The sequence below is a fragment of the Hippoglossus hippoglossus genome, chromosome 6, assembly GCF_009819705.1.
Source record: "Hippoglossus hippoglossus isolate fHipHip1 chromosome 6, fHipHip1.pri, whole genome shotgun sequence".
NCBI lineage: Eukaryota > Metazoa > Chordata > Actinopteri > Pleuronectiformes > Pleuronectidae > Hippoglossus > Hippoglossus hippoglossus.
In genome coordinates, this window is record NC_047156.1 from 27139147 (window position 1) to 27211235 (window position 72089).

Below are 72089 nucleotides of genomic sequence, written 5' to 3' on the forward strand. Positions count from 1 at the left end.
TGCTGGCTGCAAGAAAGCGAATTCCTGAGTTGCTTGGTAAGTAGATTTATTCAATCATATTGTATTCATTCTTCTTTGGTAGCTTACATTCTTAAATATCTGTATTTTAATTATATATCTTGGTATGTTTTGTAGAATGCTTAGCCGGCGTAGGGTCCCACTTGGCCGACCATGCTAGACTCACCGGGTATCTGATGGGCTACTTGTCCATAATAACAGGCCAACAGTCGGTTGAACTCACCAACATGACGAGGGAGAATGTTCATGATTGTCAGGTCTGGTCAGATGGAAATCGCGTCCAGGTCATGGTTAGTATTTTTATGCAGGGGTGGCCATGTCTACTGTTAAACATGCCCTCCAAACACAACACTCATCTCTCACTGTGTTTTATTTCCCAAGGTTGATAACCACAAGACGGTGCGTTCCTTCGGCCAGGCCGTCTTTTCCCTTGAAAAGTCGGAATATGATTGGCTACAGCAAATATGTCAGGGTAAATGCTGCATGAGGGCGAAGGACTGCCCTTATGTTTTTCATACTTCCCTCGGCATCCAAATTGTGAAGCCCGTCAACCTGCTGAATATAGCGTGGCAGGATGCTGGGATGAAGGGCGCCATCGATTTCAACAAAATCAGGAGCCGCGTGGCCACTCAAGTAAGAAATATAACCCTAAAATAGAATTTTTAAGTTGTAATCTGGCCATTTTTAATTTCTTTGTATGGGTTTCCAGGCGAACAAGTTCCTTTCAGAGAAGGAGAGACGGCAGGTGGCGAAAGCCATGTGCCATGACCCGGAAAACGGCCGAACGATTCTACGTGGCTCTTCCTGATAAGGAAAGCTTGTTACCATACCAGGGAGTTGCGAATGAAGGCTCTCCACTTGGCCATGGGAGACGCATGTAAAGACAGTCAAAAGGCACCAGAACCTCTATTGCCCAGGTTTAGCACGACAAACACAAGCTCGGAAAGTGACGAGCCACTGTACAATGATGAACCTGACAGCAGCTCGCCACTGTCTGCGGAGGAGTTGAAACAGATGAAGCGGAAAAGGGGAATGGAGGTTTCGTCTTCCGGAGAAGAGGACCTGGAAGCAGAGAAAAGCAGTGACTATGTTATCCCCAGTAACTCAGTATGTTCAGTGGTGGTCGACTATTAACCATTAACCATGTTCCTGGTTAATTTCATTCTACCGCTATCGTGATATCTTTTTGAATCAACAAGTTCACCTTCACCATCAAAATCTTGTCTCTGCTCACATGGAGTCGATCTTGGTTTACAGTCAGACATGTTAAACTTATCCAGTATCTTTGTTATGTATCTCTTTTGATTCATCCTTACTTCTCCTTTCGTTTGTGTAAAGTCAATCCCTAGAAAATGATTAAGTTTTCCAAGATCCTTCATCTTGAATTTGGTACATAACATTTCTTTCACTCCATTGATCAAGTCATTATCAGTCGCAGCAATAATTAGATCGTCGACCCAAATTATTAGTATTATCCTCTCATATCCAGTTTGTTTACTGTAGACGCAATGATCAGCTGGATTCTGTATAAAACCATTCTCACTGAGGTGCTCATGTAGCATCTTATTCCAGTTTCTCCCAGATTGTTTCAGACCATACAATGATTTGTTCAACCTGCAAACTAGTCTTAACCTGTGTCTGATTTGACTTGAAATCCTTCAGGCTGCTCCATGTATATCTCACAATCAATTGGAGCATGTCAATAAGCAGTCTTAACATCCATCTGATGTATGTCAAGGTCATACTGAGCCGCCAGTTGCATCAAGCTCCGTACTGATGTCATATTTGCAGTTGGCGAAAAGTCTCCCTGTAGTCTATCCCTACCACTTGACTATACCCCTTTGCAACATATCTGGCTTTATATGTCTCAGTCTTATCTGTGTTTTCTTCATTCATCAGTGAATGCTAATGTGTATCTAAATCCATCTTTTGCCACTGGTTTAATTGGGCCAGCTAAATCAGTGTGCACAAGCTCAAGTGCTGCTTTAGCTCTTTCATCCGGTTCTCTGTTCCTACTCTGCACAAATTTTCCTTGTATACAGATTTCACAATTCAGTTAGATTTATCAACCTTGCCCTTGATTGTCATTCCCTCTGTTACCTTCTCAAGTTTTGACACATCATCATAGTTACAGTGACCGAGTATTTCGTGCCATGTTTGAATATCATAACACCCATAACATACATCATCATCATCAGTCACATCATCTTCAGTGTTTAAATAGTAAAGTCCTGTTATACTCTTTAATGGCAAATGTTGTACCGTTCTTGTGTATGAGCTGGTTACACCCATGGCGAAAGTTCACTTCAGCTCCGTTGACTGTCGCTGCTTTGACAGAGAAAATGTCCTGTGGATAGGACGGTATGTAGAGCGCACCCTTCAGCGTTGCAGTCACACGATGGCCCTCTGTGTCCGTCAGGTAGATCTCTGCCTCACTTTTCTCAAAGCGACACCGCTTGTTCTTGTTCCGTCAGCTAACTCTACAAAGTGGACTTTCGGCTGGAAAGTCTCATCAAACTTCTTAAACTTTTCAATATTTGTGATTATGTGTGACGTTGCTCCAGTATCCACCATCAGTCCTTTATGAGTTACTCCACGTGCCGGACAGTCATTTATACTGAATGCAAATGAGTGGTCTTCCACGTCAGTTGCTTGTTTTACATCGTCTCTTCTTTTTCGTCTGCAGTTCGTGTCTTTATGAGTGGAGCTCTTGCAAAAACTGCACCACTGTCTCTGGTCTTTGCTGCTGCCCACGATGGTACACTTCCTGGCCATATGCCTTTCTGGCCGCAGTTTGTAGCAGGTGATCTTGGAGTTATCTCTCCCCTTCACCCAATTACTTGCCTTCATCACATTGTCTTCACACAAGTTGGCATTATATTTTTCCGTGCTCTCGTAGCTTCTCAACTTGGTTTTAAACTCACCAAAAGTTAACTTCTCATCTCCTTGTGTAATGTGGATGGAAATGGCTTAAATGAATCAGGCAACCCCTTTAGAACCATAGCAATCAACAGTCCGTCGCACAGAGTTTCCTCAGCATTTCTCAGTGCTGTGATGGCTGTTTCTGCGCGGATAATATAGTCCGTGACATCTCGTTGAAACATCTTCACTAGAGACGTTAACTCTGTGTAGAGGCTAATCACGCGAGGTTTCCCTTTTCCTGCGTAATGCTCCCTCAGCATCTGTAGCGCCTTTTTCCCATTGTCCGCTGCCTCTCTCATTATCAATGAAAGACTCTTGTCATCCAGAAACTGAATCAATTCAGCGTAAGCTTCTTCATTTTTCTCACCATCAATGCTGCCGTCGTCTTCCTCACCTGGCTCATCCAAGATGGTCGCTCTCAGTCAGATAAGTCACATGTGGCCCAAAAACTTTGTTTCCCACAGCTCGTAATTCTTCTCATCTCCGTCGAAACATAAACGGTTCCATCGGTTTCCACCTTCCCTCCTGGGCCCATAACCTGTTAGGGTTGCCATCGTTAAGAGTTGAATAACCGGGCACCGATATCCTTGATTCTCGGAGGAATAACACACGCAGCCGTCATCGGTGTTTTACTTGAACCGGAAGTGATTCACTTTATTGCGCACTCTCCAGTTATATCACAATAAAGCATAGACTTCAGTATAAGGGCACATATTAACAGAAAACTTAACACTTTCTAAACATAACAGAGAATGTCCTGTGTATATATATATATATATATATCTTGTCATCTAAAGAAACTTGGACTTGGAACCTCATACATTAGTTGTGCATGTCCCACTGTTTTCACAGATAATCAGGTGAAGGCATCGCAGGAATCTCAGTTCTTGCTGGCTGCAAGAAAGCGAATTCCTGAGTTGCTTGGTAAGTAGATTTATTCAATCATATTGTATTCATTCTTCTTTGGTAGCTTACATTCTTAAATATCTGTATTTTAATTATATATCTTGGTATGTTTTGTAGAATGCTTAGCCGGCGTAGGGTCCCACTTGGCCGACCATGCTAGAGTCACCGGGTATCTGATGGGCTACTTGTCCATAATAACAGGCCATCAGTCGGTTGAACTCACCAACATGACGAGGGAGAATGTTCATGATTGTCAGGTCTGGTCAGATGGAAATCGCGTCCAGGTCATGGTTAGTATTTTTATGCAGGGGTGGCCATGTCATACTGTTAAAACATGCCCTCCAAACACAACACTCATCTCTCACTGTGTTTTATTTCCCAAGGTTGATGACCACAAGACGGTGCGTTCCTTCGGCCAGGCCGTCTTTTCCCTTGAAAAGTCGGAATATGATTGGCTACAGCAAATATGTCAGGGTAAATGCTGCATGAGGGCGAAGGACTGCCCTTATGTTTTTCATACTTCCCTCAGCATCCAAATTGTGAAGCCCGTCAACCTGCTGAATATAGCGTGGCAGGATGCTGGGATGAAGGGCGCCATCGATTTCAACAAAATCAGGAGCCGCGTGGCCACTCAAGTAAGAAATATAACCCTAAAATAGAATTTTTAAGTTGTAATCTGGCCATTTTTAATTTCTTTGTATGGGTTTCCAGGCGAACAAGTTCCTTTCAGAGAAGGAGAGACGGCAGGTGGCGAAAGCCATGTGCCATGACCCGGAAACGGCCGAACGATTCTACGTGGCTCTTCCTGATAAGGAAGCTTGTTACCATACCAGGGAGTTGCGAATGAAGGCTCTCCACTTGGCCACGGGAGACGCATGTAAAGACAGTCAAAAGGCACCAGAACCTCTATTGCCCAGGTTTAGCACGACAAACACAAGCTCGGAAAGTGACGAGCCACTGTACAATGATGAACCTGACAGCAGCTCGCCACTGTCTGCGGAGGAGTTGAAACAGATGAAGCGGAAAAGGGGAATGGAGGTTTCGTCTTCCGGAGAAGAGGACCTGGAAGCAGAGAAAAGCAGTGACTATGTTATCCCCAGTAACTCAGTATGTTCAGTGGTGGTCGACTATTAACCATTAACCATGTTCCTGGTTAATTTCATTCTACCGCTATCGTGATATCTTTTTGAATCAACAAGTTCACCTTCACCATCAAAATCTTGTCTCTGCTCACATGGAGTCGATCTTGGTTTACAGTCAGACATGTTAAACTTATCCAGTATCTTTGTTATGTATCTCTTTTGATTCATCCTTACTTCTCCTTTCGTTTGTGTAAAGTCAATCCCTAGAAAATGATTAAGTTTTCCAAGATCCTTCATCTTGAATTTGGTACATAACATTTCTTTCACTCCATTGATCAAGTCATTATCAGTCGCAGCAATAATTAGATCGTCGACCCAAATTATTAGTATTATCCTCTCATATCCAGTTTGTTTACTGTAGACGCAATGATCAGCTGGATTCTGTATAAAACCATTCTCACTGAGGTGCTCATGTAGCATCTTATTCCAGTTTCTCCCAGATTGTTTCAGACCATACAATGATTTGTTCAACCTGCAAACTAGTCTTAACCTGTGTCTGATTTGACTTGAAATCCTTCAGGCTGCTCCATGTATATCTCACAATCAATTGGAGCATGTCAATAAGCAGTCTTAACATCCATCTGATGTATGTCAAGGTCATACTGAGCCGCCAGTTGCATCAAGCTCCGTACTGATGTCATATTTGCAGTTGGCGAAAAAGTCTCCCTGTAGTCTATCCCTACCACTTGACTATACCCCTTTGCAACATATCTGGCTTTATATGTCTCAGTCTTATCTGTGTTTTCTTCATTCATCAGTGAATGCTAATGTGTATCTAAATCCATCTTTTGCCACTGGTTTAATTGGGCCAGCTAAATCAGTGTGCACAAGCTCAAGTGCTGCTTTAGCTCTTTCATCCGGTTCTCTGTTCCTACTCTGCACAAATTTTCCTTGTATACAGATTTCACAATTCAGGTTAGATTTATCAACCTTGCCCTTGATTGTCATTCCCTCTGTTACCTTCTCAAGTTTTGACACATCATCATAGTTACAGTGACCGAGTATTTCGTGCCATGTTTGAATATCATAACACCCATAACATACATCATCATCATCAGTCACATCATCTTCAGTGTTTAAATAGTAAAGTCTGTTATACTCTTTAATGGCAAATGTTGTACCGTTCTTGTGTATGAGCTGGTTACACCCATGGCGAAAGTTCACTTCAGCTCCGTTGACTGTCGCTGCTTTGACAGAGAAAATGTCCTGTGGATAGGACGGTATGTAGAGCGCACCCTTCAGCGTTGCAGTCACACGATGGCCCTCTGTGTCCGTCAGGTAGATCTCTGCCTCACCTTTTCTCAAAGCGACACCGCTTGTTCTTGTTCCGTCAGCTAACTCTACAAAGTGGACTTTCGGCTGGAAAGTCTCATCAAACTTCTTAAACTTTTCAATATTTGTGATTATGTGTGACGTTGCTCCAGTATCCACCATCAGTCCTTTATGAGTTACTCCACGTGCCGGACAGTCATTTATACTGAATGCAAATGAGTGGTCTTCCACGTCAGTTGCTTGTTTTACATCGTCTCTTCTTTTTCGTCTGCAGTTCGTGTCTTTATGAGTGGAGCTCTTGCAAAAACTGCACCACTGTCTCTGGTCTTTGCTGCTGCCCACGATGGTACACTTCCTGGCCATATGCCCTTTCTGGCCGCAGTTGTAGCAGGTGATCTTGGAGTTATCTCTCCCCTTCACCCAATTACTTGCCTTCATCACATTGTCTTCACACAAGTTGGCATTATATTTTTCCGTGCTCTCGTAGCTTCTCAACTTGGTTTTAAACTCACCAAAAGTTAACTTCTCATCTCCTTGTGTAATGTGGATGGAAAATGGCTTAAATGAATCAGGCAACCCCTTTAGAACCATAGCAATCAACAGTCCGTCGCACAGAGTTTCCTCAGCATTTCTCAGTGCTGTGATGGCTGTTTCTGCGCGGATAATATAGTCCGTGACACTCTCGTTGAACATCTTCACTAGAGACGTTAACTCTGTGTAGAGGCTAATCACGCGAGGTTTCCCTTTTCCTGCGTAATGCTCCCTCAGCATCTGTAGCGCCTTTTTCCCATTGTCCGCTGCCTCTCTCATTATCAATGAAAGACTCTTGTCATCCAGAAACTGAATCAATTCAGCGTAAGCTTCTTCATTGTTCTCACCATCAATGCTGCCGTCGTCTTCCTCACCTGGCTCATCCAAGATGGTCGCTCTCAGTCAGATAAGTCACATGTGGCCCAAAAACTTTGTTTCCCACAGCTCGTAATTCTTCTCATCTCCGTCGAAACATAAACGGTTCCATCGGTTTCCACCTTCCCTCCTGGGCCCATAACCTGTTAGGGCTGCCATCGTTAAGAGTTGAATAACCGGGCACCGATATCCTTGATTCTCGGAGGAATAACACACGCAGCCGTCATCGGTGTTTTACTTGAACCGGAAGTGATTCACTTTATTGCGCACTCTCCAGTTATATCACAATAAAGCATAGACTTCAGTATAAGGGCACATATTAACAGAAAACTTAACACTTTCTAAACATAACAGAGAATGTCCTGTATATATATATATATATATATATCTTGTCATCTAAAGAAACTTGGACTTGGAACCTCATACATTAGTTGTGCATGTCCCACTGTTTTCACAGATAATCAGGTGAAGGCATCGCAGGAATCTCAGTTCTTGCTGGCTGCAAGAAAGCGAATTCCTGAGTTGCTTGGTAAGTAGATTTATTCAATCATATTGTATTCATTCTTCTTTGGTAGCTTACATTCTTAAATATCTGTATTTTAATTATATATCTTGGTATGTTTTGTAGAATGCTTAGCCGGCGTAGGGTCCCACTTGGCCGACCATGCTAGAGTCACCGGGTATCTGATGGGCTACTTGTCCATAATAACAGGCCATCAGTCGGTTGAACTCACCAACATGACGAGGGAGAATGTTCATGATTGTCAGGTCTGGTCAGATGGAAATCGCGTCCAGGTCATGGTTAGTATTTTTATGCAGGGGTGGCCATGTCATACTGTTAAAACATGCCCTCCAAACACAACACTCATCTCTCACTGTGTTTTATTTCCCAAGGTTGATGACCACAAGACGGTGCGTTCCTTCGGCCAGGCCGTCTTTTCCCTTGAAAAGTCGGAATATGATTGGCTACAGCAAATATGTCAGGGTAAATGCTGCATGAGGGCGAAGGACTGCCCTTATGTTTTTCATACTTCCCTCAGCATCCAAATTGTGAAGCCCGTCAACCTGCTGAATATAGCGTGGCAGGATGCTGGGATGAAGGGCGCCATCGATTTCAACAAAATCAGGAGCCGCGTGGCCACTCAAGTAAGAAATATAACCCTAAAATAGAATTTTTAAGTTGTAATCTGGCCATTTTTAATTTCTTTGTATGGGTTTCCAGGCGAACAAGTTCCTTTCAGAGAAGGAGAGACGGCAGGTGGCGAAAGCCATGTGCCATGACCCGGAAACGGCCGAACGATTCTACGTGGCTCTTCCTGATAAGGAAGCTTGTTACCATACCAGGGAGTTGCGAATGAAGGCTCTCCACTTGGCCACGGGAGACGCATGTAAAGACAGTCAAAAGGCACCAGAACCTCTATTGCCCAGGTTTAGCACGACAAACACAAGCTCGGAAAGTGACGAGCCACTGTACAATGATGAACCTGACAGCAGCTCGCCACTGTCTGCGGAGGAGCTGAAACAGATGAAGCGGAAAAGGGGAATGGAGGTTTCGTCTTCCGGAGAAGAGGACCTGGAAGCAGAGAAAAGCAGTGACTATGTTATCCCCAGTAACTCAGTATGTTCAGTGGTGGTCGACTATTAACCATTAACCATGTTCCTGGTTAATTTCATTCTACCGCTTGTGATAAATGGGAACTCCACCATTAATTGTAAATAATTCAAATTAAGCAAGTTAATATTTCTATGTTTAACAGTTTTTATTGGTGTTATTTGGGTAATCAATACAATTATACAATTACACATCACAAATCTAATGGTTATACCCCTACCCACAATAAGACCCACCCACCCCCAGCCAGCCTACCCCATGCAGCAGAAGTACATACATTAAGACAGAATCTAGAATGTATATATATATATACACATATATACAGGAATATTGAGTTATTACAGTACAATTACATACAACAATGCTGCCAGACAAAGCAAAAAATAAATAAAGAAAGAAAGAAAATTTAAATTTAAATTAAAAAAATTAAAAAAAATTAAATAAAAAAAAAAAAGAAGGGGGGAGAGAGGGGGGGGGGGATGGTTGCCATCTAATCTTTCTCTTGTAGTGGGCTTTGTATGCTCTCATAGTACGACAAGAAAGGGGTCCAGGTTCTCTCAAAGCTCTGTATGGAACCTTTCAGAGTATATCTGATTTTCTCCAGTTTCAAGAAAGACATGGTGTCTCTAATCCATCTGCTGAATGTGGGTGGTGTTTGTTCCTTCCATAAGAGTAGTATCAGACGTCTGGCAAGCAGAGAGGTGAAAGCTATGACAACATGGGCCCTGCCCTTAAGAGGACGAGCTTCATCAGTAAAGCCAAAAATGGCACATAATGGGTTTGGAGGGATGACCACACCAAACATTTTAGAGTAAGCATGAAAGATGTCTGCCCAAAATGTTCTGAGGAAAGGGCAGGACCAGAACATATGTATGTGATCAGCTGGTTGACTTTTACAGCGGGGACAAGAGGGGTCAACATCAGGGAAAATCTTGGCAAGTTTAGCCCTGGTCCAGTGAACTCTCAAGAGGATTTTAAGTTGAATTAAGCTATGTCTAGCGCATGGGGATGATGTGTGTACTAAGTTTAGCGCAGCCTCCCATTGATCCTCTCTCATTACTTCCCCTAGGTCTTCTTCCCAGAGTGTTCTAGTTTCTTGCAGTGACTGGGGGGAGATGTTGCAGATTTGCTTGTAAAGGACTGAAATTAAGCCTTTACGGTGCGGAGACAAAGTGAGAAGATTGTCAGTTGCGTTATCTGATGGTAAATTTGGAAATGAGGCAATGTTTTTCTGCACAAAATGTCTTACTTGGAGATATCTAAAAAAATGTGATTTTGGCAGGTCAAACTTCTCGGAGAGTTGTGCAAATGATCCAAATTTGCCCTGAAAAAAGAGGCTAAGTGTGGAAGTAATGCCTTTTGCCATCCAGATTTTAAAAGCTGAGTCCAAGGTAGAGGGTGGGAAATTGTAATTATTGACAATTGGGGAGTGAATTGACATTGTAGACAGGTTGAAATGTCTTTTAAACTGTGACCAGATTCCAACTGAGTTAAGGACAATTGGGTTGGGGAAAAATCGGGTATGTGGGGTCGGAGGGGACGGAGCGCATAAGACAGAGCGCAAATGGACCGGGCTGCCTGTGCACTCAAGATGTATCCAGGCCTCACTGCTGTCAGGTTGATAGTCCTTCATCCAGAACAATATTTTCTGGATATTACAGGCCCAATAATAATACATAAAATTGGGCAAAGCCAAGCCAGCAAGCCCTTTGGGTCTTTCAAGCGATTGCCTTTTAATCCTGTGTGATTTACCATTCCAGATGAAGGATGCTATGCATCGGTCCAAAGTTTTAAAAAAAATTTTCCTTATCAAGATGGGAATGTTTTGGAAGAGGTAAAGAAATTTTGGTAGCACAATCATTTTAATTAGGTTAACTCGGCCGACTAAGGAGAGTGGCAGGCTGGACCATCTCACCATATCCTGTTTACACTTTTCCAAGAGCACCCCAAAGTTCTTTATAAATAGCAGTGGAAAAGAGGGCGTGATTTCTACTCCAAGGTACTTAAATCCCTTCTTAACTACTTTGAATGGGAAATGTGATGGGGAAATTTGAGAGGCCGCCTGATTGAGAGGGAACATTTCACTCTTCTGGAGATTAATTTTGTAGCCAGATATTTTCAACTCGATCGAACGCCTTTTCGGCATCAAGTGAAATCACCATTTCAGGAACAAGTGCTGAAGGGGAATACACGATATTTAGGAGTCTTCTCAAGTTTGAGCTAGAGTGTCTATTTAAAATAAAACCTGTTTGATCTGTGGATATTATGTGTGGTAGTAACCTCTCCAGTCTAGCGGCTAGGATTTTAGACAGAATTTTATAATCGCCATTCAGTAAAGAGATAGGGCGATAAGAAGCGCACTGTAGTGGGTCTTTACCTTTTTTAGGGATAAGTGTAATAGCAGCTTGTCGTAGGGTTGGTGGAAGCGCTTTAGACGACAAGGATTCATTAAACATGGCTTGAAGCAGTGGGGATAGTTCAGGTGCAATTTTTTTATAGAAGTCTGAGGTAAAGCCATCTGGCCCAGGTGTTTTATTGCATTTTAAAGATTTAATAGCTTCTAAGATTTCTGTGTTTGAGATCTCTCCCCCAAGTGGTGAATTGTGCTCCGGAGGGATAGAGGGAAATGTGAGTTTGTCAAAGAAGCTCTCAATTTTTGGGGAGTTTTCATCTTGTTCAGAGCTATATAGGTCACTGTAGTATTGTTTAAAGACATTGTTAATCCCCAAATGGTTGGTCATGATCTCACCATTTTCACCATGGACCTTAGGTATGAGGCGAGAGGAGGCGGATTGGCGGGCTTGTTGGGCTAATAGTTTGCCAGCCTTATCACCAGATTCATAAATATTATAACGGGCCCTGGTGAGTAGATAAGTGGCTTTGTCTGTGGTCAGTGTATCGTATTCTGTCTGCAAGCGCAGCCTTTCTTTATAAAGAGTTGGAGAGGGGGATGAGGCGTATTGTTTGTCAATATCAGCTAAGGCTTGGGAGATGGTCTCAAGTTTGGCCATTCTTGCTTTTTTTATTCTGGAGGAGTACTCAATTATCTGCCCTCTAAGGAACGCTTTAAGCGCCTCCCATATGGTTGAGTGGGACACATCTGGGGTAGTGTTGGTTTCTATAAAGAAATTAATCTGGGAGGAGATGTGATTTACAAACTCTTCATCAGCCAATAGAAGTGGGTTAAGCCTCCAATGGCCAGAGGGTCTGAAGCAGTTGGGCAAGCTCAGTTGAAAGGATAAAGCTCCATGGTCTGAGACAGAAATGGAGTGGTATTGGCAAGAGTCTGCATTCCCCACTAACCTGTTATCTATCAGAAAATAGTCAATACGGGTGTAAGTATGATGGGCACTGGAGAGGAAGGAGAAGCCTTTTTTATTGGGATATTTAAATCTCCAAATGTCTGAAAGACCAGATTGTGCACAAAAACCATTGATGACCTTGGCTGATTTGGTGAGAGCCTGAGGTCTAGCTGAGGATCTGTCTAGTGTGGAGTTGAGCACACAGTTAAAATCGCCTCCTATTATCAAGTTGTAATTGTTATGGGCAGGTATGGCAGAAAAGAGTTTAGTAAAAAAGTTGTGGTCATCAAAATTTGGGGCATAAACATTGACAAGAATTACAGGAAGATAGAACAACTGACCAATGACAATGACGTATCTCCCATTGGTGTCGGCAATCACCTCTTCTGCTTGAAATGCAATATCTTTATGTATAAGGATTGCGGCCCCTCTGGCTTTGACGTTAAACTGTGAGTGGTACAGTTGTCCAACCCATCTTCTTTTAAGATAACTGACAGCATCAGTTTTTAAATTAGTTTCCTGTATAAATGCAATATCTGCCTTTAGCTGCTGGAGATAGGATACTATTTTCTGTCTTTTCACTGGGTTATTTAGTCCTTTTGCATTAAGTGAGACACACTGTATGGAACGACACTGAGTGTTAACTCTGGATGTCATTTTGTCTAGCACAGGAAATGAGGTTTGAGATCAATTGAGAGTTGTGGGAAGCCATAGTGAAGTGAGATGATGGCGAGGGGTGAGGGTAATGCACAGAGAGGAGGGAGAGGGGGAAAATAAAAAATACAAATGGAAGAGAAAAAAAATTAAAATAAAATAAAATAAAAAGGCTGGGCTGAAAAACTTGCTTTAGCAAAAAGCACAAAGAACACGTGCTACCTATGCTTAAACTCTACACTCTGTACTCTGTTATTACAGAAAATATGTTTTCCATTAAAAGGGTATGTGCACAACGCAAAGTCACTAGGAATAACACCTTTTAAGAGTAGCAGGAACAGTAACAGTAAGAGGCACAGTTTGCGGGTGGCGTGTGCCACCCTTTTTAGATTTTGAAAGATAAAATAGCCTAACTATGAAGATATAGTATAAAATAGTCTATTTAGCCTCTTAAAAAATGTAGTACAACATAGGAAGGGAGAAAAAGCATTTTTCAAGCATCTGTACATAAAACGAAGTTAAACGACCAAAATTAAGTCACATTAACATAGTAGGCAACCAAACTTGGCATATAACTAGAGCATTTTCTTAACTTTTTTAAAAATCCAACAGGGCTTTTTATGCATCACATAGCAGTCATGGTAAGAAGAAGAACGACCATTTATAATGAAAGTTGACTAATATGAAGTCCTATGGAGTAAGCTACGGTCAGAGTTCGTATAATAAGATGCATCTGGAGTTAGCTTACTCACCCACGCTATGTTTCAGCCTGCGTGGAAGTATCCCAGCCCTATATGCCTGTACGTCTTTCCACAAACAAGACAGCTTCGTCGGGTGAGAGAAAAATATGCTTCTCCTGTCTGTCCTTGTCGGTAACCTGGAGCTTGGCAGGGAACAGCATCCTGTAGTTGAATCCCGCATTTTTAAGTTGCGACTTCACTGGGATGAATGCAGCTCTCTTCCTGGAGACTTCAGCGCTGAAGTCCGGGAAAAAGTGAATTTGTGATCCGCGGAAAGAAACGGAGGTAGCCTCTCTTGCTAGCTTCAGAATGCGTTCCTTGGTCTGGAAGTGGTGAATTCGCACGATGAGGGGACGTGGTCTGGAGTCAGCTGGATTCTTCCTGACCATGGCGATCCGATGAGCCCTGTCAGCGATCGTTGGGGTAGGGAAAGCCTCCACACCAAATGTTTCTCTCAGTAATGTGTCAATGAATGAAGTGGGATGCAGTCCTTCAACTTTTTCAGGCAGTCCTATTATGCGAATATTGTTTCGCCTGGATCGGTTTTCTAGATCATCCAGTTTAGCTTTCAGCTCTTCGTTGTCTTCCGAGAGCGCTGCACAAGAGGATTCAAGTCTCTCAAGTCTTGTATGCATGTCGTTGTGCGAGGTTTCCAACTGTTGAATGGTTTCGTGGTGTTGGTCGATAATAGCTCTCTCAGCCGACAGTTGAGCAGAAAGTTTTGCTATAATGTGTTCCTCCATGGACGTTAGCAATCTCTCCATATCTGGCAGGGTTAGCAGGTTGCTAGCCTCAGAGTCCGGTTGTTCCGCTAGCTTATCTGAGTCGGCTTGTTTTGTCTCTTTATCTTGTTGGTCTGCCTTTGGCCTGTTTTTCTATTCGTCTTTTTCATACTCTCAGCTAAAGTCAGCGTTAGCACCAATAGATGAATGGAATTAAACGGATTAAAAAAGGATTTTGACCGAATGTGAACAGAGTATTCCCGGCTTGCAACCTACTTCGCCATGCGTCAAACCGGAAGTCCAAGTTAATATTTCTCACATTGGCTCACAAACATACAGAAAGTCTGGGTGTATAAAAACATTTCTGAAGTATAATGTTGTTTTTGTTAAATTACTGTTACTGTTGTATTGATGATTGTAAATTTGTAAAGTTTAACGTGTGTGTTTGTGTGTGTGTGTATATATATATATATATACACACAGATTTGGTCTTGGTTAGGGTTTTGCATCCGGTTGGATTTATTGTTGTTTGCATTATTATTAGAAACTTGTTTTACTGTTGAAAGTAAATGGTAAATGGTTTTGTATTTATATAGCGCTTTTCTAGTCTTGATGACCACTCAAAGCTCTTCACAGTACAGTTTTACATTCACCCATTCACACACACATTCATACAGTGCATCAGTGAATCACAAATTGGCTTCTGAGATCAGGAGGCTACAAAGTGAACTTGAGGATGCTCTACGTGAGAAAGACCGTGCTCATCAGGCTGTCATCTCCCAGCAGCATAAGGACATAAATAAACTGAACCAGCTGACTGTGGAAAATCACAAATTGGCTTCTGAGATCAGGAGGCTACAAAGTGAACTTCAGGATGCTCTACATGAGAAAGACCTTGCTCATCAGGCTGTGATATCCCAGCAGGAGGAGGAACTGGACCTGCTGACTCTGGAAAATCACCTACTTTTTTCTGAAAACAAGACGCTACAAAGTGAACATGAGGATGCTGTACGTGAGAAAGACCTTGCTCATCAGGCTGCCATCTCCCAGCACAATAAGGACACAGATAAACTGGACCAGCTGACTCAGGGAAATCACAAATTGGCTTCTGAGATCAGGAGGCTACAATATGAACTTCAGGATGCTCTACGTGAGAGTCAGCTCACTCGAAGGTACAGCCAGAAAGACAGAGAAGCTCGCAGCAGACTCGAGAAAGAACTGAAGAAGGAGAAAGCCTTCATCTCTATGAATCAAGCTACGATTGCTAAGCTCCAATATATGGTCGATAACTTGAAAGCAGAACAGTCAGAGAGCAAGACAAGACAGGCCCAACTTGAAAATGCCCTAAAACAGAAAAAGATACAAAGGGCTGTCTTGGAGGAGCGAGGCAAACACTCTGCCTCTGCATTTGAAAACGAAAGGGAGAGAGCTGCTGAAATTGGTTCTGCTCTTGAAAAAGAAAGGGCCACAAGATGTACATGTCTTCCGCTTAAGGGAGTTATGATCAAGAAAGTAAAAAAATTGGAGAAGCGGCAGAGTTTGCTTCCGAACCGCCTTGAAGCTACAAGAGCAGTCGAACCTTCAGCGCACATTACGACCATTAAATTGAGCTCAAGCCAAATGAGATGATACTTTTAACCCTCATGTTGTTCCTGGGTCGGATTGACCCAGAGTGTGTGTGTGTGTGCGTGCGTGTGTGTGTAAAAAAGCAAAAAGAAGACACTTTAATATTCACCCCCACAGATCCCTGACATACTAATAACACGCACTCTTGTTATCGTCCTCTGCGTTTACGTACTGTAACTTAGCGTGCAATCATGCCACCTAGCTGAAACGGCCGAGTCGGCTTCTGTCAATCAAGAGTTGCTTTGCACCTTCACGTGTACAAAATAAAAGTCACAAGTTTTTATTCAATGCAGTTTTACGTTGTAGTTTTAACAGAGAGGTGCGTTTCACAAGCGGATAAATGAACGTATTTATGCAAATATAAATGGATTTCAATTTTTTTTTTTTTAAATGATTATTGCGATTTCAGCAAGTTTTGTTACTTGTTGCATGTCTATTAACACAGCTGACTTTCTGTGTCAGTGCATTGTACATGTTCTTGGCATTATATTGTTTGTTTTGTTGTTCTTTTTCTTTTTCGGGTTTTTAATTAGGGCCCGAGCACCGACGGTGGGAGGCCCTCTTGAAATTGTAAGGATTATTCTTATTATAGTGACCCAAATGAATTGGCTTTTTGAGGGCTTTTAACATGCTCAACTTCTTACCAAACTTTGCAGAAAATTAGAAACTGGTGAACATTTACGTATTCTGGAGTAATTTGAAATGGGCGTGGCAAAATGGCTCAACAGCGCCCCCTGGAACGCAGCCCCTAGGTTTCCCTTTGACCGATCTTCACAAAAATCGTAGCCCAGGTGTATCATGACCAGACAAACAAAAATGTCTCAAGGGGCATTATGAAAAACGCAACAGGAAGCCTGCCATATTCCACATTTTTACTTTGACGAACTTGTCCCAGGGCTTCAAATTTCAACTTTCCAACTTCAAATTGAGATGCATGTCATCACAACAAGACGGAGATAAAAAATAACTCAAAGATCGATTTTTCGTCACACGGTGTGACCGTGGCGTGGCGTCACAGTTTGATTACACGCCATCAAAACACGAGGTTCTGTATCTCGGACATACATGGTCCAATCGAGTCCAAACGAGACATGTAAGACAAGAGTCCCGGCCTGATGACATCTACACAGAAATCATGACTTAAAATCACAGCGCCCCCTGGTGGAAACAGGAAATGTCTTGTTTTTTGCATGTCTTCCACTTGGATGTATTCCTCCTCATCCACTTACTGCAACCATATCAAACTGTGTCAAATGGGTCTCAAGACATTTTTAATGAAGGCATACTGTGACTTTTCGTCAAACGCCATAATAGTGGCGTGGCGTCAAAGTTCATCAACTCGCTGTGACACACGAAATTGCTGTAACTTCAGTGTTCGAGGTTAAACCTCTGTTAGAAGAATTGTATATAAAATTATCATGTGCTGAATGTACTGCTGATACAAAGTGTGACAGTCTGACTCAGAGGTGCAGTCTAGCTCTGAGTACAACAACATGCCTCGTAATAACTGCAAACAGTCTTGTTGTTGTACTGAATTATGTTCCCTGCCATATAAGGAAATGTACCCAAAACAGGGAAACACGCCTGGAGAGATGTGACAGTCAAGACGTTCTGCAAATGTAACCCCACCTATACCTTGTAACTGAGCTTTTGAATAAATACACTGTACACGGGAAGTACCGTCGAAGTTGGCTGCGACCTACTCAGAGGTGCGGACTTCCCTTGCAAGTGAAAACTAAGTACTTGTCTATGTGTGGTGTTTGATTCAGTGAATTCTTACAGCATTGTTATATGTCTGGGTGAAATTCCCTCGACATTTTTGGTCCTTCGAGCCGGATGCCAAGAGATCCAGACCAGAGGAGCAGATCGAGACTGAACTGAAGACTGTGCACAGCCCTCCTCATAGGAGGAGGACAAAGACCTGTGGAGTGAATTCTTCCCGGGCCAGTTTGACCTGACCTGTTCTTTGGACTGGATTGACGGTATCCGAACAAAAAGAAGACGAATCAAACAGGTACGACATAACACCATTTTACGCCGGCACCTAGTAAGACAGGGTTAGAGTCCCGTGTCCCAAAAGACGTATTTGCAAAACGTCTAGATATATGGTGGTGGGGAGTGACTGTGTAAATGAATGGTCTGACAGTGAAAGAGTCTAAAACACGCAACAGGACTTCTGGGACTAAACCCCAAGAGAGAAACCGGACTGCACCCTAAGTGTGGCCTAGAAGCTTGTTTCTCTGGAAGTGTTGTGTGACCCGAGAGGAATTCTCTGTTACTGAAAGACAACTCGTAAACTTAACACAATGGGAAATTGTTGTACAAAGTCCGGACCCCTAGAGGGGGACGCAAAATACATGAAGAGGTATGAACCTCAAAGTACGAAATACCTGGGGAAATGGAAACAACAATTTGACTTCAAAGGAAAATTAGATGTAAATGAATGTACTGAATTGGTACGGCGTTTACAATTAAAAAGCCGTATAAAAAACAAAAAAAAAAGCCCAGTGAAGAGCACCAGTGTGCTCGGCTCTGGTTAGAACAGGCACAAAAACGTAAAAACGTAAAAAAGACTAAATCAGAAAGTTTGGTGGTCGAGAGGCCAGAAGACCAAGAAACAGGGGGACGCCAAAGGCAAAATACAAATCGCCTCCCCCATGGTCCTCCGGTGGTAAGGGAAAAAGGAGATTACAAACGATATCCTTCTGCACCACCGCCCTATTCAGATCAAGCAGATGAAGATGATGAACCTCGGGGGGCTGCGGGAGGGAATCTTTACCCCTCCTTGCCACCACCGAGGCAGGACGACGATGTTCGATCCACCCACGACATCAGGTTCAAAGAGTAAATTGCGGGGTGGCGGAGATAAATTTGAATGGAGCAAAAATATGCAGGGAGGATTGTTAAAAATAGACGAAGAAAATGCTGACGCTTATCCACTAATAGAAGTAGCAAATCCTGCGCATGATCCTACCAATAATCAATCCCAACCAACAATACGAGTATTCAGAACGTGGACACAAAGTGATGTTAAAGCTGCAGTGGAGGGAGTAAGATCGTACAAAGTGAACATCGTAGAATGTGGGGAGGACATCATGGGCCTGATGACCCTTATGATAAAGCATTTCATAAGCTCCCACCCCAGCGAGTGACTCTTAATTACATGTATTTTACAGAAGACACCGCGTTCTGTACAGTGGTATTGACTAAGGAGGCAAAAACACTCCTGGGGTGCGGCCAAACCCCTCACGTGTCACTTCAGAAGCCGCAAAAGAAAAAATGGAAAGACTTAAATTATGAAGCTAGAATGGTGCAGAGAAACGATGAGTCTGACTGGACACAAGAAGGAGACGTGCAAACAAGCCCGCATAGTCCTTACAAGAGGGTGTCACTGCACTGGGTTGCAAGAACCACTCCACAGACACACCTAACAGAAGACACAGAAACATGAGACATGCTGTAAACAGAGGAGGAAGAGAAAGAGTTAGCAGGGATCCCAAAATGCCTATGGACAACTGGATCCACAGATGTGGGCACATTAACAGATTGTCCACCAGTTCAAATTAGACCAAAAGGAGAATATCGACCGCGCATAAAACAATATGCTTTAAAACAAGATGCAATAGACGGGATCCGCCCCGTAATAGGAGAATATTTAAGAGCAGGAGTTTTAATACCCTGTCCCGAGTCACCGTGTAATACTCCGATCTTTCCAGTCAAAAAAGCGCCATCATCCACGAAATGGAGGATGGTACAAGATTTAAAAGCAGTAAATACTGCAGTGATACAAAGAGCGCCCAATGTCCCTGATCCACACACACTGCTAAACAGCATGTGACCACAAGCTAAAGTATTCTCAGTGATAGACCTAAGTAATGCGTTTTTCTCTATTCCCCTACATGAAGATAGCAGGTTTTGGTTTGCATTTACGTTTGATGGGAAAATATATACGTACACTAGGTTGCCTCAAGGATATGCAGAAAGCCCTACAATCTTTGCAGCTGCTATCAGTAACTGTTAGCAAAATTTGATCCACCAGCAGGAAGTCAAATATTATCTTATGTAGACGATATTCTAGTGACCTCCAAAACAAGAGAACAATGTATACAGGACACAACGGCCCTGCTAACCCATTTGGCAAAAACAGGAAATAAAGTCAGCAAAGATAAATTACAGTTTTGCAAAACTGAGGTCAAATATCTAGGTCACATGTTAACGGCAGAAGGCAGAAAGATTAGTGAAGATAGGAAATCGACCATCTTGGCTGCACCCAAACCAAGAAGTAAAAAGCAGATGATGTCCTTTTTAGGACTCACTAACTACTGCAGGTCGTGGGTGTGTAACTATGCAGAGATAACCGCGCCTCTGCAACAGTTGATGTATGAGACACCACTACGCATGAGTGACACTCTCGAGTGGAATGAGGAAGCTGAAGTTGCATTTTGCAACCTAAAACAGACACTCGCTGGAACTGCCGTACTGGCACTTCCTGATTATGATAAACCATTCTCACAAACAGTGGATTGCAGGGGAGGGTTTATGACTTCTGTTCTGACTCAAATGCATGGAATAAAAAGCAGACCAGTAGCATTCTACTCCTCAAAGTTAGACCCTGTGGCACGAGCCACCCCCACCTGCGTCCAAGCTGTAATCGCTGCCTCTATGGCTGTCCATGCTTCAGCTGAAGTAGTTCTGTTCCATCCACTCACGCTACTGGTCCCTCATGCTGTTTCAGTGCTACTCCTACAAACCAAAATGACATTTCTATCACCAGCAAGACATTTATCTTGCATGGCCACACTGATATCACAGCCACATGTGGATATTCAGAGATGCACAACTTTAAATCCCTCCACCTTGATACCAACTGCAGAAGACGGAGACAAACATGACTGCATAGCAGAAACATCACAACAATATTCCCCCAGGCCAGATCTTATAGACCATCCACTAGAAACAGGAGATGTAGTATTTGTTGATGGGTCTGCTAAAAAGGATGACAGAGGCACAAACAGGGTGGGATATGCTGTGGTAACGGAGAACAAAATTCTTAAAGCAGAGAGACTCCCAGGAAATTATTCTGCACAAGCAGCCGAATTAGTGGCATTAACAGAGGCATGTAAACTGTATAAAGGAAGAAAGGTGACAATATATACTGATAGCCAGTATGCATTTGCCACGTTGCATGTGTTCTGCAAACAGTGGCAGCAGAGAGGAATGAAAACGAGCACAGGTAAGCCTGTGACACACGCACAGCTGTTGCAAGATCTGCTAGTAGCTGTGTTACTTCCTCAAGAAGTGGCCGTTTGCAAATGCGCTGCACACAAAAAGGGAGATGATCTAATCACGCGCGGAAATACATTCGCAGACATCTCAGCAAAAGCTGCAGCCATGAAAAAACAGGAACAGATAGACACACACTTCTCGGCTGATGCTACAGTATTACACGACATGCAACACGCAGCCACTACCCAAGAAAAACAGGGCTGGCTGAAAAAAGGAGCCAAACTTGTAGATGATATCTACACATGACCTGAAGGAAAACCTATCCTTCCAAAATCATTATACAAATGGGCTGCTATATTGAGCCATGGGCCTTGCCATGTCTCAACAGGAGGGATGGTGGGCCTAGTAAACAAGCAATATACAACCTATGGTTACAATCTCTATTCTAAAAAATTTTGTGCAGCATGTGTCACATGTGCGAGACATAATCCACAAGGAAACATAAGACCAAGGCGAGGGGCTTTTCCCACTCCACCGTATCCGTTTCATACCGTCCACATGGACTTCATTGAGTTAAGCACTTGCCAACAATACTGTGACATTCGACCTTGCCACGGGGCTCTCCCACATACAGCCAGAGACGGAAGTGTTCCTTCTTAACATTCTTTATTTAATCAATAAACATAAATTCAAACTACAAACGTAAAGCGGACTGGCTTTGCAGCTCAGTCCTCCACTCAGTGTCTGGGAGTCTCTGGAGCCTCAGTCTCTCTGAGTTCCTCTCTCCGTTTTGAGTCCTGAGGCAGCGCCGACGCTGCCTTTTAAGCATGAGGACCAATCAGCTAACAGCTCTCACCTGCGCTGATTGATCCTCTATAGCAGGTGAGGGTGCTCTCCCAGCCCCCTCACCTCCACAAATACAAATATTGTTTAGTGATAATAGATGCATACTCCAAATGGGTTGAGATCATACCTACCAAACATCCAGATGCGATCACAGTAGCAAAAGCATTATGCAAACGCATCATACCCACGTTTGGCATTCCACAAATCATCAGAAGTGACAATGGAAGTCATTTTGTAAAAGATGTCTGCATGTTTAAAAATGGACTTGAAACACCATTGTAGTTATCATCCTCAAAGTGCTGGACTAGTGGAACGCAATAATGGCACCATAAAAAGTAAATTAAGAAAGTGTGTAGAAGAGACAGGAAGACCATGGGTGGAGTGCCTTGACTTAGTAACGTTAAGCATGCACATTACACCTACAGCAAACAACTCGCTAACACCATTTGAAATATTGTATGGACGCCCATATTACATACCTAATTTCACCTTGGAAATAGCTGTACCAAATGAAGAACAAACGCTTGCTGACTATATGAAAGCCACCCTGCTCACGAGAGAAGTGAAAAGTGCAAATGATCTGCCAAACGATCCTTTCTCTTTGCAGGTTCCAAAAGTGACCGTGGGAGATTTCGTGTTCATCAAGGCGATAAAAAGGAAGCACGGGAACAGCCCACGGTGGGAGGGACCGCATCAAGTACTGCTCACAACACCCACTGCAGTAAAGATCGCTGAGAGAGGAACCTGGATACATCTCTCCCACTGCAAAAAAGCGACACAGGGGACCGGTGACGCCACTGGTTAGGAGGGGAAGCCTGACTACAAAGGGGGGTTATCAAATAGTGGTAACTCGTCTCAACGTCAGTGAAGTAACCAACGTATCCCCTAACCGATAGGGCACTCGCTGGAAACCTGGTTTGTATAAATGCAATTATGGAGACTGTTTGCAATGGGAGTATGTTGTGTCCTCACAGGTTTGTGGCTGACGGGAGATGGAGACAACACTGCAAGGAAGAAAAGAGAAGTTCTGACGGGACATGACATAGCCTACAACACATGCCCTGATGGAGATGGTGATGTCGACCCTGAGGATGATGACACTGAAATATAGCAACATTGAAAGACCCAACTTTTCCCTCGGAGTGTAAAGAAAATGAAGGTGTTATGAAAATGATGGTCACGCAGAAAACTTGCAAAAGAGATGCTATGACTTGACAGAGAGGATTTGACATTCATTAATGATAAACAGGAGGGAAATGTTAGAAGAATTGTATATAAAATTATCATGTGCTGAATGTACTGCTGATACAAAGTGTGACAGTCTGACTCAGAGGTGCAGTCTAGCACCTCTGAGTACAACAACATGCCTCGTAATAACCGCAAACAGTCTTGTTGTTGTACTGAATTATGTTCCCTGCCATATAAGGAAATGTACCCAAAACAGGGAAACACGCCTGGAGAGATGTGACAGTCAAGACGTTCTGCAAATGTAACCCCACCTATAACTGAGCTTTTGAATAAATACACTGTACACGGGAAGTACCGTCGAAGTTGGCTGCGACCTACTCAGAGGTGCGGACTTCCCTTGCAAGTGAAAACTAAGTACTTGTCTATGTGTGGTGTTTGATTCAGTGAATTCTTACAGCATTGTTATATGTCTGGGTGAAATTCCCTCGACAACCTCCCTCAAACTACATTTGTGTATCAACACTCCCCCCCTGAAAATATTCATATGGTTTTAAGGAATTATTAAGTTATTTTGCCAATGGGCGTGGCAAAATAACTGACTAGCGCCCCCTAAAGGGCAGCCCCGACACCACGATTGGCCGACATGTACAAAAATCGATGGGGACATGTGTCTTTTCATAACAAACAAATAAGTCTCTTGGATAGATATGCTAGACCAAACAGGAAGCCCACCATTTAGGCTTTAGTGTTTTTTTTAATATATATGGTTTTTTTCATTTTTTTTTTTTTTTTCTAGGAACAGTACAACAACAGTGCGGCTTTTTTGTGCCAAAAAGGAGTTATGGCGGAGCGTTATGGAAAAACGCAACAGGAAGTCGCCTATTTTTGACGTTACACGTTCGATCATATCAACTTTAAATGACGTCATCTCAACAACATGGAGATTTTTTGTTTTTGACCTGAACAGATCAGTCTGTGCATAGTGATACTGACAGCGCTGCACGTGATGGCGTGGAATGTAGTGCGTGATTAGTGGCCGTGGTTTGGAGCCGTTTCTCCCGGCCCCCCCCCCCTCCGCGGCATAATCAGTACAACAGCAGTACAACACTACCATCTGGTGGACAAATGCGGAAACTGTAGAAACAGTCTGTCTCTAACAATTACTATAATAACAATGATTTATAACAATAATATCTAAATTCTTACAACATATTTAATTTAGATTGAAGTTAATGTTGGCTCTTCTTCTTCTTATTATTCTAACCCAAATGAATTGGCTTTTTGAGCCTTCAACATGCTCAAAAGTGGTGAAAATTTAATCTATATTGACTCATCGTCACAGCGCCACCTACTGGCGACAGAAAGTGACATGTTTTATACTTTGATGCACTGCTCCTGGTTGTGTAATAGGTTGAAAATGCTATGCATTTAGTTTTCATTTTAACAGATACCCCCCCTATTTTTTGAAAGACAACTGAACTATTCTAACAGTTTCACATGACAATTCTACTCCACGTCAGTAGGTGGTGCTGTTGTTACAGCGGTGGATCCTGAAGGGAGACCGTAAGCACAGGCTCAGCGCATGCGCAGCTCATAATAAATGAGTTCAGTCTGAGCAAGACGCTAATTTTAGTCTCCTCCCTTCTTAAATCCACAGGTAATACAAAACTCAGTTTTATAACTTAATTTAGTTTCAGAGTCAAGTGTGGATGTTATGTTGGTTGTTAGATGAGTGTTGATGATAGTGAGAAGTGTGGTTAAAGTACAAAAATATATCGTTTGGTGACTCGTCGTCCTGACGTGCTTCGTCATGGCGGGTACACGTACTTTTTCTTTGAACTTAAGTTTCAACCACTGGTTTAATAAGTCCGTGTAACAGATATTCCGGTTCTGTAATGTAGCATTTGTTCTAAAATGTGCTAAAAGTATTTGTAGCCAGCTCTTGGCGCATGTTCACAAGTGAAATGTTATATGCCCACTAGCTTCACTTTACCGGTCATAGCCGGGTCACGCCATTTTGTTAGATGCCGCTGATGAGTGAAGTGTGTGTGTGTGTATAGAGTGTAAAATGGTGATAGGTATGATTGAAGGAAGTGCTAAAAATGGGAATTGGTTTATGTTATGTGTGTGTATGAGAGAGATTCATTGTGTGTGTGTCTATGTGTGTAATCAGAGTAGTGTGTGTATGAGCCAGTGTAGGAATTTATGTTAAGTGAATGTATTTCAGTCTTGTTAATTAGTATTTATGTATTTGTCATTTCATTTTTGTATTATTTTGGGTATAATGATAACAGAAAGCACTTTAACAAGATAGTGAAACCGAATGGAGAATTGAGATGAATGATGTGTGAAGATCTATAAGTTGTGATATTTCATAATAAATGAGTTCAGTCTGAACAAGACGCTAAATTTAGTCTCCTCCCTTCTTAAATCCACAGAGACTACATCTATGTATCTATTGGTTACGCAGCGCTCCCTAGCCTGTGTAACCCTTGCTGCCGGTCCAGATTTCCCCTAGGTCTGGCGCCGGTAACAATTGGGGGCTCGTCCGGGATGATCTAGCGACAACACCTGGTGAAGTGAGTACCAAGACAGCGTGAACCTGTGTCCAGTGCTTCAGGGAAGGCTGCAGTCAAGTGCGTCATCCAGAGAGAAGAGGCCACCTGTGTAACGTCATCATGGCCACTGTCACCCCCCGGCGGACGCTGGTCTTCGAGATCCAGAAGAGACTGTCTGATTTGAGTGTAAGCCAGTTACGGAGAGTTGTAAGTGACATCGATACAACTAGCAGAGTTGACGAGCTGAGTGAACCAGAACTGTATGACTTGATTGTTGACTATATAAGAGGTGAAGAATTGACCCCCCTGGAGGATGAAGGCATGGCCCAACTCCTTGCCTTCGACGACATGTTGAGTGACCTGCTGGCCACGGACCCCGGCGTGGGTGAAGTTAAGATCAGAGATTCAACAAGCCACCAGCAGGGGAGCTCCACTCCCCCTCATCCTGACCACAACCATCTAGACGGTTATCCATCTCCACCGACCACAGACAGTTCCACACATCCACCACACATGGACAGAGACATTCACCGACGTACATCGCCCACGAGAAGAGACACTGGTATGCCAGCTGAGAACCTCACCACTTCAATGCCGGCCAAGTCACTCTCCACCGGTGTTGGTGGTGCTCTTCCTGGTAGAGTGAGTCTATCCACTAGTATGGGAGATCAGGTACTAAGGGCTAATGATGTTGCAGCTCTGCTTCCTCGCAGAGAGTTTAAGTTACATGGTGGACAAATTTCTGATGTTGGTTCTGACATGTCATATGTCTTTGTAAACAAGTGGATGAAGGTGTACAAGAAGGTTTTACAGAGTCAGAGGTAATCCGCACTGTGATTAAGATCATAAAACCGGGTTCATTCAGAGATATGTTAACTAACAAAAATGATTTAACTGTTGATGAGTTAAAGCGGTTTCTCCGCGCCCACATCAGGGACAAAAACAGTACTGAGCTTTTCCAAGAGCTAAGTAATACTAAACAGCAAGACAGGGAGAGTCCACAGCAGTTTTTGTACAAAATTATGGGTTTAAAGCAACGTGTTCTATTTGAGTCACAACAGCCTGATGCAGAGTTTAGCTATGACAAAAGGCTGGTTCAGGGTACCTTTCTGCACACACTATACCAGGGGTTAAATGAGAAAAACAGCCATGTTCGACATGACCTCAAACCCTTTCTCACGGACCTACAGGTTAGTGACGACTTCCTCTTAGATCAAATCACTAAGTCTACGAGTGAAGAGGCAGAAAGACTAAAGCGCCTGGGCACAGTAGCAAAACCTCGACCAGTGACTGTAAGTACAGCTCAGCTTGACAGTAGTGACTCAGACAAACAAGCGAAAGTTGACACTGAGTTACAGGCTAACCGTGCTGCTATTAGAGAACTGACTGCACAAGTGTCCTCACTGACAAAACATCTCGCCCAGATTGCAAAACCACCTGACAGTGTGACACCTGCGGACCCTTGCCCACCAGCAGCCCGTCCTCAGCTTCCATCAGCTGAGACCAGGGGCAGATGCAGTAACTGTATACAGCAGAGCAAGGTGAGAAAGGTGTCGGGAAACGGGGTGAGGTCACTGGAGAGGGGCAGCCAGTGACCGTGACAGCTGAGGAGCCCACAGCACAAGCCAGTAATTCTAAAACAGCCAGCCGTAGGGAAGTGCCAACACCGTCCCAACCACCACTAAGAAAGCACCTAGCACATCTCATAGGAAAGCGATGTATGGTCTCATGTGCTATCAATGGAGTCCCTCTAGAAATGTTGCTTGACTCAGGGTCCCAAGTGACTATGGTAGAGAGAGCATGGATAGACAAAGCACCCCCCAATGTTCGAATCCAGCCACTTGAATCCCTCTTTTCCGAGCAGCCTTTGGAGATCACTGCAGCTAATGGCACAGACGTTCCTTTTGATGGCTGGGTAGATGTTGAACTTCAGGTCTGTAGTGAGAATTATGGACAGGTCAAAATACAAGTGCCACTGTTAATCAGCAGCAACAGCCTGAACTGTCCTCTGTTAGGCAGTAATGTTATAGCTGAGATAATCAAAACAAATCAAGATGAGACAGATATTTCCGCTTTGCTTAAGGAAGCTTTAAGTATCAGTGATAGTGCAGTGGAAGCGCTAGTTTCTAACCTCCAGATTCTTACTCCTGATGCAATAGCCTATGAGTTGTTAGGATTTTAATAATATAATTAGACACTATAGCCCCGAAAAGGATCGATTTTACACGCACCATGTTTGTACCTTAACAGAAAGAATTTATGTTTTGTTATGTGTTAGGACTGTAATCCGTGGCATACAATACACTGTACTTAAACTTCTCATACATAAACCTTTATATATATTACAGTATTCCTTTAGCTTTATTCAACATCACACATACATGAATGCACTGTGCTCATTAAGACACTGTGACCTATGCCTTAGAAAGAAATCAAGAAGCTGCCCCAGCTTCTGAAGGCCAGATAGGAAAGGCGTTGTCTTGTCTGATAAATACGCATGCTTACACACACAGAACATACAGACGATAAAACAGAAACACAATGTTTCACACTCCAATGAACAAAAACACTGTGTCTGCAAAACTACTGAAGACTCACAAAGCTTCAGCCGGATAAAGGCTTTTTCTTAATACACAAAACTTAACACTGTCAGAATGTGAAGATTTGCCCAGCTACTATCAAAGGAGTGACGAACCTGGGAGCGGCTCCTCATCATTGGTGGATTCCAGTTCCAAGATGCTGGGACCACGCCTTCAACCTACTATTATAAATATTGCACCTGTCATCCGTTCGGGGCGACTCTTGACTACCCCGAGCTACGGACTAAAAGCCGAGGCTGTGCATTGAGTGCCCATAGCTATGCTGTACCTTTTTCATTGCTTCTAAATAAATACTTTTTTGAACTAAGACCGACCCTTCTCATACCTAAGGATAAAAGAACACGACAAAATTGGTGACCCCGACGTGATCCTGAAGAGAAGTTTTGACCAGAAAGACCGGAGACCCAAAGGTCGAGGCCGCTCCGATCGATTCTCCACATACTCACGGGCGCCAAACTAAAAGGTAAGCAGAAACCTGTTAAAACAAATTCTGCATTAGTTATATAGGCATTGATATAGATTGTGAGTGTGCGGAGAGGAGAAAGGAGGTAAAATAATAAAGTTCTGTGTTTTATGGAAGCAATGAAAGGGTATGTAAAATAAAAGTACTAAACAGAGGTCTGGGACCCTGTGAAAGGTCTGGGACCTTGTGAAAGGTCAGGGACCTTGTGAAAGGTCTGGGACCTTGTGTGGGGTCTGGGACCCTGTCTTGGCGCAAAAGAAACAAGATAAAAAAGCGAGGTCTGGGACCTGCGCGGGACGGGCGCCACACTTAAAAAGTCTGTGACGCACGAACCCTTAAAACTAATTCAGATTGGAGAAAAGACAGACGATTCATGCAATAGATTGCATCCGTGCAACCAAATCTGGGATTAGGGTGTGAACCTGGAGGAAGGGGCTACCGGCACTGACGAGTGAGGAGCTTAACTAGCCAGACACACCGTTGCTTGAATCGGGCACAAATTAAAAAGACGCCAAGGCCATAACATGTCGCGAGTACTGACAGATGAAAAGACTGACTAGAATAAAAAGACTGACAGACAAAAAAAAAACTGACCATAAAAAATATAAGATTTAAGAGGTCTGAATGTGTGGGTATTTACTAAATACTAAACAATAGCGTTTTGGAGATTGATTAAAGAACTTAAGGTAACTAATACGTGTGGGTAATGGAACTGATTTGAGTAGTCCTAATATGAACTTCATGTAAAGGAACTATGGTGACACAGCACTAAGTCTGATACAAGTGTGAATGAAAGTGTGTGTGTGGAAAACGAGAGAGAACCAAATTAGGAGGAGATAACAAGAGGAAGGTCACCCAGCTGACAGAGACAGAATAAATAAGGAAATAAGAAAAATAGAGCGAGGTCGCCATCTGGTGGCGGATAAAAGAAAGTACAACTAGCGGTGTACGCCTGCCATCTGGGGGCTGATAAAGGGTATTACAGCTAGGGATAAAACAAGGACGCCACCTGGGGGAGACCAAAGGACATTACAGCTCGGGTTACAACTGGTTTGACATCATTGGATTGGCTTGTGTTTTGAATTTTTGATTTTATTTAATTTTGTTTAATTTTTATTTTTTTCTCCACTAAGAGACGACGGGAACTTTTTACAGTCAGAGATGCACACCCTTGACATACAGATACACACATTACAGCAACGTGTCACAGCACTAGGAAAACATCGGGTGGCTGACAATTGGATGATCTGGTTTCTTCTGTGGCTGTACCTTCTATTTGGAATACTGATGTACTGATGTGTGCTGTTCTGGCGATATTACCATTAAAAAAATAATAATAATAAATAATAATTATATATATATATATCTATATAGATATACACTCCCTCTGCACCCCCTCCTCCCGCCACCGGTCTGTACCCAGACATCCCCGACCCTCCCCTATATGACAACACTTGTTGCAGCTCAAAGCCACCACTACAAACCCCTGTTTTCCGCATCATCAGTGGAGAGGTGGGCCTGGAAAGTGACATCATAGATGCAGCAGGAAAAGCTCATCGAGAGCTGAATGAATGCGTGGCGTACCTGGCTGAGCAGTTGGACGAATTACAAAGAAGAGCAGACGAGGAGACCGAATCTGAGAACCACCCATGTCAAAAAGGCGGAGCAGCCAGCCCTCCGCTTATGGACCCTGACCCCCCAATTATTTCATCCACACCCCGCAGGAGCCCATACAAAGACAACAGACAGAATCACTTAAGTGACGGACCTGATCTTCCACATGCCCTCCCCACAACCAATTATCCTCCCCCTTCCAGGAGTACTACCCCTCCCAGGAGGAATGCATCTATTCCACCACAGGATCAGGACAATGAGCAAGAACAGACCTCCATTCCGACCGGGGCTTGGTTCCCTGCCAGAGGAAAATTCGTGGGGATGATAGACGGAGGCCTGTTTCCTGAAGAAAACGATACGCCATCCCTGGCCGCTGCGATGCCCTCTCACCCCGCCAGTCGCACCAGGGCCAAAAACCCTTTGGACCCCCAGCAACCTGCCCCGTGGAAAGTCCCTGTTCAAGCTCCACTGCGAGTGGGGCTCGAGGGGAAAAAACTGAGGCCGACGAGGACAAGGCTCTCGCCAGACAGCTACTAAAAGCCCAACTGGCAGAGAAGAGGCATGACGTCAACAGCAACAAGAAAAACAAGCCCCTTAAACAAATGGCGGCCGTGTCAGGATTACATTTGGAAATAGCAGAGGCAGTAGCACGGGCTATGCAAACTGAAAGACTCAGTCAACCCCCGGTCGCCCCGCAGCCCCCACCTCCCAGCTACGATCAGTGGGGACAGGGTCCCCCTCCATTCAGACCAAGAGGAGGGTACGGCCGTGGTCAGTATAGAGGTCAAACCAGAGGAAACCCCAATACCGGATGCTTCATATGCGGCCAGCTTGACCACTGGGCCCGAGACTGCCCTCATGGGGAACAAAGAGGAACACCAGCCCCCTACAGAGGACAAGGCCCCCAGCGCGGAGGCCCCCCAGGACGAGGCCGAGGAAGAGGCATGCCCCCGCAACCACACCAGATGCCATCTTCCGCCTGGGAATACGGCTACGAATATGACCAATGAAGTTGCCCAGTGTCCACAGCAGGTCACGTTGTGCCCCCCGAATTTGACCCCATAGTGACCTGTAACACCAATGGAGAACACACAGTGGACGGTTAGCAGTCCCAGCCAAACTAGCCCAGATACTTCTCAAACAGGCCCATGGACCTACACACATCAGTAAGAAACAGACTCAGAAGAACATGGAAACACTCTGGTGGCATCCACACATGGAAGCCCTGGTAGAGAACTTTGTACACGAATGCGATACATGCAATGCACACAACCCTAAAAGACCATACAAATGCCCCATGGGCCGTTTCCCTGTTCCTGATGCGCCATTCAAAGAAATATGCATTGATTTCACAGACATGGGCGCTGACCACCGAGTACAGGGATATAGGTACATGTTAGTAATGGTAGACAGATACACCAAATGGCTCGAAGCAATACCCTGCCGACGGGAGGACGCTAAAACAGTGATCAAATGGTTAAGAAATGAACTCATACCCAGGTATGGAGTTCCCCGAGTCATCAGATCAGACAACGGGTCCCACTTCTCCAACAAACATTTAGGTACGGTAGAAGCCGCACTAGGGATCACGCATCGATTTGGTTCCGTGTATCACCCCCAGTCGCAAGGATTGGTAGAAAGAGCAAACCAGACATTAAAAAGAAAGATAGCCAAAGCATGTCACAACACCTCACTCACGTGGGTTGAAGCACTGCCCTTGGCGCTCATGTCAATGAGAAGTTCATCCAATGGTGTCACCCATCTATCCCCACATGAGCTTCTCACAGGAAGGCCCATGCCAGGGCCTCCTCGAGACCCTGGGTATGGACCCGGGTTGGATGTATGTCAGGAGAAATTGACTGACTACATGAAAGCCTTAACTAATCTTACTGAAGTTTTGTCTGCACAGGTCCAGGCGGCTGCTGGACGTTCTGACGAGACACCCACGGAGACTCCTGTTCCAGTAAGACCGGGTGATTGGGTAAGGGTCAAAGTTCACAAGAGAAAGTGGCCCGACCCTAGGTGGACAGGACCTTGGGAGGTAACAGAGTGTACCTCACATGCGATCCGAGTAAAAGAAAAAAAAAACAGGAGCAATTTGGCACCACCTCACACATTGTGTACCCACTGACCCACCTTCTCGGTCTTTACGAGAAGTAGCCACTGATTTGGCCGACTCCTTCTCAAAATCTTAAAGTAATACGTTGACCACAAAAGGAGGGTCTATCTGTATGTCTTGTCTTGATTATTTCCAAATATAAGCTTGTATACTGTACTTTAAACTCAGCTACGCACCTCTGAGTTCCATATGAGCAGAGAGAAACACGCATTCAATTAGAGAAGCAGTATACTGAGCTGGTAACATATATCCTGTGTCAAATGTTTTATAATTTGTCGTATATTTAAGCAGCAGTGATGTTGAAGATGATGATGAAGGAATCTCCGCGGACACCGTTCTTACTTGTATAATAAGGTTTATTACACAGAAGTTACAGGTCAGGACGGGTACCGGCACACCCGGAGACGTTCTCGGCCAATTCAGAAGTCTACCTCGCCGGTGCCGGACAAGCCTTCATATAGGGAAGTTGTTTCCGCCCAGGAAATAAGATAAAATGACATCATACATAGGGGCCTCTAATACAAAACATGCTTCCTACTTAAAGATGGAAACCCCTCTATCTACTTCCTACTTAAAGATGGAAACCCCTCTATCTAACAGGTCAAAGAGAGTTTCTCCGGGTCACAGAGAACCTAACGAGTATCATATCAAATAATAATTAGATTCCTCTGAGAGTCAGGAAACGAGGGGCCCCCTAACCATGAATATGTCATTAACAAGGGTCCCCCTAATTATGAACATGTCATTAACAATCTATGTTAGCTGAATATACCACATATTTCCCCCCTTCGAGACTTCACAAAGTCTCGAAAGAACAAAAGAAGAAAACATACAGGTGTATAATCATGACAAAAATAAACAATAAAGGAACTGTATGGAGTATAAAAGTGAGAGTGAAAAACCCGTCAGGCAGCTATCTTTCCTGAAATATCCATCAAACAAACTAGACGGGAAAATTCTCTCACGGCCCCTCTGCCTAGGCGACCATACATAGTACTCCATACCAATGAAATTAGGAATTTTAGCAAATTGTGTAAGGAAATGACTTAAGCAAATACATATGGAACCCTCAGCAAATCAAAACAAAACAAATGTCCAAAGTCAGGCTGGTCGACCCATCGCACCTTCCAACGGACCTTTTCCTGCCTAGCCCCTCTATCCCTAAACACCAAGAAAAAGAAAACATCTGAGGTCCCAGTATATTTACCCAATAACAGAAAACATAATTTTCCTAGCAATTAACACACAGAGAATATAGTTCAATTTTAATATTACTCATGCAATATATAAGAGAAAACATAAGAATGTATAACACTGTAGTTTCTCAGCAGCATTGATTCTCAGTTGTAGTATCGATGACGTGTTGAATCTGGATATCGTATAATAAGTCCTTGTTCAGAGTCCTTCAGTCCATTCGTATTGTCTATGTTTGAAGTGTCTGAATCCATTCAACACATCGGAGTCCCTGAACAATCAACCACCCTCACAGTGGTCTTCCCCCAATATGTTCTAGAATGAAAGAAAAGAAAACCAGTATCCTTTGCATACAAAACAGATACAAATTAAACATCAAATATAGATTAACACTCTTTAAGTAAATGTGAAAGTATAAGTCATATTGTCCATTTCCCCCCTGTAACACACCACTAATATAAGAAGAAACTACAAAATAACTAAGCAATAACAGAGGTAAATGTTAGGATTATAATAACATCAGATATTCAAAATGGATATACATCCACCCTTATCACGTCGTCCTCATCAATGTCCGTGTCAGCACCACATAATAATGGCATCTGAGTTTGATCACCGGGCATCACAACTCCAACCCATCTCAATATCATAACCTTCGCAAAGGTCAACAACAGCGTACAAAAACAAAACATCACACTCAACGTTAGAACAAGTGCTGCCAAAACCTGAACTAACACTGCTCCTACTGGCCCTAATTTGTCTTGCAACCAAGCATTTGCAGACCATCCAGCGTTTTCCGACGGGCCAAACGCATCCCTTATAAGCTTCAATGCATCTATAACACTAGTCATATTATCAGAACTATCAGGAATCAAAGTATAGCAAGCATTCCCAGTTAAGTTCAAAGCCACACATAGGCCACCTTGTTTGGCCAAAATATAGTCAAGAGCCATGTCATGTTTTAGCAACGTCAGTCTGTGGCTTTTCTCAGTATTTGACAAATATTCAAAACCTTTTATGGTTTCGTTTGCAAAACCCTGTAGGGTATAGGTAATATTATCAATGTGATCTGCCAAGAATGTCACCCCATACCATGGAAATAATCCTATAGCCCACTTCTCTGCTAGACTTATTCTCCAATGGTACGATTCCAAATTGTTAAACTGTGCCATCTCCCGTTTCTTCCTACTTCCGGAAACGACATTAGATTGGACCTCATCTGGCCCTTTTCCCTTCTGCATAGTAAAAACCTCATATGGGAGTTTCAACATTGCCATATAACAGCATCCTGTCCACCCATACGGTAGAAATATATATGCCTTATCACCACAAACCCACCAAATATCCTTGAAATTCCCTATAGTCACATTCCCAGGCAAACTTTGGATCTGCACCCTTAAAGTTATATTCTGTCTGTGATGTGGTACATAAAAAGTTACTTCATACGAATCATTACTCATCTTATGTCCACGCTTACCCAAGTCCATCATATATTCGTCACAATCTGATATCCCCATAAACATTCCCGGCCCATCATGAGTATTATTTGAACAAAAACAGCTGTTAGCTCTCACTGATGTCACTTCCATTATATCAGGGACCGCCGTTTTGATATTTTCATGCTGATCAAGTAAATTTACATATGGTAATTCCCCCAACCAAGAACAAATAGATCTAGGCCTAAACAGATGTACTGACCAAGCCATCACTATATCTTCTGCTGACTGCTGCTGATACAACAGCCACGATAGTGCATAACTTTGGCATATAGCGGTTAGTGGTTCTGGTACAGTCTCTAAAATTGAAGGCCATGAGTTCGGCGATGGAATCTTTACCACACATGGACCATTCCAATTCGTAACCGATCTTACGGAATGCGTTAATTGCTGGAACCATAAGTTCCTACTTGCCCATGGGTCTGCAATTTGTAATACTGAAGGATCAAACCCAAACGCCTTCCATTTAGTTTCTCTCTTTTGTAATGTATGGTATTGATCAGTCATGTGTTCTGGTGTCCGATCAGAGTCAAAAAAATCATTATCTACGTCTGAAATAGTCCTCTGAGCTGTCACAGATGAATCTGCATCATTCTCTTCCATCATCTGTTCTCTAACTTCAACAATCTCATTACTACTGTTCACCCTAGGCTCTATCTTTAACATTAGCTTCTGGGTTATATTAACCACATCCTTAAATGTCAAAGGTGTCATGTCAGATGTCTGCGTCACATTTACAAATGTCGTAGACGTCAAAGATGTCGTCACTGTTGTAGCATTCATCCCCTTCAAAGTCATAGCTAGAGTAGTAGCCTGAGTTGATGTATGAACACTCTTAGTTGTTTCTGGAGCTAAAGTAACAAGCTTCATCTGTGTACTATTCAGCCTTGGAGTGATTACTGTGGTAAATTGTTCCTGAACCCCTTTAGTAACCGTGAAAACTCCAATAGGACTCAAATCTTTTATCATGAGTGTCACTTTACGAGTTATATGACCTTTTATCCAATAATTTTGATATGGAACAAATTTAAACTCCGGTTCTAAATAAGTACACATGTATTCCCCTTGGTCTTCCCATGTAACTTTACGCAGGACAAGTGAACAATCATCTTTAATTTTCAACCACCTCATGTCATTATACAAAACATACTTCCTTTGATCACGAGGCACAATATCAACTTCAGGTCTTGTCAACAACACATCTTCACCACGACTATTTTCCCACTTGGGAGGAATGTTACTACCAACATTCCACCTTCCACATCGACAAGGAAGGTAAGCTGTTCCTCCTAACTTAACTCTGATCACCGTATTCAAAGGAGGTGGCGTTATAGAAATCATCTGAGGCGCCACTGTAGTTAAATGCGATACATTTATACCTTCAATAACTTTTAACACTAAAAGGGTAGATTTCCCTTCCATTTTCCCAGCTTTCGTCTGGGGAGTTGATGTCATCGTCGTCAATTCTCTTGTTTCCCCAACATCTTGGAGGTCTATATTCTTATTCTCACCTATTATCACTAGAGACACTATACGAACTCTAAATCCCAACTCGGACCGCTCACTTCCAAAACGTGGATCATAAAAAGAACACCTATAATCACCTTGATCTTCCTGTTGAGGCCTATATACATAAAGACTACAATCTCCCTCAACCTTCAGTCTCCTTTTGTCATTAATTAACGTATACTTCCTTAATGGTGATGTCCCTAACAGAACTAGAACCTTACCATGGCTATCTTTCCACTCAACTCTAAGTTTCCCTTCACCACTATTTTCTCCTGTACACTGACATGGAAGCTGAACTGACTTCCCCAAGGTTACTTCAACCCTGGTTCTAGTAACGGTTTGGTTTAACCCTTTTCCTAACTGGTCTCGGGCTCCTTGGTCTAACTGGATCCCTGAGTTGTCCTGCAGCGGAGTCACAGCCCTTTGATATCTCTGGCGCTTCGCAGGCAACTGAAATAGGTCCTGCTGTGTCTGGGACATGTTGAAAGACAATGTCACTAAATCTTCTTTCCTGTTCATTAACTGCGAAGTCATTTCTAGCATCATCAGAAATGTGCACAGAATCATCAACATTGTCCACAACTACTTCACGCATAGGACCCCTCTGAGTTGGAATGTGACCAGGAGGAACCATCACTCCCCTCCGAACATTGTTTTTCAGACAGATAGTGCACCTGCCTATGACATAATCAATCTGTTCAAGCAAACATGGTGCCCAAAAACCATACTCCTTTGTAATTTTTCTCCTAACTTCCCCCCTTGCAACGTGAGCCAACCCATGCGCCTCCTGAATCATTAGACCCAACAAGTCTGGAGGTGCTATTATCAGCCCCTCATGATTTCTCCAAAGTCCAGTAGAATCTCGGGTGGCACCTCGGTCTAGCCACAACTGTTTATCCATTTCAGGAGCAGCTTCCTGAATTAAAATCACATCCTTAAGCGTAATTTTGTCTTCCAAGTTCACTTCATGAGTGACCAGAAGAACTTTGCCCAATTTATCTGCTCCAGTGACTGCTTTTGCAGCTTCATCAGCCGCTCTATTCCCTTATGAAACCTTTGACGCATCAATCTTATGTGCCGTGCATTTAGCTATTGCTATTTCTTTAGGCTTCATCATAGCATGTAACAATTTCATGATTTGGGCGTGATGCTGTATTGGAGAACCATCCGTTTTCTTAAACCCTCGGTTCTTCCACACCGATCCAAACAAGTGACACACATTATGTGCATATGCAGGGTCGGTATATATTGTCACTCGCTTACCTTCTGCCAACAAACACGCTTCAGTTAGCCCCACAAGCTCAGCAAGCTGTGCAGATGCAGGCTGTGGTATCACTTCAGCCTTCTCAACAACAAATCCAGTTCCTTGGGCTTTTACTACTGCATAGCCAGCACTCAATTTATCGCCCACACGATAACAGGACCCATCAGTCCAATACTCCAGGTCCGCCTCACGCAATGGGAGGGCTTGTAAATCTGATCTAAGCCTAGAGTATTTCTCTGCTTCTTGAGTGTCAACTGTTTTCTTGAGCGCAATGCATTTTTCATGCCCAATAGTTGGGAGACTTCTTTCTGCAGCTCATCCCTCCGTATCTGCAACTCCTCTAACTGGTTCTCCAGTGTTCTTTGTCTTTCTGGACTACTAGTTTTTCCCAAGTCATAGGAGCATCGGTCCATACTTCTTTCGACCTCTCTTGAAGTCCTCCGTACATCCTCTTCTATTTCAGTACTGAATGTCGCAGGACAAAACTTTCTTGAAGATGAAGGAGTCCTGGTCTCCAAATCTTCATCGCTGTCTCCATTCTCACTGTCATTAGTGGTATCATCTCCTCTCTTTTCCATCCTTTCCTTCTCCACCTTCTCATTTTCCATCCTTTCCTTGTCTACCTTCTCATTTTCCATCTTTTCCTTGTCCACCTTCTCATTTTCCATCTTTTCCTTGTCCACCTTCTCATTTTCCATCTTTTCCTTCTCTGCCTTGTATGTGGACACAAGTACCTCCATTATTATAATTACATCTGGGTTAAGAGTCCCCTCTACTGGCCATGGTTGGTCAATTTCAGGCCAGAATTTATGCCATTTTTCCGATATTTTTGCAATGTTTGCGATGCCTTTACTAAAGGATTATTCTTCTGTACTACATCAACAGGAGTAGTTACTTTTGGACTTTTAGTGCCCTTTTTCCACATTGTAACGGCTTCCTTATGTTCCCTTATTGTAAATTAAAAAGTAATTGCTAAGATTAAAACTACTTAAAGCTATTTAGATTACTTATCTCCCCCTTTTTTTTTTTTTTTTTTTCAATCAATCAACCAATTAACCAATCAATTAACCAATTAACAAATCAATCAATTAAACAATTAATCAATCAATCAATCAAGCACTCAATCAATCAAACAATCAACTAACAATTTAATCAATTCATCAATTCATGTATTACAACCATTAAGACACCACAGCCAATAATAAAAATGAAATTGATTTGCCAACTCCAAAGGAATCAAAAGCTCATTGATGTAATAGCACAACCCAAAGTCCGCTTATAATATTTGACAAAAAGATCACACTCTCACAAGTGACTCACTGTCACCAAATGCGCTCTTAGTCGCAGCAAGACAATCACCTAATTATCACCCAATATTCACCTCAAATCGTCAAACAGTCACAATAGTGAACCTCCAACACAGCACAGATCAGAATAAACCACGCACAAACAATAAAACTCACATCTGCAACTGACAGCAGAGTTTAGACCAAACAATCATATTCTATTAATTAGTTAAATGTATTAACTGGTCAGTCCGTTGCCAAGCCTTTTATTTATTTATTTATTTATTTATTTATTTATTTTTGGATAAACTGTACCGGCCTTGGTCAGACTGGAGACAGGAGCTGCACACGCAGATGTCAGCAAGCCTCAATCTGTGTGATGCACCGGCCAGCTGCCTTCTCGTCTTCCTGCCTCAATTCCCACTCACCGTAAATGGATAAGGGAAAGAAACAGGCAATGATTTAGTATCCTATGAACCCATTAGGTCCTTTGAACAGCATCATAAGCGATTCAGTATGATTTGCACACATTTGCACACGTTATCTGCCAGCATTTAGGTCAACAGATGTTTTTCTCCTTTAAATACCAGTTATAATCCCATATCAATATATAATTTAGTTTATTTCACTCTAATAATATCTTTAAAGTTCTCAATAGTTTATTATTTATTCACGGCTGTATTAATAACTCGACAGTCCTTTCGTAAACCAATATATCTGTATGTCTCTCTGCCTGCACACAGCACATGTGTCAGTCCCAGTGAGGAAAAACAGATATGTTATTCTTATTTATACCAGCCCGTAGTGTAGATGTGGACACTCTTGATACCAGCATATTTGTATTCTCTAGTCAATGCAACCAATTTCCTCTCGTTATCACCTTAAAACCAAATTCTAACTATCTCTCCTTCTATCAAAATTATCATTATCCAGTATTTAAAGTCCAAAATGTCAAATTAAACTCAATTTGCTCCCAAATTAAACCCCTAACTAAGCATTGCAGAATTTAATGAAAACCAAATGAATCAAAAAGTTTTAGCGATTAAAGAAATTTTAGAACTACAAACATATCCAATCTAGCTGAATCAAACAAACAATATTATTTCCTAATACTGTCTGCACAATCTCGCTGTCCCACAAACAAACAAACAAATTGTCTTTTTTAGCTTAAACTAAACCCCATTAAAGAATTGGTTTTAAAAACTTTGTGACTCTGCCCCTGCGTCTCACAAGAGGGTGTTAATCACAGAGGTTATTTTTTCTCTTTATACACGAGAGAGAGAGAGCGAGCCTGTCACACACACACACACACACCAGTGCGACACATGGGGAAGGTGGGGGCGAGTGGAGGGAGGGAAAGCTAGACCCAAATGATTCATTACATCCTCTTGAAGAGGCTCATTGTTTTATTTAATACAGAAAGCAAAATATCTTTCCTTATAAGTTATCAAATTTCCCGTTCTCAACCACAACCTATATATGTTTATTCAATCATAAAATCTTATTTATTAACCTAAACCACATAGACCAACCCCTGCTGCAGTTTGTCACACACAGCTGGAACACAGTAATGACCACGCTTCACACACACACACAGGATACGGCTGGGAGATGTCTCCCTGTTCATGAACGCACACACATTGCCACACAATGAAAAACACTGCAAATTCAACCCAAAAACACAAACAGCACTCATCTTATATTCCCCAAAACAACTCATTCATACCATACATTCATATAGCATGCTTTTTGCCGCGCTCTTTTCTCTCTTATTCTTTTAAATTTATGCTACCTATGAGATGTAAATATTCGATGAGAGGCTGCATCAGACACTGTTCGTCAACAAATGTTCAGAGTGGGAACATACAATCGAATTTTTATTCTACAATCTCCAATTTATTAAACTGACCTGTGGTGAGGTTTTGCGGCCCATTCTAACAGCTCCTCTTCCTGAGGGCTTCTATATCCAGATTCTGCGGCGTCTTTCCCTGATCATCTCTTTGATCCTATTTCTCTCTCATTACCCTGATCATCTCTTTGATCCTATTTCTCTCTCATTACTCTGTCCCTTATCACTGTTTACATTTATTTATTCAAATTTCCTGGATCCAGGATTATCCCAATTTTCTCTTTTTAACTCAATTCCTGACTATGTCAAAGCCAACTGTCACGCAGTGACTAATCTACACATGTCTTACCGTTAAGAAGTTGAGGGCCCAATCTTCATTAATCTTGCACAATGTTATTTAGCTCACCTTATCGTTACAATGAAGCTATTCTACACATACAATACATCTCTTGTATTTATGTTATTTCCTTTCTTCACTTTTTATCTTCTCTTATAATAATCCCCCCTTTATTTGCGTTGTGCACTACGCAAATAAAATCAAATTTAGCACGGAGCTTCACTTCAAACATCAACACAACATGACATGTCCATAAAAAAGAAAAGGTTCTTTACGGTGTGACCAGACAGCAGGCACACAACAGCCTCAATGAATGAACCAGCGTCCAGTCAAGTGAGAAATGCTCACCGTGTGTGAAGGTCTTGGAGATGCCGCAGGCCACAGCACGTCCAGAGTTCGTGACGCCAAATTTGTCGTATATTTAAGCAGCAGTGATGTTGAAGATGATGATGAAGGAATCTCCGCGGACACCGTTCTTACTTGTATAATAAGGTTTATTACACAGAAGTTACAGGTCAGGACGGGTACCGGCACACCCGGAGACGTTCTCGGCCAATTCAGAAGTCTACCTCGCCGGTGCCGGACAAGCCTTCATATAGGGAAGTTGTTTCCGCCCAGGAAATAAGATAAAATGACATCATACATAGGGGCCTCTAATACAAAACATGCTTCCTACTTAAAGATGGAAACCCCTCTATCTACTTCCTACTTAAAGATGGAAACCCCTCTATCTAACAGGTCAAAGAGAGTTTCTCCGGGTCACAGAGAACCTAACGAGTATCATATCGAATAATAATTAGATTCCTCTGAGAGTCAGGAAACGAGGGGCCCCCTAACCATGAATATGTCATTAACAAGGGGCCCCCTAATTATGAACATGTCATTAACAATCTATGTTAGCTGAATATACCACAGTATTCAAGAGCAATTTTCGTTAATGGGACTAGAGAGTCCATCTTATCTGGTATTTCAGTTGGAGTTGTTTATTTTATTTATGTTTTTTATTGGTTTATTAGATGTTTGTTTTATTTGTTTTGTTTATGTTTTATTCAAACAAGGATATTTTAATATTTTAATATTTCAAAATTCAAATTCAAATGTCAGACTGAATAATGTTCATTGCTCTTTGAAAAGGTGAACTTGCATGATTATGTTATAATATAATTTTTCCTAAAAAGGTTTTAGAGTTATGACAATATATAATCCAACAAGATTTGCTATCGAGACCGCCAACCAAAATATTTTTTTATAGTGCACAAAATTAGAGGGTTCCTTGCACTGTTACACATATCCAAGCAAAATTGGTACTGTGAAATGATATATCCTTAACTGAATAGAGATCGAATTTGGAGTGAAGAAGCAATTTCCACACAGAAATTCTTTATTTATTTAATTTTCTTTATTTTTAGAATTGGAAGATAAAGACTACTTAAGAATTTTACTTGAGATTTACACCCTTAGATATAATATGTGCTGACATTTTGCAAGTAAATTTTGTATCTGATGTTGTGATCATTTTATGATCAAAAAGGAGGAATGTAATGACATTTTTTTACCATTATACCACACTAAATATTAGCTCTGCTTATGCATACTATTCTGCTTGTGTAAACTGCCAAAATGACATCAGAGCCACAAATCTGAGACTGTGCTCGTCCCCCCCAACAAGACCTCGAAGAGGCCTTCAGCATGTGTCTGTGTCTTATCTCCTGGGATTTTAATATTCACTCAGTCCACACACGTAGTTCTCACAACACACACACACACACACACAGTTCAACTCTTCACACACACACACACATCTCTTCATTGCATCTACATAAAAAGCATACGCCTGCAACAATTTCTTTGTCACTACAAATGCAGTGTGCTACCCAAGGGAATGAATGTGATAAAATGGCCAATGAATGTGAACGAACAAATAAATCTGCACAGAAAAAGTTTTCTTTGTATCCTACAGTGCCTCAGTGTGTCAGAGTGGACCACGATCTCGACTGTGCCCCTCTTCAGAGACCTGAAGTGGCTTCAGCCCCAGCCGTTCACCTCCGCCCTGTATTCCTCCACGAACAGAACAGCAGACACCTGCTACAGGTGTGGAAAGAGGGGACGTTGGGCGAGGGAGTGTCCGGAGGAACGAGGTGCAGCTGCTCAGGCAGATTTGAGGAGGGGGGGCCAGGAGAGAGCGGTGGAAACTCTGATTCATTCGACGCCTGAGATACATGGTATCGCACCCACACCACACATACATGAAAGTGACACACCAAATGTCACTGACACACACACATTGATATTAGAAGCAATCACATGCTTAGAAATGGAAAATTACTTTTCTGCATTATACATCACATGTTCATATGGTTCCTGATATCACATATAAAAAACAATGGTTTAGAGATGAATGCAAAATGATAAACCTTTGATAACACGTTTTGTGGAACACAGGCCCCAGAGGTTACACCCACAGATACAATGCACGAACCCCCTTGGGACAGCTCCAAAGAAACATCACCCTCACCCGGAGGATCACGCCTGCCGGTTCCCCCGACAATAGACTCTTAAACATCTCCACTATAACAAATTGACTAAAAAAGCCGCACTGCCTTATTATTTTGTTTTAGGAGTAGACATGACAGGAGCTGACCCCATGGGCATCGTTAGGGTAGACGTCCGTTCCTCCTCCCCTAGAACTCAGCCTTCCCCTTCCCCGTCTGATAACTCTACTACTAACTCCACAAGCTCTCCCCCTGAATCCACCTCACCACTACCATCCCCACCCAGCTCCCCTGCGGTACAATATTACGACGCCAGTACCGTTGAAGATGTGGTAGAAATAGAGACTGGATACACTGATGAAAACATATGGCTAAAATGGGTCCATTTTACCGCCCGTTCCCAAAACCTCACTAATTATATAGTCTGCAGTCATCCCCGGCCCACCTTAACCACCACCCCGGCCCCCCTACTGATAGACTCGGATCGACCCGGTTTTGATTGCATGTATGGCTTACACATGGAAGCCAGTCCCGCCAACTGTTCTACTCTCAGTCATCTCTTTCCCCCGGTGCCAAACAACACGCTGCCCCCTATATTTACTCCAGTAAAGGGAAATTACACGTGTCTGACTAAACAAGGTAACTCATCTCACAGAGAGGTGGGTTCAATACCGTCCTCCTGGTGTTCTAGAAACATCAATGTTACCGACTGGCACAACGCCACACAGCTGGAGTGGGCCCGCAGTGACCTCTTCTGGTACTGTGGAGGAAAACGCTTGAGGAACCGCCTTCCTTCAAACTGGAAGGTTTCCTGCACACTTGTTCAATTGGCCATGCCCCTGACTATCCTCTCTCCCCGCCCAGGACAACCCACTAGCACCCGCCGACGAAGAACAACGGATTTTGACTTAAATAGGGACTCACCCACATACATAGATGCCATAGGGATTCCACGGGTGTTCCAGACCATATAAATTAGCGAATCAAATTGCAGCGGGATTTCAGTCTATCTGGATATGGGTAACTCCCAACAAAAACGTGGATCGCATTAACTACGTCCATTTCAATCTCCAACGCCTCACCAACCTTACTCGAGACGCCATAACAGGCCTATCCGAACAGCTCGCCCCTACTTCCCTTATGGTCACACAGAAACCGAATGGCCCTAGACCTCCTACTGGCAGAAAAAGGTGGTGTGTGCACTATGATAGGGAGTTCTTGTTGTACATTTATCCCCAACAATACCGCCCCTGATGGCTCGGTGACCAGGGCCCTCTCCGCCTTACGCACCATGGCACAGAACATGGCCGCAGACTCTGGAATTAACAACCCCCTAGATAATTGGATGAACACTGCATTCGGCAAATGGAAAGGGCTGATTGCATCCTGCCTCCTCTCCCTAGCTATCTTTTCAGCTATCCTAGTCACCTGTGGCTGCTGCTGCATCCCTTGCTTTAGGACCTTGCTCGACAGACTCATCACCATGGCTCTGACCAAGGAAAACATGCCCCATCCCCCACCCTATCAGTTGCCTTTGTTGAGTGATGATGATGATGATGATGATGATGATAGTGATGAGTTTGCATTGGATGAGATGGAGGTTGGGGAGTTCGTGGATGATCCCCAGTAAATTGTTCACACCATGAAATGGTGTGAAAGGAGGGATTTGTTAGGATTTAATAATATAATATATTAGACACTATAGCCCGAAAAGGATCGATTTTACACGCACCATGTTTGTACCTTAACAGAAAGAATTTATGTTTTGTTATGTGTTAGGACTGTAATCCGTGGCATACAATACACTGTACTTAAACTTCTCATACATAAACCTTTATATATATTACAGTATTCCTTTAGCTTTATTCAACATCACACATACATGAATGCACTGTGCTCATTAAGACACTGTGACCTATGCCTTAGAAAGAAATCAAGAAGCTGCCCCAGCTTCTGAAGGCCAGATAGGAAAGGCGTTGTCTTGTCTGATAAATACGCATGCTTACACACACAGAACATACAGACGATAAAACAGAAACACAATGTTTCACACTCCAATGAACAAAAACACTGTGTCTGCAAAACTACTGAAGACTCACAAAGCTTCAGCCGGATAAAGGCTTTTTCTTAATACACAAAACTTAACACTGTCAGAATGTGAAGATTTGCCCAGCTACTATCAAAGGAGTGACGAACCTGGGAGCGGCTCCTCATCATTGGTGGATTCCAGTTCCAAGATGCTGGGACCACGCCTTCAACCTACTATTATAAATATTGCACCTGTCATCCGTTCGGGGCGACTCTTGACTACCCCGAGCTACGGACTAAAAGCCGAGGCTGTGCATTGAGTGCCCATAGCTATGCTGTACCTTTTTCATTGCTTCTAAATAAATACTTTTTTGAACTAAGACCGACCCTTCTCATACCTAAGGATAAAAGAACACGACAGAGTACTGCGTGAGAACAGGGAAGAGAGGTCTAAACATTCCTGCGGGGCAGATTTGTGAGCTTAAGTGTAGAGTCAGAGAGTGGCCAAGGGGCGGGACTATGTTCTTTCAACCTAACCTAGTGAGTAACTGTCCTGAAGGGTTAGAGCTGTTGCCAGCTTTGGTAGATGTTCCAAGTGGGTCCACAAAAGCTGTTAAAATCTCCATTCAGAACCCCACTAAACATGATATTTACCTCACAAAGAGAACAGTTCTAGGCACATTGGAGGAAGTTACTGCAGTGACACCAGTTAACCGTTTTTTAGGTGGTTCAAAGCCACATCCAACTGTTAATGTCTACTCAGCTCAGCTAAAAACAGATGAGCAGCGAGAAGCGAGTGAGAGACATGAAACACCGGACATGACAAAACAGAGATGGCACCCTCAGGTAGATGTGTCACATCTTGAAGAGGATGAGCAAAAGATGGTCAGAGACATGTTGTATGAAGAGTCAGATGTGTTTGCTAAAGATGACTCCGACATTGGTTGCATCCCAAACTTACGACTGAAAATTCACCTGAAGAACGAAACACCAGTCCAAGCGTCCTACAACTCAGTTCCCAAACCCCTGTACAAAGAGGTAAAGGACTATGTCCAAAACCTGCTCGACCATGGCTGGATCAGAAAGTCCACCTCACCCTACTCATCTCCTGTGGTCTGTGTCAGAAAAAAGGACAAAAGTTTACGTCTGTGTGTTGACTTTCGGGGCTTGAACCGCAAAACTGTCGCAGACCGCCACCCTCTTCCACGCATCCAAGATCTGTTAGATAACCTGGGGGGCTACTCCTGGTTCTCAATACTCGACCAAGGCAGTGCTTACCATCAAGGTTTTGTTGATGAGAGCTCCAGACATCTGACTGCCTTCAGCACGCCTTGGGGCCTGTACGAGTGGATCCGCCTTCCATTTGGCCTTACCAACGCTCCAGCCGCATTTCAAAGGTGCATGGAGGGAGTGCTCGATGGTCTAAGAGATGAGTGCTGCTCGCCATACTTGGATGACGTTCTTTGTTTTTCTAAGACCTTTCGTGACCACGTTGATGACCTGAGGCAGGTGCTGTGCCGCCTGCGAGAACGCCCAAACAAATGTGAGCTGTTTAAGAGTCAGGTCAGGTATTTAGGGCGCCTAGTGACCAGTGAAGGTATCAAGATAGACCCTAAAGATCTTGAGGCAGTTCAACATTTGAAGGATAGAGAGCCAAAGAATGTAGGCGAGGTCAGAGCTCTTCTAGGTTTTCTAGGCTATTATCGAACCTTCATACAGGACTTTTCCCGGATAGCAAGGCCACTGTTTAAACTCCTAGACAGTACAAGTGAGTCTAGCCAGACAGCTAGCTCAGTTAGATCTAACAAGACCAAGCCAAAGGTGTTACAAAGTGGTCAGTTATCATCCAAGACCCCTGTCCAGTGGACACCAGAACACAGTGCTGTGGTGTCGCGCCTTGTTGACATGCTCATCAGTCCACCCATATTGGCCTACCCAGACTTTAATTTGCCCTTTGTCCTCCACACTGACGCATCAAATGAAGGTCTGGGAGCTGTGCTCTATCAACAACAGGGAAAGAAACTCTGTGTCATTGCTTACGGGTCCAGGACCCTCACGCCGGCTGAAAAGAACTATCACTTTCACTCAGGCAAGCTCGAGTTCCTGGCGCTGAAGTGGGCAATTTGTGATAAATTTAGAGATTATCTTTATTACGCCCCCACCTTCACCGTATATACGGATAATAACCCCCTTACTTACATCCTGAGCACCGCCAAGTTGAACGCTGTAGGACACCGCTGGGTGGGTGAGTTAGCCGACTTCCATTTCACCATTAGATATCGGCCAGGCAAGTCAAACGCAGACGCTGACACCCTGTCAAGATATCCCGTGTCACTTCACGACCACCTTAAAGAGTACACAGAGACAATGCCCCCAGATGTAATCTCTGCCATCTGGCAGGGGGACAAAGCTGCCGAAGACAGTGATGTACCCTGGGTGGCCGCACTGCAGATGAATCCGGTTGAGGATGAACCACCTCATGAAGGCATTCCAGTTATCACTCCTGAAAGCATCAAAGCTGCTCAGAAGGAAGATGCTCCCATCTGTGAGGTGATAAACCTGAAAAAAAGAGGATGGAATCCTAACGACAAAGACAAGCGACAAATGGGTAGAGAGACACGCAGGCTAGTCCACGAGTGGAACAGACTTACACTTGACAAGGGAATATTGTACAGGCAGATAGGGCAAAGGAAACAGTTGGTTCTCCCCAGTAAGCTTAAATCTACTGTACTAAAACATCTTCATGATGATATGGGACATGTTGGCGCAGATAAAGTCATCCACTTGGTGAGGGAGAGATTTTATTGGCCCTTTATGCAGCGTGAAATCGAAGATTACGTTATTCGCCAGTGCCAGTGCCAGCAGCCAGGCATTCCAGAGAGAGCACCTATGGGTTCAATAACAACCAGTGCCCCCTTTCAGCTCATCTCTGTTGACTATCTCCATCTTGAAAAGAGTAAAGGTGGTTATGAGTACATTTTAGTCCTAGTAGATCATTTTACTCGCTTTGCACAAGCCTACCCAACCAAGAACAAGTCAGGCAGGCCAGCAGCTGAGAAAATCTTCTTTGACTTTATCCCACGCTTCGGGTATCCTGAAAAGTTGCATCATGATCAAGGCCGAGAGTTTGAGAACAATGTTTTCCAGAGACTCCAACAACTAGCAGGAATATCTCATTCTCGAACTAGGCCCTATCATCCACAGGGGAATCCGGTCGAGCATCTAAATAGGACACAACTGCAGATGCTTCGCACTCTGCAGGAAGAGAAAAAGGCTGAGTGGAAAACCCATCTACCTCATATAGTTCACTCGTATAACTGTACCAGACATGAGGGAACGGGCTATTCACCATTCTTTCTATTGTATGGCAGAACCCCACGCTTGCCTGTTGATTTACTCTTTGATTTAAAACCTGAACAAGAGTCCCAGTCTAGACAGGAGTATGCACAGAAATGGGCATCTCGCATGCAAGAGGCATATAAGATCGCTTCAGAGAACAGTGGAAAGAGCTCAGCTAAAGGGAAGAAGTACTATGATCGGCATGTTAAAGGCATGGTGCTGCAGCCTGGAGACAGGGTGCTTGTCAGAAATCTGTCAGAGAGGGGTGGGCCAGGTAAACTTCGCTCTTACTGGGAAAAGAAAATTCATCGGGTTGTTGAAAAGATTGGAGATGGACCTGTGTATAGAGTTCAGCCAGAAACAGGAGAGCGAACGCTTCGTGTCCTGCATCGCAACCTTCTGTTACCTGTTAATGACATACCCTTGGAACAGAGTCAGCATGCTCCCGAGAAAAGACGGAAACAGAGAAACAGTCAGGTTCATCCCAGCGAAACAGTTGACAGGGAGTCTGAACATTCAGATGATGAGGAAGAGTACACTTATTGTCTAAGGTCAATACCTGCGTATGAAATGAGAAAAGTCAGTGCCCGGTCCGAACTAGGGAATGAACTCAGAGCTGTAGCTCCTGAATTTCAGCCAGTGAGACGAGTTACTGAGACAGCTCAAATGCAACAGCCACATGAACTTGATCCGGTTCCAGTGCCAGGGTCAGTACAGATAGCAATACCGGCCACTACACCACCAGCTGAGGGACAAGTGAGGGATGATATAATGGAGGCAGTGGTAGAGGAGCAAGGAGACTGTGAACTTGTCACAGAGCTGCTAGAGGAGGAAATGCCATCGGTGAGGAGGTCAACCCGAGCAATGAAACCTCGCGAGATGCTCACATACAACCATTTTGGACAACCTTCATACCAGCCCTGGAGGCCAGGAGTAAACATGATGGTTGCCTGCGTTCCGTACCCCATGTCATGTTACCCAGCTATCCCTGAACCCTGTTACTACCCTGCACCAATATGGACATACTAGTCAGGTGACGACATACTTTGACTTAATTGACATTTTGACACTGCGACAGACTGACCATTGACAATCAGACTTTCTAGACTTTTGACAGGTGCACCTTACTTCTGTTAGTTTGGTTCTAGATGCCCGGAGACATCTCTTAAAGCAGGGGAGAGTGTAATAGGTTGAAAATGCTATGCATTTAGTTTTCATTTTAACAGATACCCCCCCTATTTTTTGAAAGACAACTGAACTATTCTAACAGTTTCACATGACAATTCTACTCCACGTCAGTAGGTGGTGCTGTTGTTACAGCGGTGGATCCTGAAGGGAGACTGTAAGCACAGGCTCAGCGCATGCGCAGCTCATAATAAATGAGTTCAGTCTGAGCAAGACGCTAAATTTAGTCTCCTCCCTTCTTAAATCCACAGGTAATACAAAACTCAGTTTTATAACTTAATTTAGTTTCAGAGTCAAGTGTGGATGTTATGTTGGTTGTTAGATGAGTGTTGATGATAGTGAGAAGTGTGGTTAAAGTACAAAAATATATCGTTTGGTGACTCGTCGTCCTGACGTGCTTCGTCATGGCGGGTACACGTACTTTTTCTTTGAACTTAAGTTTCAACCACTGGTGTAATAAGTCCGTGTAACAGATATTCCGGTTCTGTAATGTAGCATTTGTTCTAAAATGTGCTAAAAGTATTTGTAGCCAGCTCTTGGCGCATGTTCACAAGTGAAATGTTATATGCTAACTAGCTTCACTTTACCGGTCATAGCCGGGTCACGCCATTTTGTTAGATGCCGCTGATGAGTGAAGTGTGTGTGTGTGTAGAGTGTAAAATGGTGATAGGTATGATTGAAGGAAGTGCTAAAAATGGGAATTGGTTTATGTTATGTGTGTGTATGAGAGAGATTCATTGTGTGTGTGTCTATGTGTGTAATCAGAGTAGTGTGTGTATGAGCCAGTGTAGGAATTTATGTTAAGTGAATGTGTTTCAGTCTTGTTAATTAGTATTTATGTATTTGTCATTTCATTTTTGTATTATTTTGGGTATAATGATAACAGAAAGCACTTTAACAAGATAGTGAAACCGAATGGAGAATTGAGATGAATGATGTGTGAAGATCTATAAGTTGTGATATTTCATAATAAATGAGTTCAGTCTGAGCAAGACGCTAAATTTAGTCTCCTCCCTTCTTAAATCCACAGAGACTACATCTATGTATCTATTGGTTACGCAGCGCTCCCTAGCCTGTGTAACCCTTGCTGCCGGTCCAGATTTCCCCTAGGTCTGGCGCCGGTAACAGTTGCTTAACAATATACAGCTCAAATGAGCTGAGACAAGTCATTGGACCATGGTCCGAATCGTGACATTTCCTCAAACCGTGTAAACATTGCGTTGCAGCGAAGGTTCATCCTTCGCCAAAGGAGACGATGTTGTCATAACTCCACTGTGCATTGTCCTATCACTACCAAACTTCTGTCTCATGATTATAGTCCAAGGCTGAGAAGCTCTATGTGTCAATATTTCCTCAGTGTCATAGCGCCACCTACTGATTCACCATGCAACGTATTCTGGAGTATTTAGAAATGGGCTTCACAGGAGAAAGACACTTTTACAGGGTGAAACAAAATATTTTGTTTTAAAAATGTATGAGGTGTTAATGGTTGAGCTTCATCATATGTTTTCAAACTGAAAACTGAAAGAACTTTAATTTTTAGAAATGTTTCAATTAATAATAATTAATGAGTCTAAATGAAATTGATGTAAATGTGTGTGTGTCTAAGTTGGGACACTGGTCACTGCAGCATGAAGCAGAGCAGCTGGTCAACCAAGTATAGACTGACTGAAGAGAGAGACACTTGTTTTACTTTTAACACAACTTTATTTAGATCATTTCATGATTTTTCATCTTTCCAATAAACCGCAACAGCGAAAAAACAAAAACAGTTCAATCAAATAATTTATACAAAAATCCTTTCTTGTCACACACACAAAAACAAACACACACATGTTTATACTTCTATCTTAGTGAGGACACTCATTGGCATAATGCATTCCCTAGCCCCTTACCCTAACCCCCAAACTGAATGCCTAACCCTTAACCCTAACCTAAACCTAAATCTAACCCTAACCCTAAAACCAAGTCTTAACCCCCAAACAGTCCATTAAAGGGGGGTCACAAAGTGAGGACCAGCCCAAAATGTCCTCACTCCATAGGTTGTAGGCTCAAGGTGGTCCTCACAAAGATAGGACACACACACACAGTCCTAGAATGTAGAATATGTCCACTTCAAAAGAATCATAGAACTAAAGATCTTAAAGCATGATTTTGATATACCTCCTATGATGTTGGCTGCCCCTTGTCAATAAACATCACAGAACTAAAGATCTTAAAGCATGATGTTGATCTATCTCCTATGATGTTGGTTGCCACTTGTCATAAACCATATAAAGAGGAAGAAGAAGTAAGATAGAAAATAGATGCTGTCCCAATGGCCACTCATTGGAGGATCGATTTACTAGAAGTTATTATAGAGGAGAGTGAGGAGGAATTTGAGGAGGACACTAGAGAGGAGGTTGACGAGACTGGAGACAAAGAGGACAAAATGGAGACGATTATGGAGCTTGAAGTATGATTGACTACATTTCAATAATTGACTATTTCCATAATTCTGTGCGAAATGTATAAGATAATTTCCCCCAATTTTGTTAAATTGGTTCAGCTACAAAAGCACAAGAGTAATAATTGTTTTGTTTCACAGGAAAGTGAATCAGAGCAGGCGAGTGCAGGTGGTCTCCAAGAAGCTCTACAGAGAGAAAGAGAAGCCAGAGCTGCAGTGGAGGTGGACTTGAAGCAAGAACAAGCTCAAATTCAGATTCAGCACATGAAGGCACAAAGGGAGCAGGCAAAGAACTGCAAACTCCAGAGGGGCGATGAGGCTGGAGTCTCCCAGCAGCAGATGGACGGAGAAGAACTGATCCGTCTAACTCAGGAAAACCAACGTCTGGCTTCTGAGAACAAGAGGCTACAAGATGAACTTGAGGATGCTCTAGAGTTTGGTGAAGACACTATCATCGTCATGAATCAGAAGACAGAAAAAAATCACCAATTGGCTTCTGAGAACAATAGGTTACAAGATAACCTTGAGGATGCTCTAGAGCTTGCTGAAGAGGCTGTCATCTCCCTGCACCATAAGGACACAGATAAACTGGACCAGCTGACTCTGGGAAATCTCCAACTGGATTCTGAGATCAAGAAGCTACGAAGTGAACTTCAGGATGCTCTACGTGACAAAGACCTTGCTCATCCAGCGTCCTTCTCCAAGCAGCATAAGGAAACAGATGAAGTGATCCGCCTGTGTCGGAAAATTCACCAACTGGCTTCTGAAAACAAGGAGCTACAAGGTGAATTTGAGGATGCTCTACGTGACAAAGACCTTGCTCATCCGGCGTCCTTCTTCAAGCAGCATAAGGAAACAGATAAAGTGATCCGCCTGTGTCGGACAATTCACAAATTGGCTTCTGAGAAGAAGAAGCTACAAGGTGAACTTCAGGAGGCTCTACGCGAGAACGACATTGCTCATCAGGCTGCCATCTCCCAGCAGCATGAGGACACAGATAAAGTGGACCAGCTGACTGTGGAAAATCACCAACTGGCTTCTGAGAACAAGGAGCTACAAGGTGAACTTGAGGATGCTCTACGTGAGAAAGACCTTGCTCATCAGGCTGTCATCTCCCAGCAGCAGGAGGAACTGGACCTGCTGACTCTGGAAAATCACAAATTGGCTTCTGAGATCAGGAGGCTACAAAGTGAACTTGAGGATGCTCTACATGAGAAACACCTTGCTCATCAGGCTGCCATCTCCAAGCAGCATGAGGACACAGACAAACTGGACCAGCTGACTCTGGAAAATCACCAACTGGATTCTGAGATCAAGAGGCTACAAGGTGAACTTGAGGATGCTCTACGTGAGAAAGACCGTGCTCATCAGGCTGTCATCTCCCAGCAGTATAAGGACATAAATAAACTGAACCAGCTGACTGTGGAAAATCACAAATTGGCTTCTGAGATCAGGAGGCTACAAAGTGAACTTCAGGATGCTCTACATGAGAAAGACCTTGCTCATCAGGCTGCGATATCCCAGCAGGAGGAGGAACTGGACCTGCTGACTCTGGAAAATCACCTACTTTTTTCTGAAAACAAGACGCTACAAAGCGAACATGAGGATGCTGTACGTGAGAAAGACCTTGCTCATCAGGCTGCCATCTCCCAGCACAATAAGGACACAGATAAACTGGACCAGCTGACTCAGGGAAATCACAAATTGGCTTCTGAGATCAGGAGGCTACAATATGAACTTCAGGATGCTCTACGTGAGAGTCAGCTCACTCGAAGGTACAGCCAGAAAGACAGAGAAGCTCGCAGCAGACTCGAGAAAGAACTGAAGAAGGAGAAAGCCTTCATCTCTATGAATCAAGCTACGATTGCTAAGCTCCAATATATGGTCGATAACTTGAAAGCAGAACAGTCAGAGAGCAAGACAAGACAGGCCCAACTTGAAAATGCCCTAAAACAGAAAAAGATACAAAGGGCTGTCTTGGAGGAGCGAGGCAAACACTCTGCCTCTGCATTTGAAAACGAAAGGGAGAGAGCTGCTGAAATTGGTTCTGCTCTTGAAAAAGAAAGGGCCACAAGATGTACATGTCTTCCGCTTAAGGGAGTTATGATCAAGAAAGTAAAAAAATTGGAGAAGCGGCAGAGTTTGCTTCCGAACCGCCTTGAAGCTACAAGAGCAGTCGAACCTTCAGCGCACATTACGACCATTAAATTGAGCTCAAGCCAAATGAGATGATACTTTTAACCCTCGTGTTGTTCCTGGGTCGGATTGACCCAGAGTGTGTGTGTGTGCGTGCGTGTGTGTAAAAAAGCAAAAAGAAGACACTTTAATATTATCGTCCTCTGCGTTTACGTACTGTAACTTAGCGTGCAATCATGCCACCTAGCTGAAACGGCCGAGTCGGCTTCTGTCAATCAAGAGTTGCTTTGCACCTTCACGTGTACAAAATAAAAGTCACAAGTTTTTATTCAATGCAGTTTTACGTTGTGGTTTTAACAGAGAGGTGCGTTTCACAAGCGGATAAATGAACTGAACAACGTATTTATGCAAATATAAATGGATTTCGATTTTTTTTTTTTAAATGATTATTGCGATTTCAGCAAGATTTGTTACTTGTTGCATGTCTATTAACACAGCTGACTTTCTGTGTCAGTGCATTGTACATGTTCTTGGCATTATATTGTTGTTTTGTTGTCTTTTTCTTTTTCGGGTTTTTAATTAGGGCCCGAGCACCGACGGTGGGAGGCCCTCTTGAAATTGTAAGGATTATTCTTATTATAGTGACCCAAATGAATTGGCTTTTTGAGGGCTTTAACATGCTCAACTTCTTACCAAACTTTGCAGAAAATTAGAAAGTGGTGAACATTTACGTATTCTGGAGTAATTTGAAATGGGCGTGGCAAAATGGCTCAACAGCGCCCCCTGGAACGCAGCCCCTAGGTTTCCCTTTGACCGATCTTCACAAAAATCGTAGCCCAGGTGTATCATGACCAGACAAACAAAAATGTCTCAAGGGGCATTATGAAAAACGCAACAGGAAGCCCGCCATTTTGCATTTAGTGGCCATTTTGGCCATATTCCACATTTTTACTTTGACAAACTTGTCCCAGGGCTTTCATCAGATCAACTTCAAATTGAGATGCGTGTCATCACAACAAGACGGAGATAAAAAATAACTCAAAGATCGATTTTTCGTCACACGGTGTGACCGTGGCGTGGCGTCACAGTTTGATTACACGCCATCAAAACGCGAGGTTCTGTATCTCGGACATACATGGTCCAATCGAGTCCAAACGAGACATGTAAGACAAGAGTCCCGGCCTGATGACATCTACACAGAAATCATGACTTAAAATCACAGCGCCCCCTGGTGGCTACAGGAAGTGACATGTTTTATACTTTGATGAACTGCTCCTGGCTGCTTAACAATAAACAGCTCAAAAGAGCTCAGTCAAGTCATTGGACCATGGTCAGAATTGTGACATTTCCTCAAACCGTGTAAACATTGAGGTGCGGCGAAGGATCATCCTTCGCCAAAGGACACGATGTTGTCATAACTCCAGTGTGCATTGTCCTATCACTACCAAACTTCTGTCTCATGATTATAGTCCAAGGCTGAACAGCTCTATGTGTCAATATTTCCTCAGTGTCATAGCGCCACCTACTGATTCACCATGAAACAGGAAGTACTTTGTAAATCCACTCTGCATTATCCAATCGGCCCCAAACTACTGACCTATGATCACAATCCTGACCTGAACAGCTCCATATATTAATATCAGTGCAGGGTCATAGTGCCACCTATTGATCAGTGTGAAAATGTATTTGTTGTAACATTGTCCAATTGACACAAAATTGCTCACGCTACATCAGAGCCCCTACTTGAAGAGATATATTAGTCTGTAGGTAATAATAGTGATGGCGCCACCTACTGGCAACAGGAAGTAAGCTTTGTTTTACAACTATCATTCGATTTACATAAAATTTTCACAGTGTGATGTGCTATTTGATAGCGTGGATCGTAATGCGCAATTAGCAGGCAAGGATCAACATCGCTCGTTATTATTCTTTTTTTTCCGACAAAAGAAGGGGCTTTTTGAGGGCTTCAACATGCTCAAAAATATTCTAAAGTTTGCAGTAAACTAGAAAGTGGTGAAAATTTACGTATTCTGGAGTATTTGGAAATGGGTGTGGCAAAATGGCTCAACAGCGCCACCTGGAACGCAGCCCCTAGGTTTCCCCTCGACCAATCTTCACCAAAATCGGAACAGAGGTGTATCGTGACTAGTCATACATAAAAGTCTCTCAGTGCATTGTAAAAAACGCAACAGGAAGGCCGCCATTTAGCATTTAGTGGCCATTTTGGCCATATTCCACACGTTTACTTTGACGCACTTGTCCCAGGGCTTTCATCTGATCAACTTCAAATTGAGATGAGTGTCATCACAACAAGATGGAGATAAAAACTAACTCAAAGATCGATTTTTCATCACACCGTGTGACCGTGGCGTGGCATCAAAGTTTGATTACACGCCATCAAAACATGAGGTTCTGTATCTCGGACATACATGGTCCAATCGACTCCAAACTAGACATGTAAAACAAAAGTTTCGGCCTGATGACATCTACACAGAAATCTTGACTTAAAATCACAGCGCCCTCTGGTGGAAACAAGAAATGTCTTGTTTTTGGAACGTCTTACACTTGGAGGTATTCCTCCTCACCCACTGCTCGCAGCCATATCAAACTGTATCAAATGGGTCTCAAGACATTGATAATGTAGGCATAACATTACTGTGACTTTTCCTCAAACACCATAATAGTGGCGTGGCGTCAAAGTTCATCAACTCGCCGTGACACACGAAATTACTATAACTTCGGTGTTGGAGGTTCACCCCCCCCCCCCCCCCCCCCCCCCCCCCCCCCCCCCCCCCCCCCCCCCCCCCACCCCCCCCCCCCCCCCCCCCCCCCCCCCCCCCCCCCCCCCACCCCCCCCCCCCCCCCCCCCCCCCCCCCCCCCCCCCCCCCCCCCCCCCCCCCCCCCCCCCCCCCCCCCCCCCCCCCCCCCTGCAGACATTCAGATGGTTTTAAGGAATGGGCGTGGCAAAATAACTGACTAGCGCCCCCTCGGTGCTTGCGAGGTTGCATGAATTGTCCTTTTTCCATTTTGCCGTGGAATATGGGCTGCCACATATGGAGTGGTGTATGCTGGAAGCCTGTCCACATCCTCCGCTGCAACAAGGTCGGAGTCTGGATAGAGGTTAGGGACGGCTGGAGCTGCTGCCTGCGCCCTCTGCAGCGGTAGCAGCTGAGTGTCCGACTGGTCATCAGGCTGCACCACTGCTGGCTGTGGTTGTTCTCTTGGTGGAGCTGAGTCCAGATCAGGGTGTAGTCGGAGACACTGAGACTTGGAGATTAGTTCAGTCCCTGATATTCACTTCAGTTAAACAACATTCATACGCTCCCCAATCCGGCACATTGCAGTTTAGTTTTGAGTCGCTATAACTGATTTAAACTCAGACTTCCCATGCTCGGAAAAACCACAGTCATCCTCTCTATTCTTAAACCTATTTTCTCAAATAGGTTGTCTCAGCAGTTGTGAACCCGACTCTTATTTTTTATCAATTTAAACTCTGGTAATGTAATTATTTTTCCATCTTTAAATCTAAATGTGGATGCTTAGGATACTGAATACCTGGCCAATAGAATGTAGAAACCTTAAAGGTTTAGTGTGTAGAATGTACAGGCAGCATAATGTTCCCCATGTGTTCAGTGTGAACCTGCTCTTCAGCTTTTAGTTAGTTACTGGTTGGTACATATGCCACTACTGATATTTCTGTGAAGAGCTCGTATTGTTCAGGTTTTAACTTCTTGGCTTGTGTGATGCTGCGCTAAATCAACTTGCAACACAATCAGAATCAGATTTAGTGTCACTTCTATAATATTCACTCAGCATAAACAGGAATGATGAAGAAGAAAATGCCTTTCTCCGCAGATCAGTCATACATAGTAAAAACTGACATTTTGAAAAAAGCAATAGAAAACAGGACTCAGAAGTCATTTGTATTTGGAGTTGACAAAGTGCTTTGTTAAATATATGCTTAATACAAACCATAAAACAAAATCGCAGATCCCAACTTTGGTGCTGACACAGATCAGACAGTGACATTCATCACTTCTCCAAATGAAAAATATGTGAATTTTATTCACAATTTATCTTAAGTCATTTGTTTTTCAACTGCAGAACAAATCCCTGACAATGCACAAAGTATTATACAATGGACATGAAGGGTAACGTATTGCATAAGGAACTAAGTGAAGCAGTTTATAAGGTACACCAAGCTAAAACTAATACAATCCAACACCAACAGCCCTAAAACATGTCCTACCTTCATGAAATGTACAATATTTATATAGTATATGGCATTTTGTATGGGACTGCATTAGTTCCACTCAGTGTACCTAGGCATTGGTTATTAAATTAGGCATTGCTGTATTTCAAATAAACACATTTTCAAGGTACAACTGGAATTGAAGATCTCTCACCAAAGATGGAGCACAAAAATAAGGGAGCATCAAAATTCTATGATTATATTTATATACATTTCCAAAGTTGGAGGGCCTTAAAATATGTTGGGAAAGGGACTTTGATCATGTGATCCCAGAAGATAACTGTAAAAAAAGTTCTTTGTGTCATGGTATTGTCATAGATTAAACAGAGTATTTTGGACTGATTACCGCCATCTACTGAGTTGGTGCACCGTTCCTAGAGGTACTGCAATACAAGGTCGATCCAAATGGATTCAAGATTCAAGATTCAAGAGTTTATTGTCAAATGCAAGACAATTACATTAAGCAGTCGCTGGCAATGAAATGCTTGAGTCACAGGCTCTCTTATAGCAATGCTCTGCATATTACAAGCAATAAAATATTGAATAAAATAATATAAAATAGAATATAAACATTTTAAAATAGAAAATAAAATACATATATCTAAATATATATATACACCTAAAGAAAAAAAACAATAGTGCAATTATGTGCAATAGTGCAAATATGCTAAGGTGCTGGTTTAGTGGAGTTATTGCAGATTGGAGGAGTTTAAAAGTCTTATGGTCTGGGGGATGAAACTGTCTCTGAGCCTGGTGGTGCGGGCCCGGATGCTGCGGTACCATCGGCCAGACGGCAGCAGGCAAAACAGTTTATGGTTTCCTTTGATCTATTAGTCACATCATAGTCCTTTAACCCCCTTTGTTTGAATTTCTTAAACCTCCTTTGCTTCAATTCCTTTAACCCCCTTTGCTTCAATTCCTTTAAACTCCTTTGCTTCAATTCCCTTTCTATTCTTTAAAGAGGCTCTTTATCTCAGAAAAATAAGAAGTGAAGAATCAGTCTGCACTAACCAGCGAATTGGTAGAACAAAGAAGATAAGAGATTTTTCATGAGAATTTGGAAAACACATCTTGAACAGCGAAAATAACAATTCGTAACACACATTGAAACAAACAACAGTCGCAATGGAGATCACTCGGAGAGTGAAACAAATGGATATAAAGGTAGAGACTGTCCGCCCGTACTTCGAGTCCTTTTTTACGAAGATCACTGCAGAGCAGTGGGAGCTGTTGAAGTCATGCAAACCGGATGAAGCTACAACATTTATGTTGGCAGATCTTCTGCTGAAGTTAATGACGACCGTTTCAGATGCCATTGCAAAGCGATGTCCCGATGCACCCTTGTCTGAGGAAGAAGTTCGGTCCATTCTGGGCGACACTCTCAACGACAGTCTTTCACCAGGCACAACAAAGTCTAAGAGTTTGGATAAGCTCACAGACTTGGTTGTAGAGGAGGTGACGAAGACTGTCAACTCCACCTTGTCTGCAAGCTCCACCTGTGAGCTCTGAGAAGCCTATACCAACCCGCCTCATTAACCCCGCTAAAGTCCAGAAGATGATCTGTTATGCCTGCGAGACGTTAAAGGCAGATGCAAAAATCCAACTCTTGCTCGAGTGTCAATCGCGCAGGCGAAGTCGGGCCATTTCCTCAGAGGAACAGGATGCTTCAGATGATCCCATTCGGATGTGTAGGACCTCTTCAAGCTCCCACTCTTCAGGAGTCAGCTCCAAGTCAGGTAGTTCCTCAGAGGGAGGTTCAACAACAAGCAGTATGGACAGTGGGAAGATGCTTGTCCAGGAAACAATCAACAATAGTTTGACTGACATCACAGACTTCTTTAATGAGTTCAATGACAGCCTCTTTCTCAATTCATCGTTTTCTTCAGAGATTGATATGGCTTTAGATGAAATTATTGAGTCAATCAATAAGGAAAGCAAAAATGGAAAGGAATCTCCAGAGCCAAACCTCTCAATCAGTAAAGGAATGAGGACGATCAATAGTCTTTTCATAAAGACTTTTGCCACAGCAGGGACGCTTCAAATACTGACAGGGGTCGCGAAAAAATTCAAGGAGGAGACCAAAGTCAATAGGAGGCTGACGATACAGTCATTGATGGCTAGTATTGACGCTGTGCTTCTGGAGAAGGAGAAGCCGGGAGGTGGAAATGAAAGTTCTGCATTCCAAACGCTGAAAAAGCCTCCATCTGAAAAGGTTCTTGAATTCACAAAACAGCTTTCAGAGCTCATCTATGCGCACATCGCACCTGGAAGGAATCCAGACATTAGTTCAGGACCAGTGAAAAAGGTGGCTGTTCCTAAGGCACACAGGGGCATATATGCAGACATTCAGACCAGGGTGTTTTGTTTTCTGTCCTTGATAAGCTGGTGGCTGAACAACCAAGTTAACTGCCACACAAAAAGGGTGTCAGAGGCTTTTATGGCATCGACTCACTGGAAACAAACAAGCAGTCATCATCATCAGAGGTCAGCAGCATTGAGGAGAAAACATCGAAGCAGTCAACATCATCAGAGGTCAGCAGCGGAGGGAATGAAAGACCGAAGAAGTCAACACCAGCAGTGTTCAACGGAATTGAGGAGAAAGGATCGAAGCAGACTTCATCATCAGAGGTCAGCAGCAGTGAGAATAAAAGATCGAAGCGGTCAACACCAGCAGTGTTCAACGGAATTGAGGAGAAAGGAACGAAGCAGACAACATCATCAGAGGTCAGCAGCATTGAGGAGAAAAGATCGAAGCAGACAACATCATCAGAGGTCAGCAGCATTGAGGAGAAAAGATCGAAGCAGACAACATCATCAGAGGTCAGCAAAGAAAAGGAGAACTCAGCATCATCAGACAGCAACTCCAGGGAGAAGATTGCAAAGATGCTGGCAGCAGACAGATATAAAATGTATGTCAGTGTTCTCTTGGACCAGCTCATCACACGAAGCTATAATAAGGCAAAGGTGACCCGGACTGATGTCGACATAACAGACACAAGTCATCATCTGCTGGAGAGAATATGGGCCGAGGTCAAAGACATTGACTCAACTTTCAACCCCAACACAATCCTTGACGAGGTCATTTTCAAGGAGTTGTGTAAGAAGTGGCCTTGTCCAGAGATGCTATTGGTTTCCTTTCTTTTAAGAGATCCAGAACTTGAAATATCAATTAGCTCCTCTTTGAAAAGACGCCTGTGCAAAAAGCCTGGCGTCTTCTCCTCTTTCAGAGCAGGCTTCTCTTCCTTCTTCCGGAGATAAAAGGTGGATGATGTTATTCCGATAGCTTCACTTTCAAATTGAAATATGTTTTCTCCATGTGCTCCTGTTATCCCCACATTTATAAGAATGAATAAAATGTATAAAATGGAATTATTTGCTCTCAGTATTTATTCCACTCAGACTTAAGTCTTGTTGTGGCTTTTCTCCAGGTGCTCCGGTTCCCTCCCATATTTAAAACAATTATTAAAAGATTCAAAATCGAATAATTTGTTCTCAGGATTTATTCCACTGAGACTAAAGTTTTGCCGTTTTACAAGCTGAAAATTCAGTTAGATTTCTCCAGGAAGATGGAAATATTACAACTGCAACATGTTTTTTATATCTCACTTATGTAAAAAGCAACAAGAGTTTATATGATTTAATATATAGGATAAGATGTAGAATATCCCTTGTACGTCTGAAGGTCTTCTGCACAAATTACCACAAAAAAAACATTAGATGTTAGCAGGTGTTAGGGGCCACCAGCGGATGTTAGGGACATAACTTCAGTTGTGCACCTCAGCGTCATCAAGTGTTTTGACCTTCAGATCAATGATACAGGCCGAACTTGAGGGTACGCTGAGGATAAAGGTAAATCTGACTGGATGCTGGGTATTATGGCAGTACTATGAAAGCCATGTGGCTGCTCAGTAGATCAGACATCATTACCTCTTTAGCCTTTTTAAACTAAACTCTGTACCATTTTAGAACATAGGACAAGATGGAGAATATTCCTTGTACGTTCGACCGCAGCAATTAATGCCTATTGCCAGTTGATGTTAGCGGATGTTAGTGACCACCAGCGGATGTTAGGGACATATCTTCAGTTGTGTACCTTAGCGTCATCAGGTGTTTAGGCCTTTTAATCACAAGACATCCTCTTTTAAGGCAGGCCCACCACAGGTTGATCAGACCTGGGTGCATGTCCCTATCATATTGGGGCCCAGTTGGGATCTTTCCTCCTGATCCAGAGCCATTGGCTGCAGCGTTCTGCAGTGTGTGATGTTTCTTTTATGGTCCGGCGCAGGGCTTGTCGATGGATCTCCAGATCTTTGTGCAACCTAATGGTGCAGCCAACCTCCACAGGGCAAGCTATTGCTTTCCAGCCACATTCCTGTGCCTCAAATGCAAGGTCTGCATACCACAGCCTTTTCCTCTCATTTGCTTCATCAACATTATCCACCCAGGGTACTGTCAATTCTAAAAAGTAGACGATGCACATGGTATTAGACCAGATTATCAGGTCAGGTCTTAGGGTGGTAGTGACAATATGTGATGGGACTGTAAGTCGCTGGCCCACATCCACCAGCATCTCCCAGTCTCGGACTTGCTCCAACTGACCACTACTGGCCAGTGGAGGAGGCCCTCTCTTTCCCTGTTCCCTCTCGCGGATAAATGTTGTCCTTTAAACTGCATTCGATGTTTTGGATGGCAAGGCATTGGTAGCAGTTCACTTAGTTTCTAGTGTTGCTGCAAGGCATTATCTGGTTGTGTATCAACGTATACCTACCTTAGGAGATACTTATTTTACAACCAGTGAGGAGGTGCCTGACCCTAGCGTAATAATGTTAGTTAGTTGTCTCTATATGAATCCATTCATGACACAAAATGACTCGAGTGAAACTGATCTGACTTAAATGATCTGATTATTTTACAACCGTAGACCATACAACAATTGACAGTCTGAAATAAAAGATATCAAACTGAACAAATTTAACTTTTAACATTCTTTAGTTTTCAACATGATTCTAAGCTGACTTCATGTTATCTTTGATGCAGTGTTAACCTTTAAACTCTGATGTTGGACAACATACTGCAAATGTGAAGAGGAAAAATCGGACATTAGCTTTAGAGAACAAACAAATTCAGATTAAATCCTGTAATTCCACAGGCAGACACTGGTTATTTCGTTGATTTACATTCACAAAAAGAGCCAATGAAATACATTGTTTATTTACATGGAAACATAACATTTTATAAGTTTTAGATCTTTTTCAGAAAGGCACTTGATCAAATTCTTGTTGCAAATTATCAACAAGATTAAGGAAAATTCTATTTGGTAAAAGGCACATAAAAAAAAAAAAACACACGAGGAAAAGACATGGAGGGTGTAAACAAACACGAACAGACCATTTTCAAACTTTGAATCACAGACAAAATGGCAATCACGACTCTATCCCAACACAGTGATGAAAAGTTGTATTTCTGATGATGGTTTAAGAACTTCAATGTAAAGTTAAAGGTGCGAGGAGTATTAAAGGGCCCTCGCTCCTTGGATAGATCAGCACATGTAGGTGAAACAATGGATTCTACTCTACAAAACTTCTGCTTTGTAAATGCATTTTTACTTTGACGAACTTGTCCCAGGGTTTTCATCAGATCAACTTCAAATTGAGATGAGTGTCATCACAACAAGACGGAGATAAAAACTAACTCAAAGATCGATTTTTCGTCACACGGTGTGACCGTGGCGTGGCATCAAAGTTTGATTACACGCCATCAAAACACGAGGTTCTGTATCTCGGACATACATGGTCCAATCGAGTCCAAACTAGACATCTAAGACAAGAATCCCGGCCTGATGACATCTACATAGAAATCAATTCTTAAAATCACAGCGCCACCTGCTGGCTACAGGAAGTGCCATGTTTTATACTTTGATGCACTGCTCCTGGCTGCTTTACAATATGCAGTTCAAATGAGCTCAGTCAAGTCATTGGATCATGGTCAGAATTGTGACATTTCCTCAAACCGTGTAAACATTGCGGTGCGGCGAAGGATCATCCTTCGCCAAAGGACACGATATTGTCATAACTCCAGTGTGCATAGTCCTATCACTGCCAAACTTCTGTCTCATGATTAGAGTCCAAGCCTGAACAGCTCTGTGTCAATATTTCCTCAGTGTCATAGCGCCACCTACTGGCAACAGGAAGTAAGCTTTGTTTTACAACTATCATTCGATTTACATAAAATTTTCACAGTGTGATGTGCAATTGATAGCGTGGACCGTAATGAGCAATTAGCAGGCAAGGATCGACATCGCTCGACGGAGGCAGGAAGTGAAGCGTTTGTCCTTGCCGCAGTGCGCAAAACACATGCAACGCGGAGACGTGCGCTTGGTCATTGATCGCTCTCTCCACCGACCGCAACAGGCTTCAAAATGCCTGTGCTCGGGCCCGTTAGTGCTACAACGTAGCCCTAGTTTTAAATGTTATGTCTTATTGGTGTAATTTAATCCAGAACATCACCATAGTTAACTAGAAAAGCACTCAAAGGAGATCATACCTCTGCCAAGGCCCAAGAGTCCCATTAAATTCAATCATGCTGCACCAAATTGTACACACTCATAATGTCATTCCCCTCATTAGGGCCCGAGCACCTCCGGTGGGAGGCCCTATTGTATTCGAAGGATTTGTATTTCCCTTTTGGGGCTTTTTCAGGGCCTAGACATGCTCAAATTGTTACCAAAGTTTGCAGGGAATTCAAAACCCCAAAAAGTAATTGTATTCTGGAGTAATTTGAAATGGGCGTGGAAAAATGGCTCAACAGCACCATCTAAGGAAAAGCCCCTCAGTTAGCTTTCACCGATCTTCACACAAATCGTAGCCCAGGTGTATCATGACCAGACAAACAAAAAAGGTCTGAGGTGCAATTGGAAAAAAGCAACAGGAAGCCCGCCATTTTGACTTTAGTGGCCATATTGGCCATTTTCCAAATTTTTACTTTGATGTACTTGTCCCAGGGCTTTCATCAGATCAACTTCATATGGAGATGCCTGTCATCACAACAAGACGGAGATGAAAACTAACTCAAAGATCGATTTTTTGTCACATGGTATGACCGTGGCGTGGCTTCAAAGTTTGATTACACGCCATCAAAGCACGAGGTTCTGTATCTCAGACATATTTGGTCCAATCGAGTCCAAACTAGACATGTAAGACAAGAGTCCCGGCCTGATGACATCTACACAGAAATCATGACTTAAAATCACAGCGCCCCCTGGTGGAAACAGGAAATGTCTTGTTTTTGGAACGTCTTACACTTGGAAGTATTCCTCCTCATCCACTGAGCACAACCATGTCAAACTGTGTCAAATGGGTCTCAAGACATTGATAATGTAGGCATAAGATTACTGTGACTTTTCATCAAATGCCATATTAATGGCGTGGCGTTAAAGTTCAACAACGTCTCCCTCAAACTACATTTGTGTATCAACACCCCCCCCCCCCCCCTGAAAATATTCATATGGTTTTAATTATTATTATTAAAAAATAATAATAATAATTTTTTTTTTTTTTTTTTCAGGCAAATGAATTGGCTTTTTGAGGGCTTTAATTAATTATTATTATAATTTTTTTTCAGGCAAATGAATTGGCTTTTTGAGGGCTTTAATTTCTGTTGTTATTTGTATATTTTTAATAAACCTAGATCAATTCAAGTCAGTTTTTTTTGGTCAAGATCCAAAGGGACACTGAGTAAACATCATTTGTATATCTCTTTCTCTCTGTCTTGTGGCCACTAGGTGGAGCAGACGCGCTGAAAATAAGTAACCTCAACATATCAATTAAACTTTATTCAAATAGGATATTTCAAAGTAAAAAAATGCAATTCAAATTGCTTTTCTTCCTTTTCTTCTTCTTCTTTTTCTTCTCGCTCCTGGCAAAATGATGAGGTCTGGGACCTTGGGTTCAGGGTCAGAGACGTCCACTTCAGGGTCTGGGACCTCGGGTTCAGGGTCTGGGACCTTGGGTTCAGGGTCAGAGACGTCCACTTCAGGGTCTGGGACCTCGGGTTCAGGGTCTGGGACCTCGGGTTCAGGGTCTGGGACCTCGGGTTCAAGGTCACTGATGTCCACTTCAGGATCTGGGACCTCGGGTTCAGGGTCTGGGACCTCGGGTTCAAGGTCACTGACGTCCACTTCAGGGTCTGGGACCTTGGGTTCAGGGTCTGGGACCTTGGGTTCAGGGTCTGGGACCTTGGGTTCAGGGTCTGGGACCTCGGGTTCAGGGTCTGGGACCTCGGGTTCAGGGTTACCGACGTCCACTTCAGGGTCTGGGACCTCGGGTTCAGGGTCTGGAACCTCGGGTTCAGGGTCACCGACGTCCACTTCAGGGTCTGGGACCTCGGGTTCAGGGTCACCGGCATCCACTTCAGGGTCTGGGAGGTGGTGGTTGCATTTGTACATCTCTGTAAATGCAGCCATGAGGTACTGAATTATTTTGACCTGTTTTCGGATAATGAAATTCTTATGAGCCACTTCATCCTGTAAAGTCGCCACCATATCCATCTTCTGCGGCAGCTCCTTAAAGGAGACCTCATCATTTTGCATGACGAGGTCTGGGACCTTGGGTTCAGGGTCAGAGACGTCCACTTCAGGGTCTGGGACCTCGGGTTCAGGGTCTGGGACCTTGGGTTCAGGGTCAGAGACGTCCACTTCAGGGTCTGGGACCTCGGGTTCAGGGTCTGGGACCTTGGGTTCAGGGTCAGAGACGTCCACTTCAGGGTCTGGGACCTCATGTTCAGGGTCTGAGACCTCGGGTTCAGTGTCTGAGACCTCGGGTTCAGGGTCACCGGCGTCCACTTCAGGGTCTGGGAGGTGGTGGTTGCATTCGTACATCTGACCTCCGTGCTCCTTGCTCTTTCTTTGCTCGATCGTCTTAAACTCGTCCTCAGAGAATCCAAAACTGACAAAAATCTTTGGCCACTCTTTGCAGAAGGCAGCTCCCACAAAAACCACGGGCTCCATTTGAGTGAGTCCACTCATCTTCTTCCTCAGGTTTGATGGAGCCCTTTGTTGTGTCTTCCTTGCAGAGCTTGAAGGCTCCACCAACACAACAGGCTCACTTTCATCCAGCTTCTCCTGGATCGTTGTCTCTTCTTGTGCAGTTTGATCCAATTCTATCTGTGGTTTCTTATCCACAGTGAACTTGGACGAGACAGCTGAGCCTGGAGCTTCATCCTTGGCCTGAGGAACTTCAGACTGTTTCAGTCCTAAGAATGACTTTCTTCTTGATTCAATTGTGCTCTTCAACATGAGGGAAATCCTGGGGGACATCTTCTCTTCTTTTGCCATGACTTCCATCTGGTTATAGTATGAATTCATGACCCGCAAGGCTGTTACCACCTCAAGACCCTGGCCGATAACCTTGAGGAGCTCACACAGGCTCTCCAGAGACTCAGCATCTTGCTTATTTATAAGTCCCTTGATGCAGCTGTGCATGACAGCCTGGCTCAGAATATATGTCTTATAGAGCTCCCCATGAACTGAATGGTGCTCACTGAGCGACTGAGTGTTGTCTCCCTCTTCCCATTGAGGTCATTACTGCCAAAGATGCTGTTAAACTCTACATGGCAGTGCTCAACAAGCAGAGCTTGGAAGCTGACAACAACTGTTGGATCAGCTGTGGATGGGACTCGGACCTGAAAAGTAGAAAACCACAAAGAAATATTGTTTAGACAATTTCAACTCACATTCCATGGGAAACATAGTGATATTTATATGATTATATATGTACAGTGTAAAAGGATTGCATGACTTACCACTGAGAGGCAGCAGCTAATTTTGGCAAAGAGTCCAGAGCAGTTAGGTCTGACCATCGCCTTCTCAAAGGTGAGGTTCACCACCTCCTTCAGACTCTCCTCAGTGGACAGGTGCAGTGTCTTCAACTGTGTGATCGAATCCTGAAGAGTTTCAGGAGACAGCTCACTGAGGATTCTTTCAACAAAGCTCAGCCTCTTGTGCTTGAGCTGCTCCTCACTCTCAGCTTCCTTAACCCTCTTGGTGGATGAAAATGCACACTGCATGAAAAGAAGAATTTGGGTCAGTTAGTGTCGCTACAAATTTCGGTGGAATTTCAGGTTAACGGCTGTTCACAGGAATCTGCAGGCAGCATAGAAAACTGCCAGGAACTGCTGGGAATTGACGTGGGGTTCCAGTTTCTGGCAGTTTTACAAGCCTGAGAATGTTGGCAGGTGATCCCCCTTCTCCTAGGCCTAGGGGAGGCTTTCACATGTAAATGATGCAGAGGTAACACATTTTTCTAAAAGGTACTAACTAAGGTACCAATTAAAAATTGTACACCAGGCTTAAAATAAATATAAAATCTGAAATTGTAGCTTATATAGATTTCCCTTATGTAAATAAGTGTGCTATAATGAATTACATTGTATACCATGAGCAAAGGTCAATGCTATGAAAAAAATTGGAAACAGTGCAATTTATTTCAACATTTGCCTGTCAAGCTCATCCAAGATAATATGTTGTAATGGAGAGAGTGGCACCACTGTACAGTTTTCTAAGAGAAGTCTTTCTGCTGACACCAAAACACTGTGCCTCACATAAAGCATATCAGCTGTGTCATCGCGTGTCAAAGTTCCAACCATTTGTCCTCCCAAAATACTGGCAAACTCAGCACCATATTCACATGTCCATGGCATGCTAAGCTGTTGACTCTGCTGAAACCGTAATGAGCAATTAGCAGGCAAGGATTGACATCGCGTGACAGACGCAGGAAGTGAAGTGTTTGTCCTTGCCGCAGTGCGCAAAACGCATGCAACGCAGAGACGTGTGCTTGGTCATTGATCGCTCTCTCCACTAACCGCAACAGGCTTCAAAATGCCTGTGCTCGGGCCTGTTAGTGCTACAACGTAGCCCTAGTTGTAATCTTATCCTGAAATGTAGAGCAGCAGCCAATGAATAAACATTCAAGATAAAACACCTTGTAGGTTATAGCTTGAAGTATGCACATTTTAATATTTACTTTGCAAAGACGGGGATGTAGAAGAAAATGACTATTGATGAATTCATGTTCCAGTCCTGTCTGACATGAGAACAATACTACGTGTATGTGCAGCATGTTTGTGTCTTTTTAAGTCTTTTAACTGGATTTTCTGGTGCATTATATTTTCTCACCAGTGACCAGAGGAAACACTTGTGGTGTTTTGTCGTTCTAATGTGACAGGATGGGGTCCGAAAGATTTTTAAAGGTTCTGAATCTAGATTTTTCCATTCTGTACTTCTAGGTAGCTTGTTTGGTTATGAAAATTATGAATACGGTTATTTCAACCATTACTGTATATGAACCACAAATATTCTCCTGGGTTGACTGGACTTTAACAACATATTTTGTCACTGCACTATGATGTCTGAGAGAGAGGCAAAAGGGAATGGGAAAGATTTGTTGGCTGTGCAGCTTAACGAATCTGTGTATTTTACCAAACTAAAAATGAATCCAAAATGGCAACGGTCACCAACTGTGACTCAAGGTGAGGCCACTGAACTGCTTAATGTCTTTGTCGTGTTTCTTCCACACAACCAGGACTAAATGAGGAAATTGATAAACTTTTATTTTCAAACACTTCCCGTCCCTGTTCATTCTGCATAAAAACAAAACTATTGAAACTTCTCTTTACAGAAACAAGAAGGTGCAAACATGTGTCTGTACTCCAACCCAGCCTGCCCCTCCCCTTTGGATTAATATTACAAAATTAAAGGATTTTCAGGAGTTATATACAAGTGGAGGCACAGAGCCCATCCTTACCCAGGAGGTCATAGGAAGTGATGGCAATGCGAGTTGGGGCACTGGAGGGGCATATAGGTTTGTTAAATCCAGATCTTTGAACTTCTTCCCAATCAATGACAGGGCTTTGTCCACCTGCTGCTGCGTACCTGCAGAGAGAGACCACTCAGTTAGTTTAGGTGCAGTCCAAAACAAGTTTCTGTGACATGATCTGCTGTTTTTCTCCCACTGACAATCTGGTTTCCTGCCATCCCAACCCCTTCACATCAGACGACATGAGTTGAAGTGAAGACGTGGTCAGCCTCACTCACCCTCTATGTGACAGATCTGGAAGTCCTGGGTGTAAGGCCGGGTGGAGATGTAGATCTTTGCACCAGAGTTTTGCTTGATGAAACTCACGCCTCTTCCCTGTTTGCCGATTAACCGCCCGACAAGTTGCTGGTGCAGGAAGACACGCAGATGAGATGTGACACATCAAAAGGACCATTCATTAATACAAAACAACAAGAACGTAATAAACACCAAGAGCCAAGCCACAATACAGACTCTTCTTAAGAGAAAACAAATTCCCTATAAATTATTAGCATCTAGTAAGTTTAGTCTTGAGACAATATATTTCTTAAAAATAGCCTGATCTTTTCAGTGAATTCTCAGTCTGCAATTATATTATTATTATTATATTCCAAAATATGGAAAAGCTTTTTCTTCCAAGTCAATTTTATTAAGTGTCAGCATATATGGTTCAACCATTGCACAAACGCTGGGAAAGAGGAAGTGAGCTTGTGTGTTTGGTGTAAAGGGATCATGTCACAATGAAGAGGTATGTTTTTTTTAATCCTGTCAGTTGTCCTGACTCACCTTTGGCACCTCGATCTCCCAGATGATGAGCTCAGAGCTCGAGGAGGCAGCGTGGTTGCTCTGGCTTTCCCCAGTACCCATAGTGCAGTCACTGTCCATTGAGTCCATACTATTCACATCAGAGCCTGGACACACACACATACATACACAGACAATAATCAGTAACCATCACCTTTACCAGCAATATTCTAATTCACAACAATG